Source organism: Petromyzon marinus, chromosome 59 (genome assembly GCF_048934315.1).
Source record: "Petromyzon marinus isolate PM22_M1 ecotype Great Lakes invasive population chromosome 59, UKy_Petmar_22M1.pri1.0, whole genome shotgun sequence".
Lineage (NCBI taxonomy): Eukaryota > Metazoa > Chordata > Hyperoartia > Petromyzontiformes > Petromyzontidae > Petromyzon > Petromyzon marinus.
In genome coordinates this window covers 7,264,514-7,336,602 of record NC_133725.1, presented here as the reverse complement: position 1 = coordinate 7,336,602, position 72,089 = coordinate 7,264,514, and the positions used below count along the sequence as shown (strand labels likewise).

The 72,089-nt window shown below is 52.0% G+C and overlaps 1 long non-coding RNA gene across 3 annotated transcripts; it reads right to left on the bottom strand.

The window, feature by feature from the left end:
- Window positions 1–37,935: 37,935 nt before the first annotated feature.
- LOC116955444 (uncharacterized) lies at window positions 37,936–45,278 on the bottom strand. Of its 3 annotated transcripts, XR_012929833.1 has the most exons (4): window positions 44,846–45,274; window positions 43,318–43,506; window positions 40,973–42,021; window positions 37,936–39,240 (listed from the first exon to the last, which is right to left on the bottom strand). It is a non-coding gene; the product is annotated as an uncharacterized LOC116955444 (long non-coding RNA). The 3 variants fall into 3 exon arrangements; XR_012929832.1 differs by having other exon boundaries at window positions 37,936–42,021; window positions 43,318–43,535; window positions 44,846–45,278; XR_004404842.2 differs by having other exon boundaries at window positions 37,936–42,021; window positions 44,846–45,275.
- Window positions 45,279–72,089: the final 26,811 nt, after the last annotated feature.

Here is a 72,089-nt window from a genome sequence, read left to right as displayed (position 1 = left end):
TAAAAATAAAATATTTGAAATAGTTCAGTTTATTTCGCTACGATGAGATTATCTCCTCGCTCTGAAAACGTAACGTCCCGGTTTTTCGCATTGCAGGAGGTGGTAACCCACCCCAAATGTTGCTGCCCATGCACAGAGAGAGAGAGAAAGAGTGATCCTCTAAAAAAAAAGCTGCCCTTCATAGAAACATTTGCACGGCACATTAACCTCCCCATGCCTTCAGGACCACCCCCGCCACCCCCTCCTCATCCTTTCACCCCCTCCACTACACCCCCCCCCCCCAACACCTCCATCCCTCCGCTATTATTAAATGGCTCTGCCATAGTTCCTAGGATCGCGCCGCACAATATCGATCCAAGGGCCGCGAATTCCGCTTTAATTGGCGATGTAGCAACCATCACCGTCAAACACTCCCCCCCCCCCCCACGTGGTGCCTGGCCACGGGGGGCTGCACACCCCCCCCCCCCCCTCGTTAGCGATTCCAGCACCGTGGTTGGAGGGCGAGGGTTTGGTGGATCTCGCGCAGAGATGATGGTGGTGAACTCCCCCCGCCCCCCAACCCCCTTTGCTTTCCCCCATGGTGTGGGTGTCGAGGAGGGTGGAGGTAGAGGGGGAGGGAGGAGGAGTGGGGAGGAAGAGAAGGAGGAGGAGGGGGGGAGGAGGGGGAGGAGGGTGGAGGAGGAGGAGGGGGGGGAGGAGGGGGGGAGGAGAAGGAGCGGGGGGGGGGGAGGAGGAGGAGGGCGGAGGAGGAGGAGGGGGAGGGAGGAGGAGGAGTGGGGAGGAGGGAGGAGGATGGTGAGGAGGAGGAGGGGGGGGGAGGAGGAGGGCGGAGGAGGAGGAGGGGGAGGGAAGAGGAGGGAGGGAGGAGGAGTGGGGAGGATGGAGGAGAAGGGAGGAGGATGGAGGAGGAGGAGGAGGAGGAGGAGGAGGAGGAAGAGGGGGGGGAGGAGGAGGGAGGGAGGAGGAGGAGGGAGGGAGGAGGAGAGAGGAGGATGGAGGAGGAGGAGAAGGAGGAGGAGGAAGAGGGGGAGGAGGAGGGGGGAGGAGGAGGCATGAGGAGGAAGGAGAAGAAGGAAGGAGCAGAAAACCCCCGGGGAGGCTTCAACAGGAGGAGGCAGGAACAGCGTTACCAATCAAAACAGTGGACACAAATGTCTCGAGTGAATTCGAGTGCTTCCTCCTGGCACTCGTTGGCTTGCTCCGGGTGCTCCGCGTTCCCTCACAAATCCATTCATTTTATCGACAACACCTGCTGCATGCGTGTGCAGTGTAGCACAAGTCGGAGACGAGGTAGTTGCAGCAGGCACCTTCTTAATTGTAACACTCTTTAGCGGTTCACAAGCATCGCTCGCCTCCTTCCCTCCCGTTGCCGTACGGCGCCCTTAACAGCGTTGCACCGACAGCGTCGACCGAGACGGCCAACCGCTGTCCCGCCGCTCAATTATCAAGCGAGGACGAGACGAGTCCACTCCCAGAGCGGGCAGCCCGGGGCTCTCGCTCTTCGCTGCTTTTATCTTACTCGGTGCGGCCTGGCTCCGCCCCCGGCTCCGCCCCGGCTCCGCCCCCACTCCGCCCTCACTCTGCCTCGGCTCCGCCCCCGCTCCGCCCTCGCTCCGCCCCCGCTCCGCCTCAGCTCCGCCCCCGCTCCACCCTCGCTCCGCCCCCGCTCCGCCCTCGCTCCGCCTCGGCTCCGCCCTCGCTCTGCCCTGGCTCCGCCCTCGCTCCGCCCTGGCTCCGCCCTCGCTCTGCCCCCACTCCACCCTCGCTCCGCCCTCGCTCCGCCCTCGCTCCGCCCTCGCTCCGCCGCGGCTCCGCCCTCGCTCTGCCTCGGCTCCGCCCTCGCTCCGCCCTCGCTCCGCCCTCACTCCGCCCTCGCTCCGCCGCGGCTCCGCCCTTGCTCTGCCTCGGCTCCGCCCTCGCTCCGCCCCAGCTCCGCCCTCGCTCCGCCCCCGCTCCGCCCTCGCTCCTCCCCCGCTCCGCCCTCGCTCCGCCCCCGCTCCGCCCTCGCTCCGCCCTCGCTCCGCCCTCGCTCCGCCTCGGCTCTGCCCTCGCTCTGCCCTCGCTCCGCCCCCGCTCCGCCCTCGCTCCTCCCCCGCTCTGCACTCGCTCTGCCCTGGCTCCGCCCTCGCTCCGCCCTCGCTCCGCCCCCGGCTCCGCCCTCGCTCCGCCCCCGCTCCGCCCTGGCTCCGCCCTCGCTCCGCCCTCGCTCCGCCCCGGCCGTGCATCCCTTCTCGAACCCACCAGAGGGCTCCAGGGGCCTCCCTACGAGGTATTCCATGACCCTTGCCCCAGTGCCTCCGCCCTGCCGGCACACACACACGCACCGTGTACGTGCTCGATGGCGAGTGCGCTCACTGGCCACCGTAGTTGCCGCTGCTGGACAGCAGTCGGCGCTGTGTCACTACTACACGTGTAGAGAGAGGATCGCAGAGCTTGGGAAATTCTCTCCGGTCCAGCAATCGCCCCATTGTCGGTGGCTGCTGAGGGCCGTTGCCTCAGAAGCGATATAGCTGGGTAACTGGCTACATGGGGCCAGGCGCAGGACACTCTGATTAGGGGGGAGGGGGGGGAGGGCTATGTCACTCAGCTGGCCTGGAAACGCATGGGAATTCACCCGGAAGAGCTGGAGGTCTGTGTATAGCTGTGTATAGTGTAATGTATGGTAGTGTATAGTAGTGTATAGTGTAGTAGTGTAATAGTAGTGTATAGCAGTGTATAGTGTAATGTATGGTAGTGTATAGTAGTGTATAGTGTAGTAGTGTAATAGTAGTGTATAGCTGTGTATAGTGTAATGTATGGTAGTGTATAGTAGTGTATAGTGTAGTAGTGTAATAGTAGTGTATAGCTGTGTATAGTGTAATGTATGGTAGTGTATAGTAGTGTATAGTGTAGTAGTGTAATAGTAGTGTATAGCTGTGTATAGTGTAATGTATGGTAGTGTATAGTAGTGTATAGTGTAGTAGTGTAATAGTAGTGTATAGCAGTGTATAGTGTAATGTATGGTAGTGTATAGTAGTGTATAGTGTAGTAGTGTAATAGTAGTGTATAGCAGTGTATAGTGTAATGTATGGTAGTGCATAGTAGTGTATGGAAGTGTATAGTGTAGTAGTGTATAGTGTAGTAGTGTAATAGTAGTGTATAGTGTAGTGTATAGTGTAGTAGTGTATAGTAGTGTATAGTGTAGTAGTGTAATAGTAGTGTATAGTAGTGTAATAGTAGTGTATAGTGTAGTAGTGTAATAGTAGTGTATAGTATAGTGTATAGTGTAGTAGTGTATAGTAGTGTATAGTGTAGTAGTATATAGTGTAGTAGTGTATAGTAGTGCATAGTGTAGTAGTGTATAGTATATTAGTGTAGAGTGTAGTAGTGTATATTAGTGTATAGTATATTAGTGTATAGTATAGTAGTGTATAGTAGTGTATAGTGTAGTAGTGTATAGTATTGTATAGTGTAGTAATGTATAGTATAGTAGTGTAATAGTGTAGTCGTGTTTAAAAGTGTATAGTAATGTATAATGTAGTAGTGCATAGTGTAGTAGTGACTATTAGTGTATAGTGTAGTAGTGTATAGTGTAGTAGTGTATATTAGTGTATTGTGTAGTCGTGTATAGTAGTGTATAGTATATTAGTGTATAGTGTAGTAGTGTATATTAGTGTATAGCGTCATAGTGTAATAGTGTAGTAGTGTATATTAGTGTAGTAGTGTATATGTTATTGTTTTATTTTTATTATTTAATTATTTCCCTTCTACGTGACTTTACCGAAAGACTCAAGAATAACAATAATAACAACAATGATAACAACAATGGTAACAATAACAGCAATCATAACAACAACAAAAATAACAACAATAACAACAATGATAACAATAATATACAATAACAACAAAAATAACAACAATAACAACACGTAGAAGGAAAACAATAAAATAATCAAAATATAAAACAATATATTTTTATTATTTTATTGTTTCCCTTCTACGTGACTTTACCGAAAGAATCAAGAATATGAATCCCTGCAGTCACGAAAGCTTTAGATCAAAACAACAATAATAACAACAATAATAACAGCAACTAAATAACAACAACAATAATAGATGATGATACCGCGGGGTTGTGTGAGTAATCGACATGGAAGACCCAAAACGGTTCATTAAATAAACCGCGCTAAATTTTCAATTTGTGTGCTCCCATCAATGGTAAATTTTTTCACCACGAACATTTTTTACATCTTTGCCAAATATCGAAAATGAAAAAAAAACCTCATCAGAATGCGCATCTATCTCGTAATTTTAATCTTACATACCAAAGCGGATAACATTCAGCGTGGTGGCAGATGTCTTAATTTTCCGTTTGCAGTCTAAGCTAATGACTCACCTACTCGTTAATGATGATAATAAAACCAGCCAATGTAGTTTCCTTGCTAAGTTTCAATAGAAGAGCAACACTTTGTTATGGCTTTTCAAAGTGGGAGAGGGGAGGGCGGGAGGAATGACCCCCCCCCCCACTCACCACCCTCCACCCAAGTTGAAATCACCACCGATTGGACATCAGCAGGGATTTGTGTCCAAAATCCAGAAGCCAACAGCCAGAAGCCAGACGGACAGCAAACGGCCTCTTGACCACGCACACGGCACAAATCGCGCCCACTGGAGGGATGTGGAGTGGGGGAGCTACGAGTGCCCCCCACTCCACTCTCCCCCCCCAACTCTTTATTGGCCCTGGGCAGGAATATCACCGCTGCGTGCCAACGACACGTTCCAAATTTACACAAGACTTGGAACGCTCCGTCCTTCATGATTAAATTCAAATGTAACATTTAATCAATTTGCGCACCACACACACAACGCACACACCACACACACAACACACACACACACATCACACACACAACACACACACACAACATACACAACACACCACACACACACCACAAACAACACACACACAACACACACACAACACACACACACACCACACACACACAACACACACACACCACCACACACACAACATACACAACACACCACACACACACCACACACACAACACACACACAACACACACACACAACACCACACACACAACACACTACAACACACCACACACACACCACACCACGTGTGTAAAGTTAATCGGCGTTGCGTGCTTTGATAACGAACAAACAGAACCCATGCATTCCGCGAAACGAAAGCGTCGGCTAAAGGCGCAGCCCCTGCAATTGCCCGCCCGAGCCACTGGGTGGCCGGACGCGGCCACCGCTCGACCGAGCCCTCGCGAGCGCTATTTGCTCTAACTCTGACCTCGCCGGCCGATAGGTGACCCACACTTTAACGCCCAACCCATGGCAACTCGGCCTGCCGATCGTAGGCCCACTTGCGGTGAGCAGAGGAGAGTCAGTGAGGCAGAGGGAAGGAAGCGATGGCGCCGTGGTATCGACGGCAGTGGTGGTCGTGGTTACCTGCTGACCCCTTGGCACCATGGACCCAGTGCCGGATTAAGCGAGTGCTGGGCCTGGAGCATGATGTTGTTATAAAGGGGTCCTAAATACAAAAATACTTCAATATTAAAACACGCATTTTTTACTTGCATAGTAAAGTAATTGTATATTTTTTTTCATTTGCTATACAGACAGATAATACGATAAATCGCAACGTTGAACACCCGGTCGTTCCTAAAAGCTGAAGGCGGTATAGTACTATAGTAATAGAGCAAGTGCAGAATAACTGAAGTGGACTTTATAGCTCGAAAGCGATTAGCGCGGGGCCCTTTAACGTGCGGGGCCCGTAGCTACTCCTACACGTGTAGCAGTAGCTACTACACGTGTAGTAGCTACTACTACACGTGTAGTAACTACTACACGTGTAGTAGTAGCTACTACACATAGAGAAGTCGCTACGCGTGTCGCTACTTTTGCTACGAGGACAATGTGGTACTGGGTGACACGTTGGGCCGTCGACGGAGAATGCCAGAACAGGCTACACGTGTAGCAGCTACATTTGTAGCAGCTACACGTGTAGTAGCTACTACACATATGTAGTAGCTACTACTGTAGTGTAGTAGTAGCTACTACACGTGTAGCTACTACACGTGTAGTAGCTACTACTACACGTGTAGTAGCTACATTTGTAGCAGCTACACGTGTAGTTGCTACTACATATGTAGCAGCTACTACATATGCTACTACATATGTAGGTACTTTTGCTACTACGATAATCCGGCACTGCATGGACCGAGTCACAGCGTTGCAGAACGCATTGACCACTGACCCACCCAGACACTCACCCTCGCCTACCCACCCACTCTCTGTAATAACTATTAAATTAAAATATTGTTGTTTGTTAAACCAGGTAAGGCCCACCGAGCGATGTTAGCTGTTTTTTTTTCAGAAGCAGCCAAATACTCAAAACGCGTGACGTTGATTCTAAATGTGGAGGGGGGGGGAATCAACCGGAGGACCCGGAGAAAAATCCACGCAGTGACCACGGGGAGAGAGACACGCAAACTCCAAATATACAGCAGCAGGTGTCAGGGTCGGGATCGAACCCACGACCTCCTGCACACCAGGCGAGGTAGTTAACATCTCCTAGCCACCGTGATGATGATGAGAGAGAGAGAGACACGCAAACTCTAAATATACAGCAGCAGGCGTCGGGGTCGGGATCGAACCCACGACCTCCTGCACACCAGGCGAGGTAGTTAACATCTCCTAGCCACCGTGATGATGATGAGAGAGAGAGAGACACGCAAACTCCAAATATACAGCAGCAGGCGTCAGGATCTGGATCGAACCCACGACCTCCTGCACACCAGGCGAGGTAGTTAACATCTCCTAGCCACCGTGATGATGATGAGAGAGAGAGAGACACGCAAACTCTAAATATACAGCAGCAGGCGTCAAGGTCGGGAGCGAACCCACGACCTTCTGTACACAAGGCGAGGTAGTGAACATCTCACCATGGGGAAGAGAGAGACACATAAACTCCAAATATACAGCTGCAGGTGTCAGGGTCGGGATCGAACCCACAACCTCCTGCATACCACACACAGCCACTCCGTGACAACCATTGCGTGCGATGGACAGACACGAAGCATTACCCCCTACCCCCCATCAACGGATCAAGTGGAATCCGCATTGTTTCTGGGCCACCTTCTCCTGCAGGTCATCCACCGACCATCGCTGCTGCCTCCACACGGGGCTGGACTGCAGGTGTGGTGCCGCAGCAGCGAGGCCGTTCCGTCGGAGCCGTGCCTGCCACCGTGGTGCAGCAGCAGCAGAGCAGCGAGGCCGTCCGGACGACTCCGTGGCCGCGGCGCCGCCACCTCCGAGCGACGGGGCCGACGCTGCTCTTGCCTCACCAACCCCAACATGAACACATACACACACACACCCCCAAATGAACACACACACACCCCCAAATGAACATACACACACGCCCACATAGAGCCCCCACGTGAACACACACTCCCCCACATAGAGCCCTCACATGAACACACACACCCCCACATAGAGCCCCCACATGAACACACCCACATAGAGCCCCCACATGAACACACACACCCCCACATAGAGCCCCCACATGAACACACCCACACCCACATAGAGCCCCCACATGAACACACACACCCCCACATAGAGCCCCCACATGAACACACACACCCCCACATAGAACACCCACATGAACACACACCAAACATAGAGCCCCCACATGAACACACACACACCCCCACATAGAGCCCCCACATGAACACACACACACCCACATAGAGCCCCCACATGAACACACACACACCCCCACATAGAGCCCCCACATGAACACACACACATAGAGCCCCCACATGAACACACACACACCCCACATAGAGCCCCCACATGAACACAGACACCCCCACATAGAGCCCCCACATGAACACACACACCCTACATAGAGCCCCCACATGAACACAGACACCCCCACATAGAGCCCCCACATGAACACATCCCCACATAGAGCCCCCACATGAACACACACAGCCACATAGAGCCCCTACATGAACACACCCCCACCCCCACATAGAGCGCCCACATGAACACACACACATAGAGCGCCCACATGAACACACACACCCCACATAGAGCCCCTACATGAACACACACACACTCCCACATAGAGCCCCCACATGAACACACACACCCCCACATAGAGCCCCCACATGAACACACACACACATAGATCCCCCACATGAACACACCCACCCCACATAGAGCCCACACATGAACACACACACCCCCACATAGAGCCCCCACATGAACACACACACCCCGCACATAGAGCCCCCACATGAACACACACACACCCCACACATAGAGCCACCACATGAACACACACACACCTCCACATAGAGCTCCCATATGAACACACACATAGAGCCCCCACATGAACACACACACCCACACATAGAGCCCCACATGAACACACACAGACATAGATCCCCCACATGAACACACACACCCCACATAGAGCCCACACATGAACACACACACCCCCACATAGAGCCCTCACATGAACACCCTCCCACATAGAGCCCCCACATGAACACACACAGCCACATAGAGCCCCCACATGAACACACACACACACACACATAGAGCGCCCACATGAACACACACACACATAGATCCCCCACATGAACACACACACACACCCCACATAGAGCCCCCACATGAACACACACACACCCCCACATAGAGCCCCCACATGAACACATCCCCACATAGAGCCCCCACATGAACACACACAGCCACATAGAGCCCCCACATGAACACACACACACCCCCACATAGAGCGCCCACATGAACACACACACACACCCCACATAGAGCCCCTACATGAACACACACACACACCCCCACATAGAGCTCCCACATGAACACACACACACATAGAGTCCCCACATGAACACACACACTCCCACATATAGCCCCCACATGAACACACACAACCCCACATAGAGCCCCCACATGAACACACACACACATAGATCCCCCACATGAACACACCCACCCCACTTAGAGCCCACACATGAACACACACACCCCCACATATAGCCCCCACATGAACACACACACCGCGCACATAGAGCCCCCACATGAACACACACACACCCCACACATAGAGCCCCCACATGAACACACACACACCTCCACATAGAGCTCCCATATGAACACACACATAGAGCCCCCACATGAACACACACACCCCCACATAGAGCCCCCACATGAACACCCTCCCACATAGAGCCCCCACATGAACACACACAGCCACATAGAGCCCCCACATGAACACACACACCCCCCCACATAGAGCGCCCACATGAACACACACACACACCCCACATAGAGCCCCTACATGAACACACACACACCCCCACATAGAGCTCCCACATGAACACACACACATAGAGTCCCCACATGAACACACACACTCCCACATATAGCCCCCACATGAACACACACAACCCCACATAGAGCCCCCACATGAACACACACACACATATATCCCCCACATGAACACACCCACCCCACTTAGAGCCCACACATGAACACACACACCCCCACATATAGCCCCCACATGAACACACACACCGCGCACATAGAGCCCCCACATGAACACACACACACCCCACACATAGAGCCCCCACATGAACACACACACACCTCCACATAGAGCTCCCATATGAACACACACATAGAGCCCCCACATGAACACACACACCCCCACATAGAGCCCCCACATGAACACCCTCCCACATAGAGCCCCCACATGAACACACACAGCCACATAGAGCCCCCACATGAACACACACACCCCCACATAGAGCCCCCACATGAACACACACACACATAGAGCCCCCAGATGAACACACACAGCCACATAGAGCCCCTACATGAACACACACACCCCCCACATAGAGTCCCCACATGAACACACACACACCCCCACATAGAGCCCCCACATGGACACACACCCACATAGAGCCCCCACATGAACACACCCCCCCCACATAGAGCCCCCACATGAACATACACACACCCACATAGAGCCCCCCACATGAACACACACACACCCCCACATAGAGCCCCCACATGAACACACACACCCCCACATAGAGCCCCCACATGAACACACACCCCGCCCACATAGAATCCCCACATGATCACACACACCCACATAGAGCCCCCACATGAACACACACCCCCACATAGAGCCCCCACATGAACACACAGACCCTAACATAGAGCCCCCACATGAACACACACAGACCCTCACATAGAGCCCCCACATGAACACACAGACCCTCACATAGAGCCCCCACATGAACACCCCCACACCCTCACATAGAGCCCCGAGGGGAGGTCACCTGGCCGACAGGTTTTCACCCAGAAGCCCTCTCATGGGACCAAACTTCACGATTTCCTGCGACCAGGGAATTGGGCGACCTCCCCCGAGGCTAACTCGCACCGCGGCGCCGTGACTTGGGTTGTAATCACGTGGTCACGACGGGGCTGCTGAGCCACCGCGGATAGGAAACAACCAAAACACACACGGGTCAGCAGGCCGGTAGGGGGTGGGGCGGAGTAGCGAGCGGCGGCAAGGCAGGGGGCCATCCCCTTGCACAGCGTGTGTACAAAGCGGACGTCGGAGAGAGCGCCGATCGTTTTAGCGAGGAGCGGGAAATCCGAGGCTCCTGATTGGACGAGAGGCCAGCGGATTAGCCTCACGTTACCTTTGATGCAAGCACGATAAAAAAGGGTAGAGGAGGTAGTGGTAGGGATTGGGGTTCTTCTGGAGTCAAGGAGCGAAGGGGTCACCGTGCCTGCTACTGGATCGTCCGTGAGACGAGTCGTAGCACAGCCAGGCCCCGTTCCCAGCGAGGACTACGTACAGCCTCGCCTTTCCGCGGCTTCATCCACCTCGGAGGCGAACCGTGAGTACGTAGGAGGGAGGTGAGGTAAAGGGGAACATCCCTTAGGAAGAGCGATTAGGGAGAGACGGGACAGATTGAGTCCCAGACCGCCGGGAGATAGGTTAGACCCGCCCTGCTGGCCCACACTGACGCGGGCAGTTTGGCTACGTCATTCGCGGAGAATAAATCGCCGGTAGTCAATGAACCTTGCCGTGCCGTCCCTGCGAGTGCGGAGAGGAGTGCACGGCGCTGTGGGCCTTCTCTTTGTGGTTTATCTGTGTGTCGCGCACGAGCGTGCATTTTACCCGCGCGTGTGCGCTCGCCGCTGCGTGTAGCTCGTGGTTAACGTGCACGCGAGGTAGACGCGCATCGTGCACGCGAGGTTAACTGTGCAGCTCGTGGTTTTGCGCGTGCGGGTGTTGAGCGGCGGCGGACTCGTACGAGGGCACGTGAGATTATTCGTGCGACCTTTGGCTAGCGCGTGCGAGAGGCGCACGGGCGGCGTGACCTGTGAGTGTGGTCGTACAGCCCTTTAAATCGGCTCCGGGGTCGCCTCCTCCAATCGGCGGCGCGCGTGCGAGTGACGCCCCCGGCCCTCTGACCCCCGACCCCCGACCCCCGGGTCCCGCACGTGCGATTGGTGCGCGGCGCCGGGCAGGTAGCCGCGTCGAATTATTTTGGCGGCTGCGTGAGCGTGAGCGTGCGCGGCCGCGTACGGCGTGCGTAGCGTTTAGAGGAGCCCGCGAGGGGGAGCGGGTGCCAATTGATCCCAGGTGGCTACGCGCCAGCCGCGGATCATGCCGGCGAAGGGCGGCGGGGGGTGGGGGGGAGTCGGTGAGAAGCAACCCTCCCCGGGACAACGGAAGAGGGGAGCAGTGGATCCCACGTGAGCGAGGAGACGGGGGTCAGCCTCCCCGACACAGGCAGGCACCGTCTGTCGGCGCGGCCGCAGCCTCCCGGCGTACACGTAAAATAATCAGGAGCATCGTTCTAATAAGAACGTGTCACGCAAATGACCAGGCAGACGCTACTGCAGCTACGTAACAAAATAAAACACCACCACCACCACCATCACACGCTTCTCTTCCCTTGGGTTCGTTATTTCGGCAGCAATTGTGCGGGTGGTTTCAGCACGAGCAACATTCTTAAACGGGTTCGGTATTCAGAGTATGGCCGGGTGGTGAAGGGGCTCTTACTAGGATACATTTTTATACTCTTTGGTTCTTTCGGTAAAGTCACGTGGGTATAAATAAAATATCTATTTTTTTATTTCTACCTACGTAACTTTACCAAAAGAACCAAATAGTATGGATTCCTGCAGTCACGAAAGCTTCAAATCAAGATACATTTTGCCTATAAACATGAAGTGGGCTAACCCCTCCAAAATATAAATAAATAAATACGATACAATTTTTGTTTTTTTGTGTGACTCAATTTATAAATATTGGCTGGGGAGGGGGGGGGGGAGATATTAAAAAAACCTCCTAAGATTACTAAGATTAAAACTGCCTAAGATCAAGACTAATACCCTAAGTGTTAATTAAAAGATAAAGCGAGTTCTAATGCGGTGAAGACGAGGCATTAGATCATTGCCAGAGTGGTTTTGGACGGAGGCTCCTCTCGTGCGGGTTTGGCTTGCCCGGGTAGCCCGGCTCACCGATTCGTGTGGAGCTGGAGGGAGGGTGGTGGAGTGGTGGTGGTGGTGGTGGTGGATGCGGTGGTTGTGGCTCCCGACTGACCGCGGCTCTGGCGTTACTCATCGATGCGAGGCGGTGAATGGGGTCCGGGCAAAATCAATGAACAGCAACTTTGAAGCAAAAAAAAAATCGTAAATTTCAGCAATAATCTGAACTTAATGCGGCAACTGTGTCTCTGTGCGTGCGCCTGTGTTCTCGTGTCCCCTGCTTTTACGGCAAGTGGTAATTCACGCGTCTGGTTAATTTGTGCGCAGAGACAAAGGGGCAAGTGCTGTTGGCGAGCAGCGCCTACGAAGGCCGGCATGAGGGGGATGGGTTGGACAACACCACGCCTGGCCGCCTTTGTCTCCACCGGTGGCGATGTTCACGCGTCGTGCCAGGCGCGCACGTTGAACTTCTTCCGCGCCGTACGTAGCCAGCAGAGATAAGGGGACGTCCGTAAATGACGTTACGCGATTTTGGACGATTATTGACCCCCCCACCCTCACCCCCTTTCGTCACACGGCGTCACAAAAAGTCAGACGCCCCCCCTCCCTCCCTCAAACATGACGTCACAAAGCTCTGCCCCCCACCCTCCCCAAAAAAAAAACATGCTGTAGTGCGTATTTAATGTGGCGCTGCACTCTGATGTTGCAGGAGAAAACATTTATTAATAAGTCTATTTTAGTAGAACGCATTTTGATGTGACGTCACATTTCTCAACCCCCCCCCCCCTTCGTCACACATCGTCACAAATGTCTGACCCCCCCCCTCCACCCCTAGGTGCGTGACGTCATCGGAAGTGCGTGGGGGGAAGGCCAAAGGCTACTCACGGGGCCGAGTCTACCTCATATCGCACCTCCGGTTAGCACGGTTGGCTACGTACGGTGCGAAGGAAGTTCAATGCGAATGTCTTAGGGGAGGCCCAGGACGGGTGCCAGACCATCGCCACTGCCGATTTCCTTGAGCTGTGGGGGGGGGGGGGGGGGGGGGTCGTAGCACAGGGCGCTAATCGCCGTGCCACCACTCTGCACGCGAGCGCGCATGCCGTCATACAAATGTAATGACTCCGACGGCAAGAAAAGTAAGAAGAGCCACTTTTATTAGTTACACCATAAGGAACCCTCCTATGGATTACACAATAAGGGACCCTAGGCTTCGTGTCTGTCATCCAGTTTGCATCTTCCTCCGAACCTCCCCACTCCTCGTGCTCTCCCCCTTATATCTCCCTCAGCCTCCCCCTTTTTCGAATGTTCCCTCATCCCTTATTTCCCTCAGCCAATCGCTGTCCTTGCCCTAAAACGGATCCAAACCGCAGCCTCTGGGTTCCACCACCGTTGTTTCCCGCCCTTTTTCTCCTTCAAAAATATCCCGCCAATCTTGATTTGAAGCTTTCGTGACTGCAGGAATCCATGCTCTTTAGGTTCGTTCGGTAAAGTCACGTGGCTAGAAAATTCTATAGATCACGACGTTTTGATCGCAACGCCAGCGATCGTCATCAGGTGAGACAACTACAGCAAGGAAACTGCTGAAGTAGAGTAACATCCTGCCAATCTACTTCAAAACCCCGCTTCCTGACCAATCCCTGTGGAGGCCTCTTTCCTCCAATCGGAGACCGTTTATCTTTTTTGAATAACCGTTCGGTTGCACATCGGTTTGGGGTAATTTTCGATCATTACACAAATACGAGGTCGAGGGGGTTGGGGTTAACATCTGACAGCGCGAATGTGTTTGGCCGCGGATATAGTCTCACACTGGAATATCGCAGCAGCAACAGCAACAAAAACAATAAAACGAATAAAGCCACGGTCGTGATGTGTGTGCCTCGTGGATCTTTACAAGCGTGTGCGCACAATGCTGCTAAAGACGTGCGGGGAACATAAATACAAAATATATAAATCTTGACTTAAAGCTTTCGTGACTGCAGGAATGCATGCTCTTTGGGTCTTTCGGTAAAGTCGCGTAGATAGAAGAAAAATAATAATAAAAATCACGACGTTTGGATCGCAACACAAAAGCAACACGAGCAATCGTCCTCACGTGAACTTTTTTTTTTTCACCTGAGGACGATTGCTAGTGTTGCGATCGAAACGTCGTGATTTTTTTTACTATTTTTCTATCTACATGACTTTACCGAAGATCCAAAGAGTATGAAAAATATATATATTTCTACGTGGAAGTGATTTCATGTTCGCGAAGTCATTCCCTTGGATGTCACGCTTTTGGGCCCATTCGAAACTGTAAGGTGTGTTTGGGAACATCTGAATTGTTCCATTTGTCGAAGAAGGAGAAAATAAACATCGGATTCATGACGAAACGCATAACTAAAACCCTCATCTGGACAGCTACAAGTCACCTCCAGTCTCCCCGGAAATTCCACGACTTCAGTGTTGCCACCCACACCTACAAATTCCTTCTTCCCTCTCACCCGGACGCAGTTCAAGGACTCGAGTTAGGTTCCAGAGGGTTTATTCACAAGTCGAATTGTTAAGTTCCAACTTTATTCCTGTCGATTCCAAACACTTTGTACGGCGTGTACACTAAACACGGGGAATGGCTTTAACAGTTGTATCATCTCCTGCAGACGTAGATGCCACTGGTTCTTCACGTTCTGCAGATGTAGATGCCACTGGTTCTTCACGTTCTGCAGATGTAGATTCCGCCGGTTCTTAACGTTCTGAATATGTAGATGCCACTGGTTATTCACGTTCTGAATATGTAGATGCCACTGGTTATTCACGTTCTGTAGATGTAGATGCCACTGGTTCTTCCCGTTCTGCAGATGTAGATGCCACTGGTTCTTCAAGTTCTGCAGATGTAGATGCCACTGGTTCTTCACGTTCTATAAATGTAGATGCCACTGTACACTACGCGACTATACATGACACACTACTATACACTACAACACTATATACTACTAAACTATACACGACAGTACTATACACTACAACACTATACACTACTAAACTATACACTGTGCATCCCCCCCCCCCATCCCCTTCACCCTTCCATCTCCTGACCCCTGACCCCTGTGCACCCCCCTCCTCTTCACCCTTCCATCTCTTGACCTCTGACCCCTGTACATCTCCCCCCCATCCTCTTCACCCTTCCATCTCTTGACCCCTGACTCCTGACCTCTGACCCCACGTTGCATCCTTGAGTCTACGCCTCTTGGCCTGGTGGTGTCGCGCCACCGGGTAAAATTAAATACAAACCGGCACACAGAACGGTCTGAAGCTCGGGAGGATTAAATCAAACTTACATTGTAATAGTCCGACAAACAACAACAACAATCATCATCATTCCTATATTTAGCTCGTTCTCGTGGCGAAAGAAAGGGGAGCAATGCCGCAAGCGAATTAAAACGAAGCACGCACCTTAATTTAACACACACGCCCGCTTTTGTTGAGTTACGGCGCTCGTATAGAATAAAAAAAGGAAACTAGAAACGTCTATTTATACCGCCGTTAAATAATAATTAAAAAAGAGAGACCGCAGCACGGAGTTGTAGAAATTGGCTGCGTAGTAACTTTCTTTTTTTTTTGGGGGGGGGGAGGGGGGTGGGTTTGAAATCCACCGTCGCCACCGAATATTGGGCGAATAGATCAAATAAACGTCGCACCGGGAGACGAAGTCGTGACAGGGATGTCGGGTAGAAGGTGTTTGGGGGGAGGGGGGTGGGGGGCAACAGATCGATACTCACCACGGCGTACCAATCTCGATCTACGCCAACAACCCCCACAATATTGCACGCCGGTGTTGCGCGCGTGTTAAACCGTGTTAAACTGTGTTAAACTGTGTTAAACCGTGTTAAACCGTGTTAAACTGTGTTAAACCGTGTTAAACCGTGTTAAACCGTGCTAAACCGTGTTAAACCGTGTTAAACTGTGTTAAACTGTGTTAAACCGTGTTAAACCGTGTTAAACTGTGTTAAACCGTGTTAAACCGTGTTAAACTGTGTTAAACCGTGTTAAACTGTGTTAAACCGTGTTAAACCTTGTTAAACCGTGTTAAACCGTGTTAAACCGTGTTAAACCGTGCTAAACCGTGTTAAACCGTGTTAAACTGTGTTAAACCGTGCTAAACCGTGTTAAACTGTGTTAAACCGTGTTAAACCGTGCTAAACCGTGTTAAACCGTGTTAAACCGTGTTAAACCGTGCTAAACCGTGTTAAACCGTGTTAAACCGTGTTAAACCGTGCTAAACCGTGTTAAACCGTGCTAAACCGTGCTAAACCGTGCTAAACCGTGTTAAACCGTGTTAAACTGTGTTAAACCGTGCTAAACCGTGTTAAACTGTGTTAAACCGTGTTAAACTGTGTTAAACCGTGTTAAACCGTGTTAAACCGTGTTAAACCGTGATAAACCGTGTTAAACCGTGTTAAACCGTGCTAAACTTGTTAAACCGTGTTAAACTGTGTTAAACCGTGTTAAACCGTGCTAAACCGTGTTAAACCGTGTTAAACCGTGTTAAACCTTGCTAAACCGTGCTAAACCGTGCTAAACCGTGTTAAACCGTGCTAAACCGTGTTAAACCGTGTTAAACCTTGCTAAACCGTGCTAAACCGTGCTAAACCGTGTTAAACCGTGTTGAGCGGCGAGCGGTAGTGTAGTGGGCAGCGCGCTCTGCGTCCCACCGTCACCGACACCTCACCTGTAAACATCGCCACGAGGGAGACAAAGGCGGCCGGGCGTGGTGCTGGCCACCTACCCGCCCCCCGTCGACGTGCCGTTCCGCGGAGCAAGAAGCCCGGCCACCCGAGTTAGAGTCCGGCCCGCGGACAATCTTGGGGACGGACGTTCGAACCGGTCGCCCCGGCCATCAATTAGTACCCGGGTTGCGGTTTGTAAACCCCGGCACCTGGGAGACAAAGGCAGCCGCCGTGTCTGGTGCTGGCCGCTTCGTAACCAAAGACAAAGATCCCCCGTATAGCCTCAACAGACTGTCGGGGCGAGTGCTGTTAGCGAGCACCTACGAAGGCCGGCACGGCGCACGAGAGGGTGGTGTGGCCAGCACCACGCCCGACCGCCTTTGTCTCCCCGGTGGCGATGTTTGCTACGCACCGCACCAGCTACTCGCTTGAGGCTGAGTCGACCGACGCAGAAGCCAGAGGACCGGTTCAGATAATCGTCACCGGCGTTGGCCGTGAGCGACAATCGAACTCGGGACGCCGGGTTCGTAGCGCAGCGTGGCGCTAACCGCTACTACACCACCGCTCCGTACAAACAACAACAACAACCGCCATTCGCCACTAAGTGGCGGTGACGTCACCACGTCGCTTGTGCCAGGCTAGGTGCACGTTGAGGCCACGTGAAGTGTCGAACGCCCGCCGGCAGGAGGTCACGGGGCAGACCCAGCAGGTGCCACGGGTCGACTGACTGAGATGACCGGCCGATCCACCACCTGTGCCCCCCTACTGTGCCAGGCTAGGTGCACCAGGAGGTCACGGGGCAGACCCAGCAGGTGCCACGGGTCGACTGACTGAGATGACTCACACGCGCACGCCCTTCAGTTTCAGTTTCATTTATTTTGGTATAGACCCTGTGAGCACTTCGGCTCTTGAATCGGGTACAACCGCAACAAACAAAAAACATGAACAAGAAAACATCTTAAAGTGACTATGTGTGACTGTGCAAACAGAAAATTCAGGAACAAAAAACAGCAAAATATTCCAGAAAAAGCACCGTACACCAACGCTGTGTGCAAAAATCCCAGTGGGATGCAAGTCAAACAACAAAAACAACAACAACCACAAGACAACTTAGATTAAGGCCATCAGTCTAACTCCGTACTACAATAAACAAACATTGTCAAACCAAAAAACTTTTCGAAATCACCAAAATAAAGCCATAAAAGCAATGTAATAGCGATCACAGGAACTGTAACCGAATTTTCACAAACAACATGTAACACCATAGCTGGCTGCTTGAGTCACTCCACAACAACAGGAGCATCAGTCGGAGTATCACATTTTTCAATGCACCTTTAAGATCGGCACACTAAATCAAAAACACAGTTAATACTTTGCGGCGGTCATCCGGAGCGAAACATTTTATTTTATTTTAGGCCACTGAATAGCAGTGGCAGCTAGGGGTGTACAACTCCTCTCGAGCAGCTTTGATTGAGACGGCGAGCCACGATCTCGACTCGGTGTGAGACAACGCAGACTCGTCAATCTCACACCGCTTGGACACTTCAAAGGGCGTGGTTCAGACACCGCAGTTGCTCCTTCGAGTGTCGGGCAGCTCACGCACGCCCCACGACGCTGAACACCGCTCACCCTCGGGTCGTGAAGCAGCTCAGCCACCTCGCCTGCTGGTAGCGGGGGGTTCCCCTTCCATAAATGACGTCACGCACCTAGGGGGGGGGGGGAAAGGGGGGTCAGACATTTGTGACGATCTGTGACGAGGTGGGGGGGGGGGGGAGGTTTGAGAAATGTGACGTCACATCAAAATGCGCAACTTTAATTAAATATAGACAACACGTTGTTGTATATGTGGGGCTCATATCCAAGACAGTTCTATTTAATTAAATAGACTTTTTCAATAAATGTTTTCTCCGACAACATCAGAGTGCAGCGCCACATTAAACATGCACTACAATGACAATAGTTTAAAGCGATTAGAAGCATGTTTTATTTTCAATATGGAAATGTGTTTTTTTTTGGAGGGGGGGGGGTGGCAGAGCTTTGTGACGTCATATTTGAGGGGGGGGTCTGACTTTTTGTGACGCCGTGTGACGAGGGGGGGGGTCAAAAATCGTCAAAAATCGCGTGACGTCATTTATGGACGGCCCCCTTGCCTTATAGCAGCGGGGGGCTTTCGGGATCTCCGCTGAGACCCGTCGCCTCTGCACCTCTCTACACCTCGGCGTGCACTCACACGAGCGCCCCCCCCCCCCCCCCCCCACGACCACCACCTCCCCTTTCCAAGCAGAGCCCTGTTCGAGAGAGCATTCCCATCCAGCCACAGCGCAACCAGCAGCCACTCGTTCACCTCCTACAGCAGTGAGCGTAAGCGTGCACTTACAGCCGCCAAGCAGGCAACGCAACCCCTGGTCGCTGTTGTCCCAACAATTCAGCAGCTCCAGCTGTTGAGACCTTCCCTGGTCCAGACACTTGCCGTTCTGGCTGAGCCTCAGCCCTTTGATTTACGTGAGCCACAGAGCCCATGGGGCCATGCCATTGGTTCATTGGCCTCATTGCTCGGAGGGGGTGAGATGCCTGCTTCTACCTGAGTGCTTCCTTGAGCTCCCCCTGACTTGGTCAGCCCTCGAGTGGCACTTCCAGACAACAGGTGGACTGAGAATGTCACCTCATGCTCTTTGGATCTTTGCCACCTGGTGACGGACGCTTGTGTCGCGCCCGAAACGTCGTGATTTTTTTTCTAACTTACGTGACTTTAGCGAAAGAACCAAAGAGCATGGATTCCTGCGGTCACGAAAGCTCCAAATCAATGTAATCTCAGTAGCAGAGCTACTCACAAAAGGTTCAACCACCACCACCCTGCGCATAACTCACCGTAGCCCTCAATGCAATTCTCCTCTGTGGCTGATGATCAGCAGCATGACAATGCTTTCAAAACTGCTGCTGAGCACTTGTCAAACATGTAGATCATGTTGATGCCCGTCTCTTCTTCACAACGACCATAATCATTATTTTTAGTCACGTGTTTTGTACATTTGCTTCGAACTATGGCCCATATTTCAGCATATCGCATCCTGCAGGTTGAATTCAATGGTTACAGCAGTGCTTGCTGCTGCTGCAAATGATGATGCAGATGATGGTGCAGATGATGGTGCAGATAATGATGATGATGCAGATGATGATGCAGACGATGATGCAGACGATGGTGCAGATGATGGTGCAGATGATGATGCAGACGATGGTGCAGATGATGATGCAGATGATGATGATGCAGATGATGATGATGCAGATGATGATGATGCAGATGATGGTGCAGATGATGAAGATGATGCAGATGATGATGCTGATGGTGGAGATGATGGTGCAGATGATGATGCAGATGATGATGCAGATGATGATGCTGTTGGTGGAGATGATGGTGCAGATGATGATGGTGATGATGCAGACGATGATGCAGATGATGATGATGCAGATGATGATACAGATGATGATACAGATGATGATGCAGATGATGATGCAGATGATGATGCAGATGATGGTGCAGATGATGCAGATGATGATGCAGATGATGATGCAGATGATGATGCTGATGGTGGAGATGATGGTGCAGATGATGATGCAGATGATGATGGTGATGATGCAGACGATGATGCAGATGATGATGATGATGATGATGATACAGATGATGATGCAGATGATGATGCAGATGATGATGCAGATGATGGTGCAGATGATGGTGCAGATGATGATGCAGATGATGATGCAGATGATGATACTGATGGTGGAGATGATGGTGCAGATGATGATGCAGATGATGATGCAGATGATGATGGTGATGATGCAGATGATGATGCAGATGATAATGATGATGCAGATGATGATACAGATGATGAAACAGATGATGATGCAGATGATGATGCAGATGATGATGCTGATGATGATGCTGATGCTGTTGGTGGAGATGATGGTGCAGATGATGATGGTGATGATGCAGACAATGATGCAGATGATGATGATGATGATGATGCAGATGATGATACAGATGATGATGCAGATGATGATGCAGATGATGGTGCAGATGATGAAGATGATGATGCAGATGATGATGCAGATGATGATGCTGATGGTGGAGATGATGGTGCAGATGATGATGCAGATGATGATGCAGATGATGATGCTGATGATGATGCAGATGATTATGCTGTTGGTGGAGATGATGGTGCAGATGATGATGCAGATTATGATGCAGATGATGATGCAGATGATGATGCTGATGATGCTGATGGTGGAGATGATGGTGCAGATGATGATGATGATGCAGATGATGATACAAATGATGATGCAGATAATGATGCAAATGATTATGATGATGATGCAGATGATGATGCTGATGATGCTGCAGATGATGATACTGATGGTGGAGATGATGGTGCAGATGACGATGATGCAGATGATGATGCAGATGATGATGATAATGGTGGAGATGATGGTGCAGATGATGATGATGCAGATGATGGTGCAGATGATGATGCAGATGATGATGCAGATGGTGGAGATGATGGTACAGATGATGATGATGACGCAGATGATGATACAGATGATGATGCAGATGATGATGATGATGCAAATGATGATACAGATGATGATGCAGATGATGATGGATGATGATGATGATGATGCAGATGCTAATTCAGATAATGATGTAGATGATATGCAGATAATGATGCAGATGATGGAGCTGATGATGCAGATGATGATGATGAAGATGATGGTGCAGATGATGATGCAGATGATGATGATGCAGATGATGGTGCAGATGATGAGACACTGCGTGTCGAAACCACACAGGAGTTTTCCGTGTACTGACTCGACGTTGCTGAAGTTGCAAGCCATCCCAGGTGGGTGCGTCTGGCGGGTGATGTCGCAAGAGCTGCTTGCGGATTTTCCTCGACGAGACGGAGTTGCGCCGGAGACGTGCACAGTTTGACCGACCTGGCACACAATGCCGGGGCCTTCCTCAAGCAGTGGCTAGACCACGGCCCTCGATTATGACGACGACGACGATGATGATGATGCTGAAATAGTTAACGGTCTCCTTCTTCGCACACGGCTGATGTTGATGTAGAGCAACAGCTGTCATTTTACATCAAGGCGGTGATTGGTGAGCCAGATGATTGCATCAGGAAATGAGGAGAATCGTCGCTGCTGTGATGACGATGCCTCCTCCACCTCCTCCCTGCTCCTTCTCCTCCTCCCTCCTTCCCCCACCTCCCTCCCCCTCCTCCTCCTCCCTCCTCCTCCCTTCTCCTTCCTCCTCCTCCCTTCTCCCTCCTCCCTCCTCCTCCTCTCTCCTCCTCCTCCTCCACGGTTCTCCACTGGCTGCTTTCCACAAATTCCGCACACTTACCGGATACTTTTTAATTTCCCATCTGAGCAGCAGCATCATCATCATCAACATCATCATCATCATCCGGTATCCCCTGCATCATCATCATCATCATCCGGTATCCCCTGCATCATCATCATCATCATCATCCGGTATCCCCTACATCATCATCAGCATCATCATCATCATCATCCGGTATCCCCTGCATCATCATCATCAACATCATCATCCGGCATCCCCTGCATCATCATCATCATCATCCGGTATCCCCTGCATCATCATCATCATCATCCGGTATCCCCTGCATCATCATCATCATCATCCGGCATCCCCTGCATCATCATCATCAACATCATCATCATCATCCGGTATCCCCTGCATCATCATCAACATAATCATCATCATCCGGCATCCCTTGCATCATCATCAACATCATCATCCGGTATCCTCTGCATCATCATCATCATCATCCGGTATCCTCTGCATCATCATCATCATCAACATCATCATCATCCGGTATCCTCTGCATCATCATCATCATCATCCGGTATCCCCTGCATCATCATCATCCGGTATCCTCTGCATCATTATCATCATCAACATCATCATCATCATCATCCGGTATCCCCTGCATCATCATCATCCGGTATCCTCTGCATCATCATCAACATCATCATCATCCGGCATCCTCTGCATCATCATCAACATCATCCGGCATCCTCAGCATCATCATCAACATCATCCGGTATCCCCTGCATTATCATCAACATCATCATCCGGTATCCTCTGCATCATCATCATCATCAGCTGCTGCTGCTATGGCTGGTGCAGTGGATGATCCGGCTCAGGGGTTGTGACCCCAGAAGCTTTGAGATCGCAGCCCAAGGGATGTGCTGCGTGGTTGGGACTCTGACGACGACGACGACGAGGAGCAGCATGCGGTTGGGGCTTGTTGTGATCTCCGTTCGGCTATCCGAGCAGCACCACCACCACCAGCAGCAGCAGCAGCCAGGCTGAAGTTATTTAACAAAGCAATGTTGTTGCAACGTACAAATCGGTCGGCTAAATCAAACCTTCGGGCAACAAGACAAAAAAAAAGTGTTTAATGTCAAAGGGTCCATTACACCTGCGCTCGCATATTTCACTTCCCCATTGCGCCGTGCGTAATGAATGGACGGCGGCGCTCCGTGGCATGTTTACAACGCCCGCGTTGGGCGAGCCCAGCCCCGCTTACTCACGAGTCGCCTCTGTCCGCTCCCTCCCGTTTAGCCGCGACACCACGGGGCGTGAGGTGGCCTCGCTATTCATTCACACGCCACCCGCCCCCCTCCTCGGCTGCCCCCACCCCCCCCAGGCCAATGGCATCATCACATCGATTTTCACCCAGCAGTGGATAGACCATGATGATGATGACACGTGGATCAGAGAACACACCCATTGCATGATCGCTGCTGTCCCCATGATCACTGTTGTCCCTATGATCACTGTTGCCCCTATGATCGCTGTTACATTGCATTTATGGCTTTATTTTGGTTATTTAGAAAACGTTTTTTTGGTTTGGCCATGTTTGTTTGTTGTAGTATGGAGTTAGACTGATGGCCTTAAAAACGATGGCAGCTATACAAAAATAAAAAGAGATCCCACCAACAGCCTGGTCACCAAAACGAACAAAATTATCTCTGATTCAACAGCATTAATTGATGAGAACAAACAGTTCTTGTTGAAACCCTCTGCTGCCAGACCACCAAGATTATATGGCCTTCCAAAGATACACAAAGAAGATACACCCCTTCGTCCCATCGTCTCTACTATCAGCTCCCCCACCTACAAACTGGCACGTTTTCTGGCTGATATACTGCGACCTTTCACTGGAAAAACCCACCTCTGCGGTACTAAATTCTACTCACCTGGTATCGACAATCAAAGACATTTCCCTGTCCCCAAACGACCTGCTTGTCAGTTTTGATGTGGTGTCCTTGTTCACCAAAGTCCCGGTACCTGACACCATCGCTATCATTGAAGACCTGGTTCATCAAGGACTGCATACTGATGTACCCCCCCTGGTGAGACATTGCTTAACCAACACATACTTCACCTGGAATGGAACTTTCTACAAACAAACTGAGGGCACCCCAATGGGCTCCCCCCTATCTCCGGTTGTAGCCAACGTATTCATGGAAAAATTTGAAACTGACGCCATCCAGACTGCCACTCTACGCCCGACCTTATGGAAGAGGTACGTTGATGACACCTTTGTCATCTGGCCACATGGCCAGCCTGCTCTAGACCAATTCCGCGACCACATCAATTCCATACACCCAGCCATCAGATTTACCATGGAGGTCGAAAAAGATGGCAAACTACCCTTTCTGGATGTCTTAATTAAAAGGAGACATGATGGTGCAATGAGCCACTCTGTCTACAGGAAAGCTACCCATACAGATGCTTACTTGAAACCGGATTCCCACCACCATCCATCCCAGAAGAACTGCCTAATCAAGACTCTATACCATAGAGCCCAATGCATTTCCGACCAGGAACACATTACCAGTGAACTCAAACACGTACACCAGGCTCTCAGGGCTAATGGCTACTCCGACTACACAATCCGCAAAGCCATCACTCCAGTCATGAAGAAGGATCCTCTTGTGGAGCCACTCAAAACCATCACCTTACCCTACATTGCAGGGGTCACTAAAAAGATCTCCAAAATCCTGAATAAACACAAGATCCAGGTCCGATTCAACACAGTACACAAAATCCGTGATTTAGTTCCATCTGTAAAAGATGCTCTTCCAGACATACAGTACCCGGGCGTTTACAAACTAAAGTGCCTCTGTGGTAGTAGCTACATTGGAGAAACCAAAAGACATATCTCGGATCGCATCCGCGAACATAAAGCAGACTTGAAACACGGTAAGACGAACTCCTCTGCCGTGGCAGATCACTGTTACAATTCAGTGGGCTCATATGACATTGACTTCTCCAAGACGGAGGTTCTTTGCAAACCAACTGGCTACCATGAGAGATTCGTTCATGAGGCCATTCACATATACAAGCACAGAGACAATTTCAACCGAGAAGATGGATTCAGGCTCAGTAACCACTGGAAAGATGTGTTAAATCATTTCTGTTCTTAATTAATTGTAATTTTACGATGACCTTCAGACCGCAGCTCTTTCGCCAGCATTGCCTCTTAATACCTCTCACACCACGGTTAATGGTATGGTTTACAACATGGAGTATACTAGGGCTTCGCAGCTGTCTCTCTCCCCCTCCTCTGTTCCGACCATGGACGAACTCGTCCGTCTGAACGGGACCCGTAGCTATCCGTGGTACGGAAATTTGAGGGTAAGAATCCACCCATTTTTTCGCCATATAGCATTGTGATATATAACGACTTATGGTTGGTAGCTTAGCTGATTGGAGAATATAGAGTTTATTGATAACATGAAGGTAATTTATATTTTAGTTTTTATTGGTTCACTATATAGTACTGTGAATAGCTCAGATTTGTAGTCATTTCTGTGACCAGTCACTAGCAAATCACCCAGTTATTTCAATGCTAAATTCGCCTAGTTATTTCAATGCTAAATTCTCCTGTTTTGATTTGTACTAAGTGCCTCGGTGAATGTGTATGCTCTGACTTCAACGTAACTATTTCTGTAGCAGTTACAAGCGAATGCCTTAATTTAGCTATTGCAATGCTAAATTGCAATGCTAATTCCTTTTAACAATGGGTGCCTCTGCGGATGTGTATGCTTTAACTTTTAACATAGCTATTTCTGTGACCAGTCACAAGCTAATCATTCAGCCTTTTCAATGCTAAATTTTATGCTAATTCCTTCGTCAAGGCTCTTTGTTCCTCTCACACAGCTTAAAAGCCGTGATCTGAACGTGGCTCTCTCACTCCAGCGCTGTCCTACCAGACAGTCTCGCTCCCTTCACCTGATGAAGGCCGCTTGTGTTGTGGCCGAAACGTCGTGAGAATATTATTGTGTTATTTTATTTTATCAATTTATTATTTTATTCTCATTCTACGTGACTTTACCGAAAGAACCAAAGAAGATGAATCATTGCAGTCACGAAAGCTTTAAATCGAAATTTGGCCTTAATCTAAGTTGTCTTGTGTTTGTTGTTGTTGTTGTTTGACTTGCATCCCACTGGGATTTTTGCACACAGCGTTGGTGTACGGTGCTTTTTCAGGAATATTTTGATGTTTTTTCCTGGATTTTCTGTTTGCACAGTCAAAACAAAGTCACTCTAAGATGTTTTTCTTGTTCATGTTTTTGTTTTTTTGTTTGTTGCGGTTGCACCCGATTCAAGAGCCGAATGGCTCACAGGGCTATACCAAATAAATGGAACTATGGAACTATGGAAAGTGTCTGCATGTTCACCACAAGTCCCGTGTGTGTGTGGTCATTGCAGTAAATTGATTCCTTGTGAAAGATGTCTATTTGGTGTTTGAACATCTTAACACAACTCCTCTATTATTGCCAGCGAGGGTAAAAAAAATGAAAAAAACTATTCTTATTTTCATAACCAGTCACAAATGGGACCTCCTTTGTCAGCACCAACATATGATGATAGGTTTTTTCTGGGAACAAAACAGCTGTGTTAAGATGCTAAAACACCAAACTAAAACCTTTTTTTTACAAGGAATCATGTACTGCGTTAACCACAACACTTGTGGTCAAAATGCAAACAAAAAAACACACTGATAATATGATGCATTCTAATTGGTTATTTCGGTAAAGTCACGTAGGTATAAAATAATAATTTTCATTTAATTTTCTACCTACGTGACTTTATCGAAAGAACCAAACAGAATGGATTACTGCAGTCACGAAAGCTTCAAATCAACAATATGATGGCATTGTCTTTGAAACTGATTGGTCCCACACCAAAGACAGCTTTATTTTGAGCCTCGTCTCAAACGGTGTTAGACCAGAGGACGCCACAAGGCGAACACAGCACAAAGACAATGCCACGATCAGAGTAATGATAATAGGTTTTTTCCTCATTACTCTGATGGTGTGTGTGAGTCAGTGGGTGAGTGAGTCAGTGAGTGAGTCAGTGAGTGAGTGAGTGAGTCACGACCTATAAGACTCCCCCACCCCCAAGGTTGATTCAACAGCGACTGGGGAGACAAAGGCGGCCGGGCGTGGTGATGGCCACCCACCCTATCCTTTGGCCATGTCGGCTTTCGTGGGTCCTACTCGCTTAGAGTGTGTTTTTTTTTTTAATTTGCGTTCTGACCACAAGCGTTGCGGTTAATGCAGTACATGATTCCTCGTTAAAAGGTTTCAGTTTGGCGTTTTAACATGTTAACACAGCTGTTTTGTTGCCAGAAAAAAAAGGGGAAAAACCCCCTATTTTCGGTCACAAATGCCCGGATTTATTTTAGCCATGGGTATAAAGCAGCGAAATCAGCAGGGCAACTCACGCAGAATCAAGACGGAGAAGCGTACACACTCTACAAAAGGCTTGCGATCGCTCGTATATCCTTCAGCGGACTGATGGGACTAGTGCTGTGAGCGAGTAGAACCCACGAAAGCCGACATGGCCAAAGGAGAGGGTGGGTGGCCATCACCACGCCCGGCCGCCTTTGTCTCCCCAGTCGCTGTTAAGTCAACCTTGGGGGGTGGTCTTATAGGTCGTGACACACTCACTCACTGACTCACTCACTGACACACACACACATTGACTCACACACTGACACGCTCACAACCTGATTCAGAATAGGGGGTTGGAGAACAGCACCACCACTGCACCACCACTGCTGCACCACCACCACTGCACAAAAAACACCACCACTGCACCACCACCACTGCACCACCACCACTGCACCACCACTGCTCCACCACCACCACTGCACCACCACCACCACTGCACCACCACTGCACCACCACCACCACCACTGCACCACCACCACGACTGCACAACTGCACCACCACCACCACTGCACCAACACCACTGCACCACCACCACTGCACCACCAACACCACTGCACCACCACCACTGCATCACCACTGCACCACCACCACTGCACCACCACCACGACTGCACAACTGCACCACCACCACCACTGCACCACCACCACTGCACCACCACCACTGCACCACCACTACGACTGCACAACTGCACCACCACCACTGCACCACCACCACCCAATCATAATCGCCAAGCGTCCTCTCCGCGTCCTTTGCCCCCCACTCAGTGCCATTCAAGCTGCCCCACTCCCCACCCTCCGCCCACCACTCCTCCTGCACCTAATCTCATTCCTAAACAACAACAACAACAAAGGTCCGTGTCAATGTTCTCTCTCTGTCTCTCTCTCTCACTCGCGCACCGAGTCTCTCACGCTCCGTCACTCGAGTTACGCGCACGAGCGACGTTCTTACTCGACGTCTCTCTCTCTCTCTCTCGCCCCCCACTCATTACACCACCCGCCCCCCCCTCTCCCTATATATAACAATATCAACAACACGTTTAATTGGCTTGCTATTCGCGTGGTTCTATCGAGCGCAAGGCGTTTTTTTTCTCGCACCTGTGCGCGATGATTTAACGCAGTGGGTCTTCTTAACCTGGGGTGCACGCACGCCCCTGCACCGTCACCACCGCTGCACCACCACCAATGCACAACCACCACTGCACCACCATCACTGCACCATAACCACCACCACTGCACCACCATCACTGCACCACCACCACTGCACCATAACCACCACCACTGCACCACCACCACTGCACTACCACAACTGCACTATAACCACCACCACTGCAGCACCACCACTGCACCATAACCATCAACACTGCACCACCAACACCACTGCACTACCACAACTGCACATTAACCACCACTGCACCACCACCACTGCACTACCACAACTGCACCATAACCACCACCACTGCAGCACCACCACTGCACCATAACCATCACCACTGCACCACCATCACTGCACCACCACCACTGCACCATAACCACCACCACTGCACCACCACCATCACTGCACCACCACCACTGCACCATAACCACCACCACTGCACCACCACCATCACTGCACCACCACCACTGCACCATAACCACCACCACTGCACCACCACCACTGCACCACCACCACTGCACCACCACCACTGCACCATAACCATCACCACTGCACCACCACCATCACTGCACCACCACCACTGCACCATAACCACCACCACTGCACCACCATCACTGCACCACCACCACTGCACCACTGCACCACCACCACTGCACCACCACCACTGCACCGTAACCGCCGACCGACGAAGAGGATGCCGACGACTTCACCCTCGTCACCTCGTGCAAAGCCTAGGGTGAAGCCCGCCCACGGCGGAGGAGGCCAAGCAACGCGCCCCCAGCGAGCGCCGTCCTGGACGACGCTGCGGGGGTTGAATATGAAGACATGCTCGATGGCGACTCGCCTGAGGACAGCACGCTGGCAAAGGCGCCGCCGGCACCGCCACCGCCACCGCCGCACGCCGCCTGAGCATCCTCAGGGCAAGAGGAACCACCGGCCGGTGCGGCGCCTTATCGGCGCCACGCTGCAGGGAGGCGACGAAGGCCGGCTCGCCTCACCCGAGGGGAGAGCAACAGAACCTCCACTACCAGAGGGCAGCGACCCTCTTCCCAATGAGCCCCTGCCATCATCAACGGCAAACGAGGTTTCTGCCGAGTCACCTGTTTGACGAGCTGGAGGACTCGGACGACGAGGTGTCGGAGACCGAAGGAGAGGACGACGTGAGCGAGCTCAGCTACTCACAAGTCAACGGCGAGTGCGATTACTCACCTGGAGACATCCACAGCTTCCTCGGGAAAACTTTCAGGAAGCGTAGAGTCAGGGTCAGGGTCCCTGACCTCACCGCTTTCCTCAAAGCCATCCCAACAAATTTGCCACAATAGGGACAGGTTTGGTTTCTCGACTCAGAAATGCTACCGCCTAAAAGCATTCATGCGCAAGGCGAAGGGTGAGCTTACTTCTGCTCAGAAGTAACCTGGCCCTCCACAGTTACTGTTAACACTACCACCACCACCACCACCACAACATGATGGCTTCAATCTTGATTTGGAGCTTTCGTGACTGCAGGAATCCATACTCTTTGGTTCTTTCGGTAAAGCCACGTAGGTAGAAAAATAAAATATAAAATAATATATCACGACGTTTCGATATATAAACAATTTCAACCGAGAAGATGGGTATAAGCTGAGCAGTCATTGGAAGGACGTTATTAACCAAGCTAAGTCGTAACTTGCTGTGGTGCTTCCAATCTTCCCTGCCGTTTGGCTGTTATCTCCGACTCTCTGAGTTGCATTGCCCTGTTGGGTGCCTCTGCATTAACGGGCTGGGGTCTCACTAACATGGCCACCTCTGCTCCCTTCGCCTCGATGTATGAATGGTTCTGGCTGTGTGATGGGCTTTGTGTCTCATTGGTGCGACCACCGTTGCGGTGGTTCTCTTGCGTGGACGCGCTTGCCTCTCACAGCGCCGTTGGCAGCACCGCAGCTTGTGTTACACATAGACGTGACATTAACTTGCTAATCCCCCCTAATCTCCCTGCCTAACCTCTCCTATCAACATAGTGCTAATCTCCCATTAACACTGCTGTTGTGCGCATATGCGGGGACGATACTCTTATGCGGCGACGGAGCTCATTTCATGCTAATCTCTCTCCATAATCTCTCTCTCCTTAATCTCCCCCATTAACACAACTGACGTGCTTGCATGCGGGGATAGAATTACTTTCCAGCTCAGACCTCGCCTGCTTGTCCTTCGACCACGTATATAACATCTTGTTGTAACAGCTCTCTCGCTGTGTTCTTCCTGGTTCAGCAGTTCTACTGCTGGATCATTTTTTTCCGCCTGAGGACGACCGCTTGTGTTGCGATCGAAACGTCGTGATGTATTATTATTTATTTTATTTTATTTTTCTACCTACGTGACTTTACCAAATAACCAAAGAGTATGTTGACTTCAGCTATTAAGGTTGCAAGTCTGAACTGTAACAACGCTCGCAGTGACAAGAGGTGGGACCAGATCTGCCGCTTTGTCAGGGAGCAAAGCAAATGTGACTCTTCCTCTAGGAAACTCACCTCGATGTCACTCTCTCTGGAGGCCCAACCCCAGCTTTTTTAGGCGGCCGGGCCTTCTTCAGCCACGCAGAGGACAACCTCGCCGGCTTGGCGATTGTGCTCAGTTCGCGGTTTGCACCAGAGAACGTCTCCTTCAGAGAACTCATCAAAGGTCACTTGATTTCTGTCGACTTCGTCCTGAATAACTCCAGCCTCAGGTACTTTAACGTGTACGCGCCGAGCAAGGCCCCCGAGAGGAAGTTCTTCTTCGGCGCGCTGCGGGACGCACTCTCGACCGACGACGTGGACGACGTTGCTCACCGTCGTGGGGGGAGATTTTAACTGCGCCCTCGACCCGGCTCTCGACCGCAACACCGCCGAACCTCACGCCGCTTGCCGACCTCTCGCGGAGACTGAATCTGCGTGACGTGTGGCGACTGCAGCATCCAGCCCAGCGGCAGTTCTCTCGGTGCCGATGCGGCTCTCAAGGCAGGATAAGCCTTGCCAGGCTCGACCGACTGTACGTCAACGGCAGCAGCGTTAACCTGCTCGGGGGTGGTCTCCCTGCTACCTAAGAAGGGGGACCTGCACCTTGTCGAGAATGTGGCGACCCGTGTCCCTCCTGTGCGCCTTCAAGGTGCTGGCAAACCGTCGCAAGACAGTGCTGGATCAGCTGATCCTGCCGGAACAATCGTACTGCATCTCCAGCCGGTGCATTTACGACAACATCGGTACGGTCAAAAACATAATCTCCCTTGCAGAGGCGCACAACATGGACTTGGATCAAGAGAAGGCCTTTGACAGGGTGAGCCACGAGCACTTAGACAAACTCCTAACGTCGCTCGGCTTCGGCCAGGCCTTCATCTCGCACGTGAGGCTCCTGTACACGGACACATCCAGCCTCTTGAAGATAAACCAGCGGCTCGGCGCCCCTTTCCCTGTGACGAGGGGGGTCAAACAGGGATGCCCCCTCTCGGGGCTGCTGTACCCCCTGTCCGTTGAGCCACTATTACGCCACCTGAGATGAAACCTGTCTGGCCTCAAGGTCCCGGGACCTGAGAACGCGGTTGTCAAGTTCTCGGCTTACACAGACGACGTCATGCGTCGTGCTCAACGACACACATTATGCCTCCGTGCTCTGCCAGGCGGTTGCAGTGTACGAGAGGGCCTCCTCCGCCAGGGTCAACTGGGCCAAGTGCGAGGCCCTTTGCTCCTCCCAGTAGGAGTCGTTTGGCGGGACGACGGAGTCAAGTACCTGGGGGTTTACCTGGGGAAACCACGTGACGTCGCTCTAAACAACTGGACCGAGCTGGCCGACACAATCGAAGCTAAATGACTGACATGGGCACCACGCCTCGCTCCGCAGATGTCATTCAGGGGCCGAGTGCTCGTCTCTAACACCCTGGCTGCATCTGTGCTGTGGCACAAGACCATGGCCCTCCAGCCTCCTGCTTGGCTACTCACTAGAGTCAACCGCTCACTCGCGCACTTCGTCTGGCATGGGAAGCACCGGCTCAGGCCGGGCGTTCTCTGCCTGCCGGTGGGCGAGGGCGGCCAGGGTCTGGTGGATGTCGCCGCCAGGGTCACGAGCTTCAGGCTCAGGTTATCACCGGAGCCTCTTGGACGCATGGCGGAGATTCTTGGTGAGCCAAACGTACACGCTCTACGACCTCGCGCAGTTCCTGAACGAGCCCTTGTTCTGCAACGACCTCTTCCAGGTGATAAGAGGAGAGAGGACCCTCGCTCTATGCCTCACATCAGCAGGGCTGCGGACAGTCTTCCACCTCGTACAGGCCCACCAGCCCAAGTGGAAGACCCCAGCTGAGATCGCCAGCACCGCGGGACTCCGCTCCTTGCTCGCCGGGGAGAAGCTGCTGCGGGACGTCGCTCCGCGCCATGAAGGAGCTGCGCCTGAAGCTGGAGGCGCTAGGGGACGGTGGCGCCCCCCCCCCCCCACCCCCTCCTCCTCCTTCCCGGAGTTGTGCTTCTCCTGCATGCAGCCTCCAGGCCACAGCGACTCCGGCAAGCTACTGGAGCTCCGAGGTTGCAGGAACGTGCCCCTGAAGAGTTCCCCAAACACAGCGCTCTGCACGTGACTGTGTCAAGGCGCTGCGTTCCCGGGACCTGGCTGACCTACCAGACACAAAATGGAGAGACCATTTCTCTGCCCTCATTGCGGCCGCCCCCAATTGGAAACAAATGTGCAAGTCTCCCGTAGCCAAACGCTGCGGTGACCTCCAGTGGAGATTGGCACACTGCACGTTGCCATCGGCCGTGTGGCTCAGCCGAATCTAGCCAGGGGTAACAGACTTGGTGCATCTCCTGCGGTGCAATGGAGGATCTGCCCCACCAGCACTTACGCTGCCAGCGGCTCAAACCAATGTTCCGCCTTTTGGGGGACATCTTCAGGAAACTGGGGGTACCCTTCTACAACAGCAGCTTCGTATATATGGGGGCGCCTTACCTGGCTAACAAACACCATGACCTCGCCAACTTCGCCTGTGCTCAGGCGAAGATGGCGGTGTACAAAACGAGGAAGAAGATGCTGCAAGGTGACACTGACGGCTGCTCTGTGCTGCTTCCAGTGTTCAGGGGCCTGCTCAAGGCGCCGCTCCGGTTGGAGCACGCCACGTGACACACACACGTGTCGGTGATGTGCAGCGCGTCTTCTTCGTCGCTGGGGGGGCGGAAAAGCCCCGCTCTGTACCAGCGTGGACGGCACCCTCCACGTGTTCACCTTCTGAAGCGCTCGCTCGTCACCGTGGCGTGCGCGATGAACACCACCACCACCACCACCACGTGACTTTTCTTTTGTGTTGTGCGCGGCGCATTTAGCGCCACAGCGCGTGGATTTATAGCGTTTATTTTCATTTTATTGCTGGTGACTTTGTGTATTTCATATCGGAATCGCCTCCTAGTGCTGCTGCTGCTGGTGGCAATAAAAGTTGTTTAAAAGTCAAAGTCTCTATCTCGCGCTCTCTGTCTGTCTTTTTTTTATTCTACCAAACGGATCGACTTTTCCACGTTTCATATTTCATAGCGTGCGCCGCGATTTAAGAGACTGGGCTCTTTCAATCACAGCGGCTCGGATGAAAGTGTTCCTTAGGTATTACGGAACAGTTCATATGGATTTATTTTATATACACGGGGATAGGGGCCGAATTTATTAGACCATTTCTAGCGGAGTCTAATTTGATTAAATTAAATTTGCCCACTAGCTCTTTTTTATAGACCCAACGATGGGTGAAACTGATCTCTCCCTCCCTCCATCCCCCCCTTCCACGCTTCTCCCTCCCTCCCTCCTCGCTCTCCCACCCTCCCCATCCCTCCCCCCTCCTCCGCTCCTTCCCTCTCCCCATCCTTCCCTCCCTCCCTCGCTCCTCCCTCCTCCCCTCCCTCCCTACCAGCTCCTCCCCTTCCTCCCACCCTCATCCACTCCCTCCCTCACCCCCTCCTCCCCTTCATCTCCCTCCCAATTCTTCCCTCCCTCACCCCTCCTCCCCTCCCTCCCTCCCCTCCCTCCCCTCCCTCCCTCCCTCCCTCCCCTCCCTCCCTCCCTCCCTCCCCTCCCTCCCTCCCTCCCTCCCCTCCTCCACCTCCCTCCCCTCCCTCCCCTCCATCCCCTCCCTCCCTCCCCTCCTCCACCTCCCTCCCCTCCCTCCTTCCCTCCCTCCCTCCCTCACCCCTCCTCCCCTCCCTCCCTCCCTCACTCTCCTTACCCCCTCCCCCTCCCTCCCACCTTCCGTAGTCGTTATATTTAAAATGGGTTCGCCAATTTTTACTTATGCATTTCTCAAAATCGCGCCGAACCTTTAGAACCTCATTGTAACAAAAAAAAGATGTAAGTATGTAATTAACAAAGAGCCGCAATTGTAAAGAGACTCCCGGTGGCTCAGAGGTCGGAGACGCTGAGACCCTGGGTTCGAATCCGGGTTCCAGCGGCTGCCTGTGTTCTAACCGGGTTCTATAGTGCAGTGGGCTTATGGTCTCAGCCTGGTCACCAATGACTCACACAGAGACCCGTAGATTCACGCAGAGACCCACATATCCGCATAGAGTCCCATAGGCTCACAGATTCACACAGAGACCCATAGACGTGCAGATTCTCAAAGAGACCCATAGACTCACATAGAGACCCATAGACTCACACATAGACCCAGAGATTTACACAGAAACCCAAAGACTCACAGATTCACATAGAGACCCATAGACCCAAAGATTCTCAAAGAGACCCATAGACTCACACAGAGACCCATAGACTCACAATGAGATGGGATGGGATGGGGGTGGGGAGGGGTGTGATTGGGGTTTGGGATGGGATTGGGATGAGATGGGAATGGTGGGAGTTGTCAAAGTTGAGCGGCGAGTGCCTTTGACATTTTGCGAGGCCTCTCGGGAGCGACACGGAGGGGCGGCGCTTCTCGGGCTCGCTGGTTAAGATCGAAGCAGCCGCAGTCTCGGCCACGGACGAATACTCAGTTGCTCTAAGCGCGGCGGCGGCGGTGGTGGTGGTGGGGTCTCAACTCTCAGAGTTGGACATCGCTTTCCGTCGCGTTAATGAGTCCCCGGGCACAGGCGGTTTCAATTCCTGTCGTCTCCGGCGAGGCACTTGAAACAATTCGGGGGGGGGGGGGGTGGGGGAGGCGACAAAAATGTGATTCCTCTCTGGCCACCCAGCGGTTACAGCGAAGTGTAACGACCATGAGTCTGAGTCTTTGTGGGTGGAGTGAAGTGTGGGGCACCGTGGGTTTCCACGTCTCACAAGACGCACGGGGCTCGGCGTGGGAAGAGTAGGCCAAATGCTCTCCATTGATGGGGCTGTCCAAGAGCTCCCTCTGGTGCTGAGGATCTTTGACCGGCGGTGGCGTGAGCCGGAAATTTCAGGGCTTGCGCCTCTACCGCAATTCACGGTCGGACGTTCGTACCTGGACAGTCATTAGTCGCGTCGGCGTCAGCGGTCGTTGTCAATCCGCTGTCGGTTCATCGTGGGGGGGGGAGGGGGGTTGTTTGACCATACTTCACCACGCTGGTCACTGCGAAGTCGGCGAAGGGAGAGGAGTAGCTCAGATGTCGCACGTCACTGACGTTAGCCGTGGCCGGGGATCGAAAGGTGCGCTAACCACAGCGCCACCGCTCCCCCACTAATTATTCATGAAGCAATGTGCAGCTTCTGCTGCTGATGATGAGGCATTGGCGGTGGTGCAAAAGCACAGTCAATAACAACAACAACACAACACGTCCCGTGTCAACAACAATAACAACAACAACAACAACACGTTCCGTGTCAACAACAACACAACACGTCACGTGTCAACAACAACAACACAACACGTCCCTTGTCAACAACAACACAACACGTCACGTGTCAACAACAACACAACACGTCACGTGTCAACAACAACAACACAACACGTCCCTTGCCAACAACAACAACACAACACATCTCGCGACAACAACAACATCGCGCGTGGCATTAAACAGGAACAAGTATACAACAGGGGACGTTCCGGGCAACAGCCCTTCTTGATGTGCTCCGAAGCAAGGCCATTTCCCAAATCGCCACCGTTATATATTTCACTCATAGCCCATGAATTAAGGGTCATTGCCCGAATCGTCGCCCATAATTAGTATTTTGCTTGCAAAGCCACACACACGCACACACACGGTTGTCGCCTGATGAAGCTAGTTGTAATTGCTGGCGAAACGTCGTACTCAGTTTGTCAATGTTGTGGCTTGGCTCTCCAACACACAACCGGTGTGCTGTACTAGTACACTACACTATACACTACACTATACACTACACTATACACTACACTATACACTACACTATACACTACACTATACACTACACTATACACTACAATATACACTACAATATACACTACACTATACACTACACTATACACTACACTATACACTACACTATACACTACACCACTATACACTACACTATACACTACACTATACACTACACTACTATATACTACACTACTATACACTACATTATACACTACACTATACACTAGTGCTGTACTAGTGACGAATTGGCCACGTTCTGTTGACGTGACAACCCTTACTAGTTGGCTGTGTCGGGTGGTGGCGGGTTTAACGACACAATATTTATATATTACTTACGCGATCTAACCCAACCCCCCCCCACACCCCCCTCTCTTATGGATGATCTTGGTCGCGAAGGCCTAGGTGTTAAACCGTTATTGACACACACACAGGTATGTTGATTAGTTATTTTTTTTTTACAAGCGAAATTGATGAAAACGGTGGCCAGTGCGTCTCTGCTAGATAACACAGTGAGCCATCATCGAGTACGCCGGGCTGGAAGTAATTGAATGAGTGAGTAAGTGAATGAGTGAGTAAGTGAATGAGTGAATGAGTGGGTAACTGAGAGCGAGCGAGCGAGTTGGTCGGTGCGTGTCGCCGTTTAGCAGCGTGGGCCGGAATAGCGGCCGGTTCTGATTTACGGTTTCGCGGAAGATTGGGGATGAGAATTTGAGATTTGAAAGGGAAGCGAGGCGAGAGGGAGAGAGATGGAGAGAGGTGGGGGCGAGGGGTAAGAGAGAGATAGAGAAAGATTGAGAGGGGACGAGAGAGAGGGGGAGAGAGGGAGGGGGGGAGCCACAGAGAGAGAGAGACATATGGAGAGGGAATGAGAGAGAGGGAACGAGAGAGAGAGGGATGGGGGGGGCATAGAGAGAGAAATATTGAGAGGGAACGAGAGAGAGGGGAGGGGGGCGCACACACACAGAGAGAGGTAACGAGAGAAAGAACGACAGAGAGAGAGAGAGGTAACGAGAGAGAGAGGAGGGCACACACAGAGAGAGAAGGAACGAAAAAAAGAGAGATACATGGGGGGGGTTTACATAAAGCAAAGCAATAAAAAAATGATGAACGAAGCAAAGTGACGACTACACCGAGCATCTTCTTGTTTACTCTGATCGTAAACAAAAAGAGGGGACACACACAGAAAAAGAGGGAACGAGAGAGAGAGAGATGGGGGGGGGCATAGAGAGAGAGATTGAGAGGGAACGAGAGAGAGGGGGGCACACAGAGAGAGAGAGGGGGTGGGCACACATACTTTTCACTTTTAAACAACTTTTATTGCCGCCAGCAGCAACAGCACTGGAGGCGATTCCGATATGAAATACACAAAGTCACCAGCATCACAAATAATCTTTATAAATCCACGCGCTGCGGCGTGAAATGCAGCGCGCACAACACGAAATAAAAGCCACGTGGTGGTGGTGGTGCTGGAGGTGGTGGTGGTTGTGGTGGTGGTGTTCATCGCGTACGCCACGGTGACGAGCGAGCGCTTCAGAAGGTGAACACGTGGGGTGGTGCCGTCCACGCTGGTAACAGAGAGGGGCTTGTCCGACTCCCCAGCGTTCGAAGAAGACGCGCTGCACATCACCGACACGCGTGTGTGGTACGTGGCGTGCTCCAGCCGCAGCCGCGCCTTGAGCAGGCCCCTGAACACTGGAAGCAGCACAGAGCAGCCGTCAGTGTCACCTTGCAGCGTCTTCTTCCTCGTTCTGTACACCGCCAACTTCGCCTGAGCACAGGCGAAGTTGGCGAGGTCATGGCGCTTGTTAGCCAGGTAAGGCACCACCCCATATACGAAGCTGCTGCTGTAGAAGGGCACTCCCAGTTTCCTGAAGATGTCCCCCAAAAGGCGGAACGTTGAGTTTGAGCCGCTGGCAGCGTAAGTACACAGTCATCATCACCATCGTCAGTGGCAGTGTCATGATATTAGCCATCATCACAGCCAGCGTCTGCAGCATCCCCCACCATCATCATCATCAGATGACGTAAAGCAAAGCAGTGGAAACAAAACAAACTAAAAATAACTAAATGATGAACGAAGCAAAGTGCCGACTAAACCGAGCATATTCTTGCTTCCTCTGATCTAAAAAAAGAGAGAGGAAGGGGTGGGGGAAGCCAGAGAAAGAGAGAGAGAGATGGAGAGGGAGCGATCGAGTGAGCGAGAGAAGGGAGGGTGAGAGATTTGAATCGTTGAGTTAAAATCTTGGCGCGGCGGCTGCGTTCACAGCAGGGACAACACAGAACACAAACCGATTCGCTCGTGACAAGTATTTTCAAATGGTTGTTGATTATTATTATGGTTTTTATTCCCAGTAACGATTTTGCGATGTTGTGTTGAATGTTCGCGGTGTAAAAGAGTCCATCGATTCATCACGCTGTCCGGTTGGGAGGTGACTGCAAATATTACGCAATTTTTCAATACTAAAGTGATTATGATGGTGGTGGTGGTGGTGAGTGATTGATGATGGTGATGATGATGGTGGTTTAGTTACCGATGATGCTGATGGTCCTGCGGCTAATGAGAGTGATGATGATGATGATTATGATGATGACGCCGATCCTGCTACTGATGATGATGATTATGATGATGACGCCGATCCTGCTACTGATGATGATGATGGTGGGGATGCTGCAGACGCTGGCTATGATGATGATGATGACTGTGATGCCACTGATGATGATGATGTTTGCTTGGTAATCCCGTCACCGCCGCTGTACTTGAGAACACGGTGTCACATCACAACTCCGTCTACATAAGTCTAAGGGACTCTATGTGAGTCTATGGGTCTCAGTGTGAGTCTATGGGTCTCAGTGTGAGTCTATGGGTCTCTTTGTGAGTATATGGGTCTCTGTGTGAGTCTATTGATCTCTGTGTGAGTCTATGGGTCTCTGTGTGAGTCTATGGGTCTCTGTGTGAGTTCATTGATCTCTCTGTGAGTCTATGGGTCTCTGTGTGAGTCTATTGATCTCTGTGTGAGTATATGGGTCTCTGTGTGAGTCTATTGATCTCTGTGTGAGTATATGGGTCTCTGTGTGAGTCTATTGATCTGTGTGAGTATATGCGTCTCTGTGTGAGTCTATTGATCTCTGTGTGAGTATATGGGTCTCTGTGAGAGTCTATTGATCTCTGTGTGAGTCTATGGGTCTCTGTGTGAGTATATGGGTCTCTGTGTGAGTCTATGGGTCTCTGTGTTATGGGTCTCTGTGTGAGTCTATGGGTCTCTGTGTGAGTCTATTGATCTCTGTGTGAGTATATGGGTCTCTGTGTGAGTATATGGGTCTCTGCGTGAGTCTATGGGTCTCTGTGTGAGTCTATGCGTCTCTGCGTGAGTGTTCTGATCTCCATGCGAGTCCCCCGGTTACCGGGCTGAGACCATCAACTCACCGCGCGAGAGAGAACCGCTTTAACCACAGGCAGCGACTGGAACCCGGCTTCGAACCCAGGTGTTCATCGGTGCCGGCTTCCTCGTCTCTGACATCTTGAGCCTCTGTCGCCCGCGGAGTCGAACGAACCCGTCACTGCGGCCGCGCTTGCTTTTTCTGCAGATAACCATTGACCATTGACCCCACCACCACCACCACTATACCACTACCACCACCCTCCCTCCCTTCCCACTAGTCTCGCCGTAAATTAGTTATTGCCCCGTGCAGTTGTGTTTGAGTGATCGGTGTCACGGTGGAAGCGATTTTAAATTAGTTTTACGAGCTGGCGTTATTTCATTATTTAGTGAGTGTGTGTGTTTTGTGTGTCGTCTGTGTGTGTGTACATGTGTCTGTGTTTGTGTTTTGTGGGGAGCGGTAGTGTAGCGGTTAGCGCTACGAACCTGGCGACCCGAGTTCGATTCCCGCTCACGGCCAACACCCAGTGACGATTATCTGAAGCGGTCCTGTGCCTCTTCTAGGTTGGCTCAGCCTCAAATGAGTACCTGGCGCGGTGTGTAAACATCGCCACTGGGGAGACAAAGGCGGTCGGGCGTGGTGCTGGCCACCCACCCCCTCGTGTGCCGTGCCGGCCTTCATAGGTGCTCGCTAGCAGCACTTGCCCCTCCAGTCTGCTACAGGCTATACGGGGGATCTGTGTCTTTGCATGTGTGTGTGTGTGGTGTGGGTCAGTGATAACATTGTGCACTGTGTACACGGCCACACGTATACTGCGCCAAGATAGATACCAATGCATGTCAGATAGCGACATTCATTATAATACTGATGTACATTGCCAGGCCATTGTCAATCCACTTATAGAGGACGATATACCACCACCACCACCACCCCTCCAATACCGTGTCGATTGGTAAAGGGTTGGCTGACCATACTTCACCGCGCTGGTCATCGCGAGTTGTGGGGGTTTGCATGCGACTGTCGTGAGCCGTGGCTGCGGATCGAACTCCACGTCTTCGGGGTGCGACATCGAACCCCGGTGCCGACGAACGGATTCTGTGGGTATTTCATTTAAAAAAATAAAAAAAGATAAGTTAGATATTACATACTCTTTGGTTCTTTCGGTAAAGTCACGTAGGTAGGAAAAAAAAACGAATATCACGACTTTTCGATCGCAACACAAGCAATCATCATCAGGTGTGAAAACCACAACAAGAAAATTTGATAAAAAAAAGTGGCGGTTTTTTAACGTTAAAAAATCGCCACTTTTTTTTTTCAAATTTTCTTGCTGTGGTTTTCACACCTGATGATGATTGCTTGTGTTGCGGTCGAAACGTCGTGAGAATTTTATTGTTTTATATTTTTATTATTTTGTTGGTTCCCTTCTACGTGACTTTATTGAAAGAACCAAGAATACAACAAGAGGTTCATCTTCTTTGGTTCTTTCGGTAAAGTCACCACGTGGAATGAGATTAAAATAATACATTGATAAAATAAAATAACACAATAAAATTCTCACGACGTTTCGGCCACAACACAAGCAATCATCAACAGGTCCTCCAGGCAGTCTCGTCCCCTTCACCTGATGAAGGCCGCTTGTGTTGTAGCCGAAACGTCGTGAGAATTTAATTGCGTTATTTTATTTTATCAAATTTATAATTTTATTCTCATTCTACGTGGTGACCTTTACCGAAAGAACCAAAGAAGATGAATCCTTGCAGTCACGAAAGCTTTCAATCGAAATACAACAAGAGGTTACATTTTGATTTAAAGCTTTCGTGACTGCAGTAATTCATATTCTTAGTTCTTTCGGTAAAGTCACGTTGAAGGGAAACAATAAAATAATAAAATATATATAAAGCAATAAAAATTTCTCACGACGTTTCGACCATAACACAAACGGTCGTCATCAGGTGACCGTTTGTGTTATGGTCGAAACGTCGTGAGAAATTTGTATTGTTTTATATATATATTTTATTATTTTATTGTTTCCCTTCTACGTGGTGACTTTACCGAAAGAAATAAGAATATATAACAAGAGGTTATTTATGTTCTAACTCGCTGGATGATTTTTTTTTCCCCGCCTGAGAACGACCGCTTGCGTTGCGATCGAAGTGTCGTGATATTTTATATTTTTTGTTTTATTTTATTTTTCTTACCTACCCACGTGACTTCACCGAAAGAACCAACGAGTATGGATTCCTGCAGTCACGAAAGCTTCAAATCAAGATATTACATAACACATTGACTAATCAGTCTAATTTTTTTTTTCATGCCAATAAATCATTGAAGACACCCCCCCCTCCCCACCCACGCAATGTCAATCACAGAGGATGCTTGACCATACTTCACCAGAGTTGGTCAGTGGCAGGTCGGTGGATGTCCCAAGTCCGCCCAGGAAACCAAGGCATCCGGCTATCATCGCTCGCTGCTGACGTGGGCCGTGTCCGGGCGTAGAACTCAGATCTCGGTGCCCTAACCGCTGCACCACCGCTCCTCCGATGTATCCTTTGCGAGGCAGTCTCCACTCTGACGGTGGCCCTGAGGGCAGTGTTGGAAAGTCCACATTCCTATGACGGGCGGTTGGAGGGGCGGGTCTTACAGGACTGCTTCAAAAAAATGTGAACACTTGGGAGACTTTCCAACTACGCCACAAAGAAATGTACTGTCCGAGATCAGCTGGAGAAGATTCCAGGCCATGCGTTGACCACGATGGCGAACGAGTGGTCAGAGACTCTTTGACTTTTTGAAGCTATGAACCTATTGTTATCGTGTCGCATTGTATTATTATCATCGTGCGTTCTTTTCACATGATAAACGATAGTCCCATGCGTGTGGTAACATTGTTTTGAAGCACGCTGTGTAGTGCTGCATCCTCAACAGGTGGGTATGCATTTTAGCCACCCAAAAGGAAATTATGATGATGATGATGGCAATGATCATTTTCGTATGATGATGATTGCAGATTAATAATTATGATTCTGCTGATGACGATGATGATGATTATTCTGCTGCTGATTATTATGGATTAATAATGATGATTCTGCTGATGACGATGATGATTATTCTGTTGCTGATGATGAGTATAGATTCATAATAATGATTCTGCTGATGACGATGATGATTCTCCTGCCGCTAATGATGATTATAGATTAATAATGATGATTCTGCTGATCACGATGATGATTCTGCTGCTTATGATGATGATGATGATTATGGATTAATAATGATGATTCTGCTGATGACGATGATGACTATGCTGCTGCTGATGATGGTTATGGATTAATAATGATGATTCTGCTGATGACGATTAAGATTATTCTGCTGCTGATGATGATTATGGATTAATAATGATAATTCTGCTGATGACGATTATGATTATTCTGCTGCTGCTGATGATTATGGAATAATAATGATGATTCTGCTGATGACGATTAGATTATTCTGCTGCTGCTGATGATTATGGATTAATAATGATGATTCTGCTGATGACGATGATGATGATTATTCTGCTGATGATTATGGATTAGTAATTATGATTCTGCTGATGATGACCATGATGATTATTCTGCTGATGATGATGATTATGGATTAACAATGATGACTCTGCTGATGACGACAATGACTCTGCTGCTGCTGATGATCATTATGAGAACGAAAAAATACTTGGAACCACGCACGTGCACAGAATCCCACTGACAGAGACACGGACAGTGACGGACACCACAGATTATAATTGTTTAGTTGGTCTCCGAAAGACAGGGAGTGGGGGGCTGGCTGAATATGGGGGGGGGGGTGGCGGTGGAGGGGGATGAGCAGGGGGTTACAATAGCGGGGGGTACGGTGGTGGTGGTGGTGGTGTTGGGGGATATTCACATACCCATGTAACACACGTAGCAGCGACGACACTGGACTTGATCATCATCACCAGCAGCAGCAGCAGCAGCGTGCGATCGAGCTGCAACTCAGAGAGAAACAAACAAAAAAAAGACTCCCGTCGCGGGCCTCGAGGATTAATAACGCCCCTTGCAGGACGGAGGAGCGGGAATAAATCACAATGGTTGAGCGTCAAGGCGATATCACATCTCATTCCCAAGCTCCCTGTCTCCCCGCCCGCCTGCCTTGCCAGTAGGGCGAAAGTCGACGGCTCTATTGAAAAATAAAAACGAGGGGCAACTGGGGCAGCCCTCCATCCCACTCCCTCCACTCCCTCCATCCATCCACTCCCTCCACTCCTTCCATCCTCTCCCTCCACTCCCTCCATCCACTCCCTCCACTCCCTCCATCCACTCCCTCCACTCCCTCCATCCATCCCCTACCTCCATCCCCTCCATCCACTCCCTCCATCCCCTCCATCCCTCCCCTCCACCCCCTCCCTCCATCCCCCCTCCATCCACTCCCTCCACTCCCACCCACCATCCACTCCACCACTCCCTCACACACTCCACCCCTCCACCCCCTCCTCCCTACACTCCCTCCCTCCATCCCTCCACTCCCTCCATCCACTCCTCCACTCCATCCACTCCCTCCACTCCTCCCTCCCTCCATCCACTCCTCCATCCCCTCCCTCCACTCCCTCCATCCCCTCCCTCCACTCCCTCCATCCACTCCCTCCACTCCCTCCATCCCCTCCCTCCACTCCCTCCATCCCCTCCCTCCATCCCCTCCCCTCCCTCCTCACTCCCTCCATCCCCTCCCTCCATCCACTCCCTCCATCCACTCCCTCCATCCCTCCATCCACTCCCTCCACTCCCTCCATCTACTCCCTCCATCCACTCCCTCCATCCCCTCCCTCCACTCCCTCCACTCCCTCCATCCACTCCCTCCATTCCCTCCCTTCACTCCCTCCATCCACTCCCTCCATCCCCTCCATCCATCCCCTCCCTCCACTCCCTCCCTCCACTCCCTCCTTCCATCCCCTCCATCCATCCCCTCCCTCCACTGCCTCCCTCCACTCCCTCCATCCACTCCCTCCATCCCCTCCCTCCATCCACTCCCTCCATCCCCTCCCTCCATCTACTCCCTCCATCCCCTCCCTCCACTCCCTCCATCCACTCCCTCCATCCACTCCCCACATCCACTCCCTTCATCCCCTCCCTCCACTCCCTCCATCCACTCCCTCCATCCACTCCCTCCATCCCCTCCCTCCACTCCCTCCATCCACTCCCTCCATCCACTCCCTCCATCCCCTCCCTCCATCCCCTCCCTCCCTCCACTCCCTCCATCCCCTCCCTCCATCCCCTCCCTCCATCCTCTCCCTCCATCTCCTCCATCCCCTCCATCCATTCCCTCCATCCACTCCCTCCACTCCCTCCTTCCCTCTCCTCCCTCCATCCACTCCCTCCATCCCCTCCCTCCACTCCCTCCCTCCCTCTACTCTCTCCGTCCACTCCCTCCATCCCCTCCCTCCACTCCCTCCCACCACTCCCTCCACCCCCTCCACTGCAGGAGCTCCACACCGCTGTGAAAGGACTCGCAGCTGGTAAAGCCCCGGAATTTGACGGCCTGCCGATTGAGTTTAGCGTGGCCTTCTGGTAGGCCTCGGCAAGGTAAGGTAATTTACCCTTTTTACCGGGTAAAAGGGTAAAGGTAAAGATGTCGACATGCCAAGGGGTAAGGTAAAGGGTAAGGTAAAGGTAGCACAAAGTATTACCCAGTAAATACCTTGTTAACCGCTCGCTAAAAGCTCCGTGGCGCAGTCCCTGGACTCCATTTAAAATTGGAATAATCGAGAATCTTCTACAACTAGTTTTACTACCCGGCTTCGCCCGAGACTTGGATTCTTGTTTTGGATTAATACATGGCCTACGTAGAGGGTGGGGGGGGTCACCGCTCACTTGCCGTGCAAAATATATCCATTATTGCGCCCCCCCCCAAAAAAATATATATATACAAAAGTCATTTTTCATATTTTTTGCATTGTGTACAGCCTGAAAGCTGCCCACATGGCAAATTTCAAGTTTGTTGCATGTCGGGAAGTATTCTAAACATTTAGAACAGACACAATAAAGCGCTCTACCTAGCATTTACATGTTATAAACCTTTTTCATGTGTAGTACCCCAGTAATTACCCTGTAATCGGGTAATTTATATGTGGTAAGGGTAAAAGGTAGGGTTAAGGTAGTCTCGTTGCTATTGACCTTTTACCTTACCTTGCTAAAGGGTAAAAGGTAAGGGTAGAGTGATTGTATTGTGGTAAGGTAAAAGGTCGGGTAAAGGTTGGCTCGTTGTTTTTACCTTTAACCTTGCCGAGGCCTACCTTCTGGGATGAGCTTGGCCCACCACTACTGCAATTGTTGACGGAGAGCCCTGCAGAAGGGGGAACTCCCACAGTGCTGCGGGAGAGCGGTGGTCTCCCTGCTACCCAAGAAGGGGGACCTGCACCTCATCGAGAATTGGCGACCCGCATCTCTCCTGTGCGCCGACTACAAAATCTTCTCCAAGGTGCTGGAAAACCGTCTCAAGACAGTGCTGGGTCAGCTGATCCTGCCGGAACAGTCGTATTGCATCCCCGGCGGGTGCATATACGACAACATTGGTACGGTCAGAGACCATAATCTCCCTTGTAGAGGCACACGACATGGACTTGGGCCTCCACTTCTTAGATCAGGAGAAGGCCTTTGACAGGGTGAGCCACGAGCACCGTGGACAAACTCCTAACGTCGCTCGGCTTCGGCCAGGCCTTCATCTCGCACGTGAGGCTCCTGTACACGGGGGCACATCCAGCCTCTTGAAGATAAACCAGCGGCTCGGCGCCCCTTTCCCTGTGACGAGGGGGGTCAGACGGGGATGCCCCCTCTCGGGGCTGCTGTACACCCTGTCCGTTGAGCCACTGCTACGCCACCTGAGACGAAACCTGTCTGGCCTCAAGGTCCCGGGACCTGAGAACGCGGTTGTTAAGCTCTTGGCTTACGCAGACGACGTCGTGATGCGTCGTGCTCAATGACGCGCATGACGTCTCCGCGCTCTGCCAGGCGGTTGCAGTGTATGAGAGGGCCTCCTCCGCCAGGGTTAACTGGGCCAAGTGCGAGGCCCCCCACTGTGTTTGGGGTCACGAGGCGGCGTTCGCTTTGTGCTTCTCCCAGGAGGAGCCAGTTGGCAGGACGACTGAGTCAAGTACCTGGGGGTTTACCTGGGGAAACCACGTGACGTCGCTCTAAACAAATGGACCGAGCTGGCTGATACAATCGAGGCTAAATTACTGACTTGGGCTCGCCTCGCTCCACAGATGTCCTTCAGGGGCCGAGTGTTCGTCGATAACACCCTGGCAGCATCCGTGCTGTGGCACAAGACCAAGGCCCTCCAGCCTCCTGCTTGGCTACTCACCAGAGTCGACCGCTCACTCGCGCACTTCGTCTGGCACAGAAAGCACCGGCTCAGGCCGGGCGTCGTCTGCCTGCCGGTGGGCGAGGGCGGCCAGGGTCTGGTGGGCGAGGGCGGCCAGGGTCTGGTGGACGTCGCCTTCAGGGTAATGAGCTTCAGGCTCATGGCCGTCAGGCGGCTACTGTACGACCGAGAGGAGCGACCCTGGAAGTCGCCGGGGGGGGGGGGGGGGTGTGCCTGGGGTACGGAAAGGGCTCTTCCTGATGGTCCTGAGCATGATCGAGTACACGAGGCTTCAAGCTTATCACCAGAGTATCTTGGTCGCCTTGCGGAGCTTCGAGTCGAGCAGAATGTGCGCGCCCTACGACCTTCCGCAGTTCCTGAACGAACCCGTGTTTTGCAACGACCTCTTCCAGGGGATCAGAGGAGAGATGACCCTGCCTCTACGCCTCACATCAGCAGGGCTGCGGACAGTCTTCGACCTCGTACAGGCCCACCAGCCTAAGTGGAAGACCGCAGCTGAGATCGCCAGCACCGCGGGACTCCGCTCCATGCTCGCCGGGGAGAAGCTGCTGCGGGACGTCGCTCCGCGCCATGAAGGAGCTGCGCCTGAAGCTGGAGGTGTCAGGGGACGGTAGCGGCTCTACTACCCCCCCTCCCCTCCTTATTCCCGGAGTTGTGCGTCTCCTGCATGCAGCCTCCAGGCCACAGCGACTCCGGTAAGCTACTGAAGCTCCGAGGTTGCAGGAACGTGCCCCTGAAGAGTGCCCCAAGCACAGCGCTCTACACGTGGCTGTGTCAAGGCGCTGGATTCCCGGGACCTGGCCGACCTACCGGACACAAAACAGAGAGACCATTTCTCTCGCCTCATTGCGGCCACCCCCCAGTGGAAACAAATGTACAAAGTCTCCCGTAGCCAAACGCTGCGGTGACCTCCAGTGGAGGTTGGCACGCTGCACGTTGCCACCGGTCGTGTGGCTCAGCCGAATCTCGCCAGGGGTAACAGACTTGGTGCATTTCCTGCAGTGCCAGGGAGGATCTGCCCCACCAGTACTTACGCTGCCAGTGGCTCAAATCAGTGGTACGCCTTTTGGGGGATATCTTCAGGATACTGGGGGTGCCCTTCTACAACAGCAGCTTTGTATATGGGGTGGTGCCTTACCTGGCTAACAAGTTCCGTGACCTCGCCAACTTCGCCTGTGCTTAGGCGAAGATTGCAGTGTACAGAACGAGAAGAAAAGACGCTGCAAGGTGACACTGACGGCTGCTCTGTGCTGCTTCCAGTGTTCAGGGGCCTGCTCAAGGCGCGGCTCCGGCTGGAGCACGCCACGTACCACACACGCGTGTCGGTGATGTGCAGCGCGTCTTCTTCGAACACTGCGGGGCCAGAAAAGCCCTCTGTACCAGCGTGGACAGCACCCTCGTGTTCACCTTCTGAAGCGCTCGCTCGTCACCGTGGCGTGCGCGATGACCACCACCACCACGTGGCTTTTATTTTGTGTTGTGCGCAGCGCATTTATCGCCACAGCGCGTGGATTTACAGTGTTTGTTATTTGTGTTGCTGGTGGCTTTATGTGGTTCGTATCGGAATTGCCTGCCTCCAGTGTTGTTGCCGCCGGCGGCAATAAAAGTTTTTAAAAGTCAAGTCTCTCTCGCTCTCTTTTTTTTTACGATCAGAGGAAACAAGAAGATTATCGGTGTAGTCGCCACTTTGCTTCGTTCATCATTTCGGTTTTTTTAATGCTTTACTTTACGTAACCCCCCCCCCCCCCTTTTAAAAATGAAAGGCTTCACAATAGATCTTTGATTTTTTCGGTAAAGTCACGTCGTAATAAGAAAAAATAAAATTACATAATATACGACGTTTCGATTGCAACACAAGCAATCATCATCAGGTGGAGGAAACACATAACCACAGATATATATATACAGACCTTAAGTAGTGGGAATTAACACAGATATACCAGGGGATACAGAGAGACGGAGCATCACATAAAATCAAACAGGGTTTAGCAAAATTTGGAAACTATGTAAAGCAACACAGACGGTCGGTTAAAAAACAATTAACGCATGGTCTGGTTGAATACACTATTTCCGTGTTAATTCCCTCTACTTAAGGTCTGTATATATATATCTGCGGTTATGTGTTTCCTCTACCTGATGATGATTGCTTGTGTTGCAATGGAAACGTCGTATATTATGTAATTTTATTTTTTCTTATTTCTACGTGACTTTACCGAAAAAAACAAAGATTTATTCCTGCAGTCACGAAAGCACCAAATCGAGTTTTTTCACAATAGATTTCACGCTCTGCTCTCCTTACCCCTTCCCTCTCTCTCTCTACTGCCTCTTTCTACCCCCTCCTCTCTTTCCCCCCTCTCTCTCTCTACTCCATGTCTATGTTCCCCCTATGTTTTCTATGTAATATTTGTAATATTATTATTTTTCAAATATTTTTTACGACAAGTGCTGCATCTGCACGCAGCCCTTCTCGCAGTCCTACGGCCTCCGACGGGCAGCTTATATCTGCATGCAGAGCTCTCCATCTTCTGCCACCGAGCACACGGCCTCCTCCAGCACACACCGCTCCTTGAAGGCCGGCACGGCGTGGGTCAGCCGCGCACGGCGGAACTCCAGCCACACACCATGGCTCCGACCAGAGCGCGGAAGATGCCCAGGCTGCTGGCCGGACGTTGCCCCTCCAGGGCCACCTTCCTTGCCCTGTATATGGTGAGCTTGGCGTAGCCGAAGAGCACGTTGACCGGCCCCTGAAGATGTTGGGGTCCGTCGCCCTTCGGGTATCCAAAGATGAGGACCGTCGGGGAGAAGTGGATGCTGAACCTTAGGAGGATGTTTCTCAGGACCTTGAACAGCGAGTCCAGGCTCTTGCACTCCACGTATTGGTGCGCCACCGTCTCCACTTTACCGCAGGACCGGCACTCCGGGGACGTGTCGGTCAAGCGCGCCAGGGACACGTTGGTGGTGACGGTGCCATGGACGATGCTCCAGCTGAAGTTCCCGATGCGGTTGTATGTCGGTCTGCAGTAGAGTTGCCTCCAGCGAGGCCTCTCCGGAGAGACGCAGGGCGGGGCTTTCCTCCAGGCATGGTCCTTGTGGCTCCTCAGGGTGTCCTGTTGGTGATACCGGACCATGTAGGAGTAGAGCACCTTCCTCTTTACATTTGTGAAGGCCACCTCCGGCAGATCTTCCAGCCGGCACAGGTTGTGATCCGCCTTCGTTTGTCGGCATTGGCGATGCAGTGCCACTACTGAGAGCTCCGGTGAAGGGGGACCGAGAGGGGCCTCGTCATCCCCAACGCCGATGGGGGGCGTTCTCCCCATCGCTGCCGCTGAGAAGGCCCCCTTGGCTTCGGCCAGGATCCGGGCAGCCACCCGGACCGCCTGCAGCCCCCCTGTCATTGCGGCCATGTCTGCTGGTCTGAGCCACCGGCCCCGTGTTTCAGGCTCCACCAGATCTCCCATCCTGGTGAGCCGCGCGTTGGCGAGGCGCCTCTCCATGCCTGGGGTGGCGGTGGTTGATGGCGGCTTTGTCTGTGGGTTCCTGAGGATCAATTCGAAGACCAGATCCTCGTGGCTGGTTCAGCTTCCTGACGGCGAGGGAGCTCCACGTCTGCAGGACGTTCCTGTAGAAAGGTGGCAGCTGTCCCAGTGGGAGGCCCTGCAGGTCCATGTAGAATAGTTGTTTGGAGCAATGCAGACCCCCCAGCTGTTTCAGGAGGAAGGAGGCCGTGACGCTCCAGGCCGGTGCAGGGGCGGCGTGCATGAATTTTGCGCGGCCTGCAGTCGGAAGGTGGCCAGCTGACTCCGGACACACACCAGCCCGTGACCGCCCTCGTCCAGTGGCAGGGCCAGGACCCCAGCCGCGACTCCGGTGTCCTCCACCCGACCAGAAGAAGTCGAGGACTCGCTTCTGAAGTGCGTTGACGAGGCTCATGGGGGGGGTGCAGGGCGTAAAGCCGATGCCACAGCATGGACGTCACCAGCTGGTTCACCACCAACGTCTTTGGCCTGAAGGTGAGGAACTTGCACAGGCGACTCCAGGTGCCCAGCCGCTCCTTCACCTTCTCCTCCAGCTCGACCCGGTTCCTCTGCGGTGGTTCCTCCTCTGGTCCGAGGAACACCCCCAGGTGGTGCAGCGATGTTGTGCTCTCTCTCTCTCTCTCGCTCTCTCCATCCGGCGGTTGTTGTGTTGGGGTAACAATGCGGGATGCGATCTTCACATCTTGCGAGGCGCGCTGGCTCGGCGTGGAAGAGAAGACCAAGATACAACAACAACAACAAACAACAAAAAACAAGAACAACAACAAGAACAACAACAAACAACAAGAACAACAATAACAACAAACAAGAACAACAATAAAAACAAGAACAAAAACAACAACAAGAACAACAACAAACAACAATAACAACAAGAAGATCAACGGCCAGAACAACAACAAACAACAACGAACAATAACAAGAACAACAACAAACAACAATAACAACAAACAACAATAACAACAAAAACAACAACAAACAACAAGAACAACAAACAACAGGAACAACAAAGAACAACAATAACAAGAACAACAAAAACAAGAACAACAACAAGAACAACAAGAACAACAAACAACAACAATAACAACAAACAACAATAACAACAAGTGTTTTACTCTCTATACGGGGGAGGAGGGAGAGGGAGGTGGAGGAGGTGGGAGGAGAATTGTGGAGGGAGAATGCGGGAGGGGGGAGGAGGAGGGACGGAGGAGGGAGGGGGGAGGAGGGAGGGGGGAGGAGGGAGGGAGGGAGGAGGGAAGGGGGAGGAGGGAGGGGGGATGCGGGAGAGAGGAGGGAGAGAGGAGGGTGGAGGAGGGAAGGAATGAGGGAGGGAGGGAGGGAGGGGGGAGGAGGGAAGGAATGAGGGGTCAGGGAGGAGGGATCAGGGAGGAGGAAGATCAGAAAGGGGCTCTCATTGAGCTCGAGCTGCATTGGCGAGGCAACTTGTGTCAGCGGCGGGCTATTGAAGGGCTGCGCCTCTACCCGCTACGTGTCCTGGATGACACTGGGGAAAGACGACCACCGCACGCCACTGATAATGATCTCCCGCAAAATATATTGTTCCGTGCTCGCCGATGCTTTTTCGCCAGCCCATATCCCCACCTATTCCTTTGTCATTTTTATTATATTTTTTACTTTTTTTTTCATTTTGGTGGAGGCAGACCGATTTGTTTAGCGCGAAATTTATGCCCTGCGGCTCGCCGCCACCACCGCCACCAAAGACAAAGATCCCCCCTTGTAGCCTTAGCAGCCTGTTGGGGCAAGTGCTGTCAGCGAGTAGCACCTATGAAGGCCTGCACGGCACACGAGGGGGTGGGTGGGCCAGGAACCACGCCCGGCCGCCTTTGTCTACCCGGTGGCGATGTTTACTAAACACCGCACCAGGTACTCATTTGAGGCTGAGTCGACCTAGGAGAGGCCCATGACCGCTTCAGATAGCCGTCACCGGTCGGTGTTGGCCGTGAGCGGGGAAATCGAACCCGGGTCACGTGGTTCGTCGCGCGGTTAACGCGAACCGCTCCACCACCGCTCCCCGCTTCCACCATCACCACCGCTGCCACCACCACTACCGGCATCACCACTACCACCGTTATCAGCCACCACAACTGTCATCGTCACCACCACCACCAGCACCACCAACAACAACAACAACAACCATGGCAAAGACAAAGATACCCCCCGTAGCCTTTAACAGACTGTTGGGGCCAAGTGCTGTCAGCGCGCCGGGCACGGCACTCATTGAGTCGACCTCAGCCCTTCGCCCAGGGCACCGGCTCAAATAACATTCGCCGCGATTGTCCGCGAGCGTGGGAATCGGATCGCGGGTCTCAACCGGCGCTAACCGCTGCGCCACCGCTCCCTCCGCCACCACGGGGCCACACATTACCCCCTAGGCAGGCGAGCTACGGCTGAATCACGACGGCCTCCATCAATCACGCGTGATGATACCCGGCGATATTTTTTCCCCCTCCTCCTCCTTCTCCTCCTCCCTCCCTCCCTGGGTAAATTACATCTAAGGAGAGAAATAAATACGGCAGGGGCGCGCATGGGCACGGCACCGCGGCATCAACAGCACGTGGCGTGTGTGCGTCTCTGTGTGGGGAGCGGTGGTGTAGTAGCGGTCCAGCGCTACGCTGCGCTACGAACCCGGCGACCCGAGTTCGATTCCCCCGGCTCACGGAAAACGACACCGGTGACGATTGTCTGTACCGGTCATGGGCCTCCACTAGGTCGGCTCGGGCCGCAAATGAGTGTGTAAACATCGCCGCTGGGGAGACAAAGGCGGCCCGGACGTGTTGCTGGCCACCCAACCCCTTCGTGTGCCGTGCCGGCCTTCTTTAGGTGTCCACTAACAGCACTTGCCCCAAGAGTCTGTAAAGGCTACACGTGGGAGGAGGGGGGGGGTGTCTTTGTCTTTGTTTGTGGGGAGCGGTGGCGCAGTGATTGTTCCCTTCGCACTCGCGAGACACGAACCGCGGCGCGACCCGACCTCGATTCGCCGCTCACCAGCGACGGCTATCTGAACCAGGTACTGCTTCTCCCCTCGGTGGGCTGCAGCGCTGTTGTAAACGTCAGGACCGTGGGAGACAAAGTGCGGCCCGGGCGAGGTTTTGGGTACCCCACCACCGCATTGGCTCTTCATTGGTGGTCGTTGAAAGAGAGCACTTGCCCCGACACTCTGATTGGGCTGTACGGGGGACCTTTATCTTTTATCGTTGCGAGTTGATGAATGCTGCGAGCGAAAATGCTACCATCGATTGCAGCTCGGGGTGGCGTCTCCTCCCCCCAGACCGCCAAAACCCCCACCTCCTCCTACTGATATCGAAAGGAAATGGGTGAGGTTCAAGCAGTTGCCGGATGAAGCTAGTGCAGGGACTATACAATCTGCTATACGGGGGCCGTAAATAAATAAATAAAAACACGTTAATATATATAAAAACACACTCTTTTAACGTGCATAGTAAAGTAATTGTATTTTTTTCATTTGCTGTACATCCGGATAATACGAGAAATCGCTAACCTTCAAAGTTGAAGGCGGTATAGTACTATAGTAATAGAGCAAGTGCAGAATCACTGAACTGATAGCCCTTAAAAGTGCGTGGCCCTTCGCTACTACATATGTAGTGAGTGGGGTGTTGCGTATATGCGATTGGGGTGATGTGTGTATGTGAGTGAGGTGTTGCGTGTACGTGAATGGGGTGTTGTGTGTATGTGAGTGGGGTGTTGTGTGTATGTGAGTGGGATGCTGTGTGTATGTGAGTCGGGTGTTGTGTGTATGTGAGTGGGGTGTTGTGTGTATGTGAGTGGGGTGTTGTGTGTACGTGAATGGGGTGTTGTGTGTATTTGAGTGGGGTGTTGTGTGTATGTGAGTGGGGTGTTGCGTGTATGTGAGTGAGGTGCTGTGTGTATGTGAGTCGGGTGTTGTGTGTATGTGAGTGGCGTGTTGTGTGTATGTGAGTGGGGTGTTGTGTGAATGTGAGTGGAGTGTTGTGCGTATGTGAGTGGGGTGTTGTGTGAATGTGAGTGGGGTGTTGTGTGTATGTGAGTGAGGTGTTGTGTGTACGTGAGTGGGGTGTTGTGTGAATGTGAGTGGAGTGTTGTGTGTATGTGAGTGGAGTCTTGCGTGTATGTGAGTGAGGTGTTGTGTGTATGTGAGTGGTGTGTTGTGTGTATGCGAATGAGGTTTTGTGTATGTATGTGAGTGGGGTGTTGTGTGTGAGTGGGGTGTTGTGTGTATGTGAGTGGGGTGTTGTGTGTATGTGAATGGGGTGTTGTGTGAGTGGGGTGTTGTGTGTATGTGAGTGGCGTGTTGTGTGTATGTGAGTGGGGTGTTGTATGTATGCGATTGGGGTGTTGTGTGTATGTGAGTGAGGTGTTGTGTGAATGTGAGTGGGGTGTTGTGTGTGAGTGGGGTTGTTGTGTGTCTGTGAGTGGTGTGTTGTGTGTATGTGAGTGGGTGTTGTGTGTTTGTGAGTGAGGTGTTGTGTGTACAGTATGTGAGTGAGGTGTTGCGTGTACGTGAGTGGCGTGTTGTGTGTATGTGAATGGGGTGTTGTGTGTATGTGTGTTGTGTGTATGTGAGTGGGGTGTTGTGTATGCGATTGGGGTGTTGTGTGAATGTGAGTGGGGTGTTGTGTGTATGCGAGTGGGGTGTTGTGTGTATGTGAGTGGGGTGTTGTGTGTATGCGAGTGGGGTGTTGTGTGTATGCGAGTGATGTGGTGTGTATGTGAGTGGTTGTTGTGTATATGTGAGTGGGGTGTTGTGTGTATGTGAGTGAGGTGTTGTGTGTATGTGAGTGGGGTGTTGTGTGTATGTGAGTGAGGTGTTGTGTGGATGTGAGTGAGGTGTTGTGTGTATGTGAGTGGGGTGTTGTGTGTATGTGAGTGAGGTGTTGTGTGTATTTGAGTGGGGTGTTGTGTACGTGAATAGGGTGTTGTGTGTATGAATGGGGTGTTGTGTGTATGTGAGTGAGGTGTTGCGTGTACGTGAATGGGGTGTTGCGTGTATGTTAGTGAGGTGTTGTGTGTACGTGAGTGGGGTGTTGTGTGAATGTGAGTGGAGTGTTGTGTGTATGTGAGTGGAGTCTTGCGTGTATGTGAGTGAGGTGTTGTGTGTATGTGAGTGGTGTGTTGTGTGTATGCGAGTGAGGTGTTGTGTATGTATGTGAGTGGGGTGTTGTGTGTGAGTGGGGTGTTGTGTGTATGTGAATGGGGTGGTGTGTGAGTGGGGTGTTGTGTGTATGTGAGTGGCGTGTTGTGTGTATGTGAGTGGGGTGTTGTATGTATGCGATTGGGGTGTTGTGTGTATGTGAGTGAGGTGTTGTGTGAATGTGAGTGAGGTGTTGTGTGTATGTGAGTGGGGTGTTGTGTGTGAGTGGGGTTGTTGTGTGTCTTTGAGTGGTGTGTTGTCTGTATGTGAGTGGATGTTGTGTGTTTGTGAGTGAGGTGTTGTGTGTACAGTATGTGAGTGAGGTGTTGCGTGTACGTGAGTGGCGTGTTGTGTGTATGTGAATGGGGTGTTGTGTGTATGTGTGTTGTGTGTATGTGAGTGGGGTGTTGCGTGTATGCGATTGGAGTGTTGTGTGAATGTGAGTGGGGTGTTGTGTGTATGCGAGTGGGGTGTTGTGTGTATGCGAGTGGGGTGTTGTGTGTATGCGAGTGATGTGTTGTGTGTATGTGAGTGGTTGTTGTGTGTATGTGAGTGGGGTGTTGTGTGTATGTGAGTGAGGTGTTGTGTGAATGTGAGTGGGGTGTTGTGTGTATGTGAGTGGGGTGTTGTGTGTATGTGAGTGGGGTGTTGTGTGTATGCGATTGGGGTGTTGTGTGTATGTGAGTGAGGTGTTGTGTGGATGTGAGTGGGGTGTTGTGTGTATGCGAGTGGGCTGTTGTGTGTATGGGAGTGGTGTGTTGTGTGTATGCGAGTGGGATGTTGTGTATGTATGTGAGTGGGGTGTTGTGTGAGTGGGGTGTTGTGTGTATGTGAGTGGGGTGTTGTGTGTATGTGAATGGGGTGTTGTGTGAGTGGGGTGTTGTGTGTATGTGAGTGGGTGTTGTGTGAATGTGAGTGGGGTGTTGTGTGTATGTGAGTGAGGTGTTGTGTGAATGTGAGTGATGTGTTGTGTGTATGCGAGTGAGGTGTTGTGTATGTATGTGAGTGGGGTGTTGTGTGTCAGTGGGGTGTTGTGTGTATGTGAGTGGCGTGTTGTGTGTATGTGAATGGGGTGTTGTGTGTATATTTGTTGAGTGTATGTGAGTGGGGTGTTGTGTGTATGCGATTGGGGTGTTATCTGTATGTGAGTGACGTGTTGTTTGTATGTGAATGGGGTGTTGTGTGTATATGAGTGGGGTGTTGTGTGTATGTGAATGGGGTGTTGTGTGTATGTGAGTGGGGTGTTGTGTGTATGTGAATGGGGTGTTGTGTGTATGTGAGTGAGGTGTTGTGTGGATGTGAGTGGGGTGTTGTGTGTATGTGAGTGGGGTGTTGTGTGTATGCGAGTGGGCTGTTGTGTGTATGGGAGTGGTGTGTTGTGTGTATGCGAGTGAGGTGTTGTGTGTGAGTGGGGTGTTGTGTGTATGTGAGTGAGGTGGTGTGTGTATGTGAGTGGTGTGTTGTGTGTATGCGAGTGAGGTGTTGTGTATGTATGTGAGTGGGGTGTTGTGTGTGAGTGGGGTGTTGTGTGTCTGTGAGTGGGGTGTTGTGTGTATGTGAATGGGGTGTTGTGTGAGTGGGGTGTTGTGTGTATGTGAGTGGGTGTTGTGTGAATGTGAGTGGGGTGTTGTGTGTATGTGAGTGAGGTGTTGTGTGAATGTGAGTGGTGTGTTGTGTGTATGCGAGTGAGGTGTTGTGTATGTATGTGAGTGGGGTGTTGTGTGTTAGTGGGGTGTTGTGTGTATGTGAGTGGGGTGTTGTGTGTATGCGATTGGGGTGTTATCTGTATGTGAGTGACGCGTTGTTTGTATGTGAATGGGGTGTTGTGTGTATATGAGTGGTGTGTTGTGTGTATGCGAGTGAGGTGTTGTGTGTGAGTGGGGTGTTGTGTGTATGTGAGTGAGGTGGTGTGTGTATGTGAGTGGTGTGTTGTGTGTATGCGAGTGAGGTGTTGTGTGTGAGTGGGGTGTTGTGTGTATGTGAGTGAGGTGGTGTGTGTATGTGAGTGGTCTGTTGTGTGTATGCGAGTGAGGTGTTGTGTATGTATGTGAGTGGGGTGTTGTGTGTGAGTGGGGTGTTGTGTGTCTGTGAGTGGGGTGTTGTGTGTATGTGAATGGGGTGTTGTGTGAGTGGGGTGTTGTGTGTATGTGAGTGGGTGTTGTGTGAATGTGAGTGGGGTGTTGTGTGTATGTGAGTGAGGTGTTGTGTGAATGTGAGTGGTGTGTTGTGTGTATGCGAGTGAGGTGTTGTGTATGTATGTGAGTGGGGTGTTGTGTGTTAGTGGGGTGTTGTGTGTATGTGAGTGGGGTGTTGTGTGTATGCGATTGGGGTGTTATCTGTATGTGAGTGACGTGTTGTTTGTATGTGAATGGGGTGTTGTGTGTATGTGAATGGGGTGTTGTGTGTATGTGAGTGGGGTGTTGTGTGTATGTGATTGGGGTGTTGTGTGTGTAGTGGGTTATATTCAGGCGCACAGTGAAACTTTGGAGGCAACACTTTGTTATTAGCTAACACGACGGGTAACACTTAACATTAACAGGATAACGACATAGGGTGGTAGCCACCGTTCCTAACTTTGCTAACACACGGGGGATACTCCATCACTGGACCAGGACAGCTCAACACGCTGACCTGGTCCACTAGCGGAGACCGGAGACCGAGGGTCGTGGACGGTGGCTTCATTCCCAGAGTTGACAGCAGAACAGCCCAGCTCTCTGTCCACGCCCCGCTTATAACCATTCCAGCGTGGCCGGCTCCGCCCCAGGCCACGCCCCCCTTCCTGATTCTTCGGGAAGGCCCGAGCCCCCAACCACGTGACCCCCCTGGGGCCCCTGGCCCCCCTTTATCCGGTCACGTGTCCTGTTGGGTTCACGCAGACTGTCACGGTCCGACACGACCTCCGTGACACCCGCCTACAGCCCCCATACCGAGCCAATACAGTAGTGGCGTTCTACTGCATTACATCACCCCTCCCCCCGTGTAATACACAGCCGTCCCGGCTGTAACGCAATCGTGAAAATATTGAAAGGTGAGCCTCCGAACAAGCAACGTCAATAAATAACCAGCGACCGGTTATAAATGCCGCAAGAAACATATGTACACATACCGCGAAGGGGGGAAAGAAAGAACGTATTGAACGACGGGAACCAACAACAACACATGTACATCAATAAGAACTGGTCAATCCGCTCACCCCTCAGCACAGCCGACCCGTGTGAAAATAACGCACGCACCAACATATGAATGTGACTGTTTGAACAACGATGTAGGCAGTCAACAAGGTGTGAGGGTCATGCACAGCGGCCAATCTCCGAACGAGTTCGTGTGGCCGAGCCCCCCAAGGGAGGCGAGCACGCTCTCCCTGGAGGTCCTGGGGGGGAACTTGACAAAGGCCCAAAAAGGACACGGCCCCTCCCTAGGAGTTGAGCAACAGGAAGAGCAGGAGTGACAGACGGGCGCTCCACTCCCCCACCACCCCACCCCTCGAGTCCACATCCGGTCAGCACAACCGGCGACTCCAAGAGTGGCACGTGCTGGAATCCTGTGACGAGAAGCAGAAACCGAAACCTCCTGAGGCACAGCACCACGAACACGCGCCTCAGCTCGACGGACACGACAGCCACCCTGCGGCAGGGTAGTGGAGGTGATTGTATTCCACCCGGGCGGGAGAAAATAAAACGACGCGTTGGATGCACAACCAACACCGGCAATCGAACCGAAATCACACACCAACACCACATGGATGGCAGGGTCCCACACCACCCTGCCACCGTCCCATCCCTCAGGTGGTGGGAAGGCGAAGAACGACATGTCTAGCACCCATCTACACACACCAATTAACATTCCGGATGTCCGCCCGACATCCTGGGTCGAGAAGTCGGGACTTCAGGGTCGACCCATGTACCGGGGCAAAGAAGTCGCACTCCAGGGTCGCCCCAGCATCGACATTTTTTTATTATTCGGCGTGATAAAAACAAAAATCTGCCTGCTCGTGCCCAAAAATGGCGGCCGCACGCGCGAATTGCATCTCCGCACTTTCCCGCACTCGCACAAAACGAAGAAACCGCATCCCTGCGGTTTTCCCGCGCTCGCATCTCAGCAGTTCTCCCTCGGAGACCACAACGGACATCTCACGTGACACGTTCGCACCCCCCGCCTTCCCGACGCGTCGCTGCAGCCCGTTGGACGCGTCGGCAGTATCGGGGGAAATTGAAACCAGTCTCTCTCCAAGACTCGCATTGGCAGCAATCAGCTGTACCAACCGAGCTGAGAAGACACAACAACACCTCTCTCCAAGACTCGCATTGGCAGCAATCAGCTGTACCAACCGAGCTGAGAGGACACATCGCTCACGCACTCCAACTCGCAACGCAGCCCCCGGATGCACGCAATGGAGCGGAGAGCGACGCCATTTTGTGGCAATTTACAGCCCCACGCATCCTTGATCTACATAGAACCTAAGGGGCACCCTCTCACAAAAAAACTTTTTTTTTTCAATTCTCGTTTGTCGTGCAACAACGGACAGGAACCAACCAGTAAGTTCGTTACACACTGAACCCGTCAATCCCAAATCCCCCACAACCTCAACCACGGGATTTCCACGGAGCTCAGGCACCCAAGTCAAGAGCAAAACGCCATACACAATGGGCCCAAATAATCGACGATGTCGTGCAATGCGGTATATGCAGTGTTCGCAGTCCGTACATCGCCAACCATTTGGAGCACATAGCAACGCTTACAAGCAATGCTCCATCCAGTCTGCACATAGTCAACAATCACGAGCAAAGATCCATACAGTCTACACATTGTAAACAATCACGATCAAAGTTTTATACAGTCCATACATCGTCAACAATTACGACTCTGCAACAAAAACAACAACAACAACAATAACAAAAACGATGTCACAACGCGAACCGTTAACACGGCAACCCACGGGATATTAGCGGGGCTCAGGGCGCTCAAACATGACCAAAAAAAATGCCTCAACAGCCCCCTCAAAGATAAACGATTCCGACGCCGTAATTAACAACAACAATTATGAGACCTCCTTTGCCAGTAACAAGATATAGGAATAGGTTTTACCCTTTAAACTGGCACAAAAACTGACACCTTTATTCAAGGCATCATGTTTGCAATAACCACAACACAGCCAGTCAAAATGCAAACAAAAAAGACAACTCTGATAATAATATGCACTGTTCCTTGAATTTGATTGGTCCACACCCGAGACGGCTTTTCTTAGAGCCTAGTCTCCATTGGTGTTGGACCAGAAGATGCCAAAAGGCGTACAACTCAAAAACAGCACACTATCAGAGTATTGAGGGCTCGGGGTGAGCATTTACATTATCAGACCTCCTTTGCCAGTAACAAGATATAGGAATAGGTTTTACCCTTTTAACTGGCACAAAAACTGACACAAACTGTGCTGTTTTGAGTTGCACGCCTTTTGGCGTCTTCTGGTCCAACACCAATGGAGACTAGGCTCTAAGAAAAGCCGTCTCGGATGTGAACCAATCAAATTCAAGGACAGTGCATATTATTATCAGAGTTGTCTTTTTTGTTTGCATTTTGACTGCTTGTGTTGTGGTTATTGCAAACATGATGCCTTGAATAAAGGTGTCAGTTTTTGTGCCAGTTAAAAGGGTAAAACCTATTCCTATATCTTGTTACTGGCAAAGGAGGTCTCATAATGTAAATGCTCACCCCGAGCCCTCAATACTCTAATAGTGCCCTGTTTTTGAGTTGTACGCCTTTTGGCGTCTTCTGGTCCAACACCAATGGAGACTAGGCTCTAAGAAAAGCCGTCTCGGGTGTGGACCAATCAAATTCAAGGACAGTGCATATTATTACCAGAGTTGTCTTTTTTGTTTGCATTTTGACTGCTTGTGTTGGTGGTTTTTGCAAACATGATGCCTTGAATAAAGTTGTCAGTTTTTGTGCCAGTTAAAAGGGTAAAACCTATTCCTATATCTTGTTACTGGCAAAGGAGGTCTCATAATGTAAATGCTCACCCCGAGCCCTCAATACTCTGATAGTGCCCTGTTTTTGAGTTGTACGCCTTTTGGCGTCTTCTGGTCCAACACCAATGGAGACTAGGCTCTAAGAAAAGCCGTCTCGGGTGTGGACCAATCAAATTCAAGGACAGTGCATATTATTATCAGAGTTGTCTTTTTTGTTTGCATTTTGACTGCTTGTGTTGGTGGTTATTGCAAACATGATGCCTTGAATAAAGGTGTCAGTTTTTGTGCCAGTTAAAAGGGTAAAACCTATTCCTATAACAACAACAATGTTACAACGCGGACACCCGCACGGATGTCGCGTCCATCCGCCACTCACACAACCCAATGAACACGCTCCGCAACCCAGCGAGTACAAAAATAAATAAAAACACGCAATCGCAACCGCAACCCGGCAGCACGCAAGATGGGTGAAGTGACTGCAAGGGTCGGGTGTATGTCGTGCCGCGACTCGCCTGAGAGGCCGTGAAGAGCGGAGGACGGCAGGGCGGAGACTCGAGACACCCTGAAGAGTCTTGGATGGTGAGCGCGGCATCCTCTCGCGAACCGATACGGCCTCCCGCGCTCGGACAGAAGACGGGGGCGCCGCCGAGACGGACGAAGATCTCCCTACGCAGGTGTTTGAAAAATGGCGGGAACGGCATTTTGGCGGGGACCACGTCCCGACCGGCCGCCAAAATGGCGGCCTCGCGAGCGTCCAGCGCGCGCGGCCACCCGAGCACCAGCGGCGGTGGCGGCGGCGGCGTCCTCTCCCCGCGGCTCCGGCGCTCTCTCTCTCGACGGCGGCGAAGCAGCGGCGTGATGTCCGTCCCGCCGCCCCACCTGCAGCGCCATCTCTCTCCTTCACCGGGGCTGCAGTCCCCGGGGCTCTCCGGAGGATGATCTTCCCTCCGTCCCCGTCGTATGAAGGCGTCCAGGTAAGTCGCTCTCTTCGTGCGCACATTGCACTATACTTGGATAACACCTAGCAATTGATTTCCGCAACTTCTGACACCTAACGTAGTGGGTTAGATTCAAGGTGCACACTGGAACTTTGGAGGCAACACTTTGTTATTAGCTAGCATGACGGGCAACTCTTCACATTAACAGGATAACGACATAGTGTGGTAGCCACCGTTCCTAACATAGCTAACACACGGGGGATACTCCATCACTGGACCAGGACAGCTCAACACGCTGACCTGGTCCACTAGCGGAGACCGGAGACGGAGGGTCGTAGATGGTGACTTCATCCCAGAGTTGACCCAGCAGAACAGCCCAGCTCTCCGTCCACGCCCCGCTTATAACCACTCCGGCGTGGCCGGCTCCGCCCCAGGCCACGCCCCCTTTCCCGATCCTTCGTGAAGGCCCGAACCCCAACCACGTGACCTCCCCTGCGGCCCCCCTTTATCCGGTCACGTGTCCTGTTGGGTTCACGCAGAGTATCACGACCCAACATGACCCCCGTGACACCTGCCTACAGCCGAGCCAATACAGTAGTGTCGTTCTACTACATTACCAACAGACACACACACACAGACACACGCACAGACACACGCACAGACAACAACAACAACAACCGCCATTCGCCACAAAGTGGTGGTGACGTCACCACGACGCTTGTGCCAGGCCATGTGCACCTTGAGGCCACGTGAAGGGTCGAACGCCCGCTGGCAGGAGGTCACGGAGCAGACCCAGGTACCATGGGTCGACTGACTGAGATGACTGGCTGATGCACCACCTGTGTCCCCTACTGTGCCAACCTGCTGTGCTTTAGCCACCCGGCGCTCCGCTCGTTGTTGTGAGCGTCGCTCCTCCGCCATCCGTTGTTGGAGGGCGCCTACCTCCAACTGCCCAGTAGCAGCGTCCTTCACGAGCCTCCTCCACAGAGACCGATTTTGACACCGCTGGTACCAGTGATCGGCAAGTCCACTCAGCTCCATATCCTCCTGTACCACGTCACTCCATCTCTTCTCTAGCCCGTGCCACGCCCGTTTAGCTCCCTCGATCCGGCCGAACAAAAGCTGTTTAGGCATGCGTTGATTGGGCATGCGGGCTACATGGCCCAGCCAACGCAGCCTTGCCTGGCGGAGGTGCTCACCGATGGGACTTTGTCCGGATGTTTCGAAGATTTGTGAGCTCCTCACACAATCCAGCCTAATTAAACCCAGGATTGATGGTAAGGAGGCCAGCCTAAATGTTTCTAACCGGCGACGATGTTCCATTAGGGGGGTCCACGTTTCACAAGCGTAGAGAAGGGAGGGAAGACTCGAAGCTTCAGACACACACAAGACAAAGATAAAGATCCCCCGTATAGCCTTAACAGACTGTAGGGGCAAGTGCTGTTAGCGAGCACCTATTAAGGCCGGAACGGTACACGAGGGGGTGGGTGGCCAGCACCACGCCCAACCGCCTTTGTCTCTCCAGTGGCGATGTTTACACACCGCACCAGGTACTCATGTCAGGCTGAGTCGACCTAGGGGAGGCCCAGGACCGGTTCAAATAATCGTCACTGGTGTTGGCCGTGAGCGGGAATCGAACCCGGGTCGCCAGGTTAATAGCGCAGCGCGCTAACCGCCACACTACCGCTCCACACACACAAACACACACTCAGACACACGCACAGACACACACACACAAACACGCGCAATCGCAGCCACACGGATCGCTGCTGGAACCATCTCTGTGTTCCAAAATCTCGAAAGGCATTTCAGGAGGAGACCATTAAATGGAAATGAAATTCTAATAGAAAACCGTTCCACGGAGGACGAATTCCATTAAGGGTCCCCATTCATCATCGTCGCATTGTAATTATCAACTGAGGAACTAGTATTTTTTTTATTCTCTAAACTTTATATATTTTGTGTGTATGTTTCTCTGAAACGAATGAACAGGAGTGGCGTGTTATGAGACATCAATTACGATTGTCAAGGAGGAGTGTCACAATGCCTTTGATTTCAGAGCTCCACCCCAACCCCCTATAAAAACTACGGCCGGCGTCATTGGGCATTGCCAATTACCGTAAGGAGAGAGAGAGAGAGAAAAGAAGCCCAACATCTGCCGTGATTCATATAAACATCATATGTAGATATCGTTAGCAATAAAACAGGGAAATCACCATTACCGACAAGCACTGTGTTTACTGTCATTGTATTTGCCGTGTGTCTGGGGATGTCTGTGTGTGTGTGTCTGTGTGTCTGGTGTGTGTCTGTGTGTGTGTCTGTCTGTCTCTGTGTGTGTCGTGTGTATCTGTGTGTCTGTATGTGTGTCTGTGTGTTGTGTGTCTGTGTGTTGTGTGTGTGTATCTGTGTGTGTCTGTGTCGTGTGTCTGTGTGTCTGTGTGTGTGTCTGTGTGTGTCTGTGTGTGTGTCTGTGTGTGTCTGTGTGTTGTGTGTCTCTGTGTATCTGTGTGTTGTGTGTCTGTGTGTCTGTGTGTGTGTCTGTGTGTGTGTGTCTGTATGTGTGTGTGTGTCTATGTGTGTGTCTGTGTGTGTCTGTGTGTGTGTCTGTGTGTGTATGTCTCAGTCGTTCGCGTTACGCAGCGCTACAAACCCGGCGACCCGAGTTCGACTCCCGCTCATCAAGCGACGGTTATCTGTACCGGTCCCGGGCCTCCCCTAGGTCGACTCAGCCTCAAACGAGCACCTGGTGCGGTGTGTCAACAACTCCACCGGGGGGAGACAAAGGCGGCCGGGCGTGGTTGATGACCACCCAGCCCCCTCGTGTGCCGCAGTGCCGGTAGCCTTCATCGGCGCTCGCTTCCAGCTCACAGCACTTGCCCCGACAGTCTTGTTCCAGGCTACACGTGGCGCGCGTGTGTGCGTGTGTACGTGTGTGTGTGCGTGCGTGTGTGTGTGTGCGCGTGCGTGTGTGTGTGCGTGTGTGTGTGCGTGTGTACGTGTGTGTGTGCGTGCGTGTGTACGTGGGAGGGATCTTTGTCCTGCGTTCTTTCCCACGTGGCTATCCTAATGAACGGCAAAGTGTTCATAACGTTTGGGCACGCTGTTAAATAAAAAAAATACATGATATCGATGCGCCACCCTACGTTGATTGATCGGGAGAGGTGGGGTAAACGTTGGGTGCTCCCGGCCCAGTGGAAGAGTAGGCCAAGGGCCACCGTTAGAGTGGCACCGGCTGGGAGCAAGCCGTTGCAGGGCATGCGCTCGTCTGCCTCCGATACAATTTAATGTCTTTGGCATTTAATTGGGGGGGGGGGGGGGTGGAGACTTACACAATTATCCTGGCCTCTCTTAGTTTATTAATCAAATATGCGGTTGCAATCGTGACTGAACGAGTGACTGATGTGAATTCTAATGATTCTCAGCAACGGTGGTGGAGTGGGGGGGGTGAGTGAACAGGCCGGGGGGGGGGCGGAATTTCCACTTGAAATGTGGTTCAGCTGCTCCACTGCTGGATGATATATTTTTTTCCGCCTGAGGACGAACGCTTGTGTTGCGATCGAAAGGTCGTGATTTCTTTTTTTTTATTTTATACCCGACGCAACTTTACCGAAAGAACCGAAGAGTATGGATTCCCGAGGTCACGAAAGTTTAAAATCAGGATTGAAATCTGTCATCGGCATAAATATTCTCGCGTCTGGGACCCCCCCCCCCCCCCGTAGCAGCGGGTGGCGAGTGTGAATCTGCATCACTCTGGCACCAACAAACTCAAAAAACAGATCCCCAGTATAGCCATAACAGACTGTTGGGGCAAGTGCTGTTAGCGAGCGGCACCTATGAAGGTGCCGGCAAGGCGCACGAGGGGGTGAGTGGGCCAGGAACCACGCCCGGCCGCCTTTGTCTCCGCAGCGGCAATGTCTACACGCCGCACACCCGGGAACTCATTCGAGGCTGAGTCGACCTAGGGGAGGCTCAGGAACGGTTCAAATAAGGTTCAAATAATCGTCACTTGGTGTAGGCCGTGAGCGGGATTACGAACTCGGGTCGCCCCGGTTCGTAGCGCAGCGTCGCGCGCTAACCGCTGTGCCACCGCTCCCCACTCACAACAACCGCCATTCGCAAGTGGCGGTGACGTCACCACGACGCTTGTGCCAGGCCATGTGCACCTTGAGGCCACGTGAAGTGTCGAACGCCCGCTGGCAGGAGGTCACGGGGCAGACGCAAGTGCCACGGGTCGACTGACTAAGATGAGTGAGATGACTGGCTGATGCACCACCTGTGTCCCCTACTGTGCCAACTTGCTGTGCTTTAGCCATACGGCGCTCCGCTCGTTGTTGTGAGCGTCGCTACTCCGCCCTCCGTTGTTGTTGGAGGGCGACTACCTCCAACTGCCCAGTAGCAGCGTCCTTCACGAGCCCCCTCCACAGAGGCCGATCTTGACACCGCTGGTACCAGTCATCGGCAAGTCCACTCAGCTCCACGTCCTCCTGTACCACATCACTCCATCTCTTCTCTAGCCCGTGCCGCGCCCGCCTAGCCCCCTCAATCCGGCCGAACAAAAGCTGTTTCGGCATGCGGTGGCTGGGCATGCGGGCTACATGACCCAGCCATCGCAGCCTTCCCCGCCAGAGGAGATCACCGATGGGACCTTGCCCAGACCTTTCAAGGATTTGTGAGCTCCTCACACAATCCAGTCTGGTTAAACCCAGGATGGATCGTAGGCAGGCCAGCCTAAATGTTTCTAACCGGCAAAGATGTTCCATTAGGGGGGTCCACGTTTCGCAACCGTAGAGAAGGGAGGGAATGACCGTGGCCGAGAAGACCTGAAGCTTAGTGCGGAGCGACAGACCAGGTAGCTTCCACACAGCGTTACGCAACCGATGAAAAGATATTGCCGCTCGACTGATTCGGAGTGAGACCTCTGCTGTTAAACTGGAGCCAGTCATAAGCACACTGCCCAGGTATGGGAAACTCTCCACTCTCTCCACAACTGCCCCATCACCGATTGGGAGTTGTGGGGGTGGAGTGTCCGATGGTACAAAATACCCAGGCAGTTGCTTAGTTTTGGTGGGGCTGATGGTAAGGCCCCACCTCTTAGTGGCACGCTCCAGTCTCAGCAGCAGCGTCTCCAACTCCTCCTCTGAATGAGCAGCTATTACCAAATCATAAGCATACATAACGTGGTTGAGCAATAGGGAGCCATCCCTTGACCGCACCTGGGCGTCGATCAGCCTCCCATTATATCTGTACCATATGGAGATTCCCCCGGTACAGCTATTGAAGGCTTCACGAACTACGTGGTCAAAATAGATGTTAAATAATATGGGAGCCAGAGGACATCCCTGTCGCACCCCAAGGTTAACAGGGAATGGCTCTGACTCCCGGTCACGTAGTTTTACCCGGGACCGCTCACCATCATGAAGGTCCTTAATGATCGTGAGCAAAGGGTCAGGTACTCCAAAAGCACGAAGAACAACCCAGAGCCCAGGCCTACTGATGGTATCATAGGCCTTGACCAGGTCAATAAAGCAGAGATGTAGGTCTTGTTGGAATTCCCTACACCTCTGCTGTAGCAGACGGACAGAAAATATGGCATCTGTGCAGGACCGCCATTTCCTGAAACCACATTGGGGCTCTGCAAGCCTCTCCTCAGCGTGCCTGGCAAGGCGATGTTGAATAATCCTTGCCAGGACCTTTCCCGGCACACTGAGGAGTGAGATGCCCCTGTAGTTGTTACAGTCTGTGCGGTCCCCCTTCTTAAAAAGGGGGACCACCAGGGCATCCTTCCAATTCTGCGGAACCCGTCCAGTGGTCCATACTGTAGTAATGATGTCATATAGGGCAGTCTGTGCACAAACGCCGCACTCCCTCAGCATTTCGCTTGGGAGATCATCTCTGCCCGCAGCCTTTCCTGGTCTCAGACTCTGGATCGCCTTCAGTACTTCCTCAGCAGATGGCACCTCAGCCAGCCACTCACAGGGGGTGACTTCTTCCAATATTTGATGCACCGCAGCCTCAGCAGGGTCATCCTCACTTTGTGCCGCGATGTTTTCCTGGCTGAGGGATTTTCCCTCCCCCATGGCCTCACAGAAATGCTCAGCAAATCTGCAAACCTGTTCCTGGGGGTCGGAGATTGGGTCACCGTTTTTTCCCCTAATGATGGTAATAGGTGTGGCGCTGCAGATTACTTTTTTGATGGAGTTAAATAGAGATTTGCGATCACGGGCCACTGAGGCAGACTCCATCTCCTCAGCAACCCGCGACCACCACCCATCCTTGCAGCGCATCACGGCTATCCGAACCTCCGAGCGAAGGCTGCGGTAAGCCTCATTCTCTGACGTGGGATTCTGTAGCCGATGACAGTGGGCCTGTCGCTTTTTCTCAACCATCCTGAACACCTCCTCTGTCAGCCAGGTTCTCTGGGGAGGTCTGGACCGCGTACCCAAAGCAGCCATTGCAGCTGCATGAGTCCTAAACCTCGCCCATTTACCCTCGACATCAGGAGGAGTCGGGGACGATGCCAATCCCAGCCGCAAGCGATGATGAAATTCTCGCTTGCAACTTTCATCAGATAACTGAGACCAGGCCACTTTAGGTTGGAATGGGGTCCTGGGTGTACACCCACCACCGGAGTGGAAGAATGGCAGGCGCATCTTACAGATGACTAGTCGATGGTCAGAGGGCAGATCAGCTCCACGGTAGATCCTGCTGTCAAGGACATGGGCTCGCATCCGCTGGTCCGTCACTATGTAGTCCAGTAGATGTTCTTGCTTGGACCTGGCATGCATCCATGATGTTGTGTGGATGCGCCGATGCCGGAACAGTGTGTTGGTAATTACAAGCCCATGGGCTGCACAAAAATCTAGCAGCCTCCTACCGTTGTTATTGAGCTGATCTGGCCCATGCCCTCCAATCACTCCAGACCAGGTGCCAATATCATGACCAACTCGGGCATTGAAGTCACCCAACATGATGACTCTATCCCGAGGGGCCACTTTAGCCAGCACCTGTGACAGGAGGTCATAGAAGGCATCTGACTCATCGGCTTTGCCTGCATCACTCTACGGATGTTCATCTTCGGTGGGGGCATAAGTAACCACGACCATCACTCCTCGCCTCCGGTTGATGGGAAGGCGAGCCGAAAGTAGCCTGCTACTTACAGCTTCCCACACCTCACTGCCACGCTCCCACGCCCCCTTCATTCTTTTGTTCAAAAGAAGAGCCACACCCTGTTGTTTGGCAGTCTGCTGCCCCGAGTAGAGGACTGTCCACCCCTCATGGTGGCAGCAGCCAGAACCGGTCCACCGGACCTCCTGAATGCCACAGAGATCCAGGCGGTACCGGTCCAGCTCCCGACAGAGGAGTGGCAGCCTCTCCTCCGCAGTGAGCGTTCGAACATTCCACGTGGCCACCCGTAGTGGCTTTTCGTTGTTTCTGGAGGAGCACACTCACACACACGTGAACACACACACGTGTACACAAACACTCACACACACTCACACACACCCTCACCACGCGCAGCAGGTCACCGTGTAGAGCCCCGGAGCACAGCGTGGGGACAGGTGGTGGACTTGTCGACGACTGGTGGTGGTGGTGGTTGTGGTGGTGGTTGTTGTGGTGGTTGTGGTGGGTGTGGTGGTGGTTGTGGTGGTGGTTGTGGTGGTGGTAGTTGTGGTAGTGGTGGTTGTAGTTGTGTTGGTTGTGGTGTTTGTGGTGGTTGTGGTGGTGGTTGGTGGTGGTGGTTGTGGTGGTGGTTGTGGTGGTGGTTGGTGGTGGTGGTTGTGGTGGTGGTGGTTGCGGTGGTGGTTGTGGTAGTTGTGGTAGTGGTGGTTGTAGTTGTGTTGGTTGTGGTGTTTGTGGTGGTTGTGGTGGTGGTTGGTGGTTGTGGTGGTGGTTGTGGTGGTGGTTGGTGGTGGTGGTTGTTGGTGGTGTTGTAAACTGCTGTTGCCAAGATCTGTCACGTGTGGGACGCTCCCGCTTGGCAGTTCTCGGCAGTCGACGCTCACAACAACGAGCGGGAGCACCGGGCGGATAAAATGCGGCGATTTGTGCCACGTGGCACCACACACTTTGACGGGACAGACTCGCAGTACGTGCACCTAGCCTGGCACAAGCGACCGTTCTCTCGTCACAACCACTTAGTGAATGACTGCTGCTGTTGTTGTTGTTTTATTCCTAGCCTGGGCGTATCACCCCC